This window comes from Mobula birostris, chromosome 13 (assembly GCF_030028105.1).
Source record: "Mobula birostris isolate sMobBir1 chromosome 13, sMobBir1.hap1, whole genome shotgun sequence".
In the NCBI taxonomy this organism is placed as follows: Eukaryota; Metazoa; Chordata; class Chondrichthyes; order Myliobatiformes; family Myliobatidae; genus Mobula; species Mobula birostris.
The window spans coordinates 54,777,256-54,849,344 of NC_092382.1; the positions used below are offsets into that span (position 1 = coordinate 54,777,256).

At 43.0% G+C, this 72,089-nt stretch overlaps 1 protein-coding gene across 1 annotated transcript; it reads right to left on the reverse strand.

The window, feature by feature from the left end:
• Positions 1-36,329: 36,329 nt before the first annotated feature.
• Positions 36,330-59,602, reverse strand: LOC140207941 (scavenger receptor cysteine-rich domain-containing protein DMBT1-like). The gene is made up of 11 exons (XM_072276478.1): positions 59,506-59,602; positions 56,139-56,363; positions 51,925-52,239; positions 50,989-51,303; positions 43,056-43,370; positions 40,947-41,264; positions 40,793-40,867; positions 39,040-39,351; positions 38,874-38,909; positions 37,267-37,383; positions 36,330-36,445 (listed from the first exon to the last, which is right to left on the reverse strand). The coding sequence occupies exons 1-11, from the start codon at positions 59,600-59,602 to the stop codon at positions 36,330-36,332; spliced, it is 2,241 nt and encodes a 746-aa protein (XP_072132579.1).
• Positions 59,603-72,089: the final 12,487 nt, after the last annotated feature.

The following is a 72,089-nucleotide window of genomic DNA, read 5'->3' on the forward strand; positions in this document are numbered from 1 at the left end:
TTGTAATTTGTGGACCACATACTTACTACTGTTTGGAGGTCTCTATACAAGTCCCATCAGGGATTTTTTTTTTTTATTTTTACATTTGCTCTTCCTTAATTGTACCCACAGAGATTCTACACATTCCAGCCCTTTGCCACCCCTTTCTAATGATTTTATTTAATATTTTACCAACAGAGCCACACAACCCAACTACCGGCTTGCTATTTCAAGAAACATACAAGTATCTGTGAAACAAGAGGATCTGCAGATGCGAGAAATCTAGAGAACTACACACAAAGTGTTGGAGGAGCAGAGCATGTCAGGCAGCATCTATGCATGGGAATCAACATTTCGGGCCAAGACCCTTCTTTGGGACTCCTGATACCCACATATCTGGAAAATCAACAAGCAAATACAACAGAAAGTAGTGCAAAATCGAGAAAACCTTCGACAAAATTTAGTTCAAGGCTGAAAAAAACCCTGCCAAACAGAGCTCAGTGGTTAACAAATACAACAAAGGCAATAAACACTTTCATCAATATCGACATAGACTTTTTTATGAAAATATCTTGGTCCCATTTCAATCAGTAAAATTTACAAAGATAAATAAGAACTGAAATGACAACTTTAGAAAAGACTATTTAAACCCAACCCACTTAGATTAACAGTACCTTGGACAGAAGGAGGAAGAGAAAAAACACACATGAAAAAAAAAAATCACACAACAGTCAGATAAAACTTCTAGGTATATATTTCCATCAAAAATGAACAAGATTCAACACTCTATGTGTGTATATGCAATCGTGATAAGAAATTCAGACCAGAAAATTTTAATGACAGACCAACTCAGAGAAATGAATCATCACTATGGAAGAAAACATTAACCAGTGGAATGAGTATGACCCTCCATGGGAGACATCCCAATGATCTGAGCAGACGAGATGGTGACAAGGAAGCATCGAGCACCTGACTGAGAGTTGGAGACCTCTTCCCAGAAACAGAGGGGGGCCTTGTAGAAATACAGGACAAGGTGGTTAACAAAAGGAAGAAAAATTGAAAATACATGAAATACAAACAAGCAAGACAGTAAGTGCAGAAAATGCTAAGAGAAACCAGACACAATCCAACACATTCCAGGATCCTGCAGCAGTTTAACTCAATCTGATTACTTACAAAGGTACAATCAAGTGGCAAATATTACCCACCAAATTCTTGCTTTAAAAGACAAACTCACGAATGCCCTCCGTCGCTTCATAAAGGCACCATAAATTCAAGCCTGATCAAGTTTTATAGTCAAAATCTTACAAATTATATGATAATCAATACATTATTTCAGATAGGACAATCCATAATAACCATCCAGATATAATATGACAGGATAAACAAGCAGGAACAACTCCCTCAATAGATAAAACCATTCCCAACACACACATGTTCCTTGACCAGTGGAGCACCTCACCACAGGCATTGTTTGTGTCATCAGTCAGACAAACAAAAGATTTTCTCTGTCAATCAGCTTCCAAATGTTGCTACACTGTCATTCGTTGCCACGTCCCACTGCTGATTCCCTTCTCCTCATCATACGTTCTTACCCCGACCATTGTCCAGAGCCCCAAACTCTGCCCTGTGCAGACCCGCCTCTGGTTTCTGACCCTGCTCCTTTGAAAATCCAACTGATGGCTTCCCAATCTGCTTTCAGTCTTTAGAGGACAATGGTGTTTTCTAACAACCCTTTAGAAGCAGGGAAAATGACCCATAATGTGGAAATGAGTCGTAATTAAGGAGGTTAACTACCAGTCCAGAGATTTCAGCGGGAAGAACATCTCAGACAGAACTGCAGTCAGCTCGACTTCTTCAGTCTGCAGAAAATTCAAGGGAAACCTCTTCACCCACAGAGTGGTGACTGTTTGGAACCCATCACCACAGGGAGAGTGAGAGATGAACAACAGGGCAGGATTTAAAAGGACTGTCGTGGAACAGAATCACTGGCAGGGTACAGCCGGCCTGAGTTGACTCTCTACTGTACACTAGGTGTGTTATAAATTCACTAAGTACCGGAGATAGAGTTCAAAGTAGAACTGATTTATTTGTCTCAGATCCGGATTATTAAACTCCAGTCCCATTAAAGGTGAATATGCAGAAGAAACTCCTCCCATGCCCAGTGACCAGGGTGCAGAACTGGGTGTGGTGAGCAGCAGCAATAATTGCAGAGTTCAGCACCGACAGTCACTCTCAGAATTGCATTCAGCAACGGTGATGGGCAAATATCCAGCATGCAGCTTATTGAAACTTTCTCCCCAGTGTGAACCCAGTTATGTGTCACAAGGTTAGATGACTGAGTGAATCCCTTCCCACATTCACAGCAGGTGAACCACCTCTCCCCGGTGTGAACTGAATGATGCACATTTGGTGAAGATGGCTAAGAGAATCTCTTCACAAAGTCTGAGCCGGTGATTGGCCTCTACCCAGGGTGAACTTGCTGATGACTCTGTAGGTGGGATGACCGAGAGAATCCCTTCCCACAGACTGAGCAGATGAACGGCCTCTCCCCAGTGTAAACTGACTGGTGTCTCTGTAGGGTGGAAGAGTGAGGGAATCTCTTCCCACAATCTGAGCAGTTGAAATCCCTCTCTGCAGTGTGAAATGACTGATGTACCAGTAGCTGAGATGACTGAGTGAATCCCTTCCCACAGTCTGAGCAGGTGAACGGCCTCTCTACAGTGTGAACTCGCTGATGTACCTTCAACTTAGATGGTTGAGTGAACCCTTTCCCACAGTCTGAGCAGGTGAATGGCCGCTCCCCGGTGTGCACTTGCTGGTGAGCCATTAGGTCAGATGACCGAGTGAATCCTTCCCCACAAATTCAGCAGATGAACAGCCTCTGCCCAGTGTGAACTGACTGGTGTGTCCATGGGCAGGATGACCAACTGAATCCCTTCTCACACACAGAACAGGTGAATGGCCTTGTCCCAGTGTGAACTTGCTGATGTACCTTCAGTTGAGATGACTGAGTGAATCCATTCCCACTGTCTGAGCAGGTGAACGGCCTCTCCGCTCTGTAAAATGACGGACGTGCCAGTCAGTCAGATGATCCACGTGAATCCCTCCCCACAGTCTGAGCAGGAAGGATGGTCGGTTGAATCCCTTGCTCCACTTCTTAAATATCTTGACAGAGACAGAAAAACTGGCGTGTTGTGTTCGATATTCCCATAGACAAATTCCGTGTCATGTTTAACCTGTAAAAAGATTTACAAAATCCATCAATGGGTGAAAGATTTCAGATGAGATCACTTGATTTGCCAAGGAATGATCTGACAACACACTGTTACAGTGAGGTTCAACCCAAGTTGGAGAGAGAAATCATCTTCTAACCGGGCACAGTGCTGGTATCTGGAATGACCATCAAACTCTCTGATGCTCTTCCTGTCTCTATAAGAATGGGGCATTTCCACCATCTCCAATCTGTGACATGGCTCAGTTTGACTCTCTCCATTGGTATTATTCCCTGTTCCAACTGAGCTGCATGGGTGCCTGGCCCCAGATTAACCGAAACACTCTCACGCAAATAACCTTTGTTGACGTGCAGCTGGGATTTTCTTTTATGTACTGCTAATGTAAAGTGCCACAGTTTTAACACCATGTAAATATCTCCTACTCAGATGTATGGTTGGTCTGCACAGCCGTTAAAAGGAATTAGAGTGAATATTGGTTTAATTTAAGGTTCTTGTCACAGTCATAGAAAAGTACAACACAGAAACAGGCCCTTTGGCCCATCTAGTTTCTGCTGAACTATTTAAACTTTCTACACCCATACCCCTACCATCCAGGTACCTACACAAACCTCTTAAATGTTGAAATTGAGCTTGCATGCACCACTTGTGCTGGCTGCTCATTCCACACCTGGTTAACCATCTGTGTGAAGATGTTTCCCCTCTTGTTCCCCTTAACGCTTCACCTTTCACCCTTAACCCATGGCCTCTGGTTGTAGTCCCACCCAATCTCAGTGGTAAAAGCCAGCTTGCATTTACCCTATCTATAACCCTCATAATTGTGTTATAACTCCATCAAATCTCCCCTCAATCTTCTACGTTCCAAGTAATAAAGTCCTGACATGTTCAATCTTTCTTTATGACCCAAGTCCTCCAGACCTGGCAACATCCTTGTGAATTTTCTCTGAACTCTTTCAACCTCTTTTACATCTTTCCTGCAGGTTGGTGACCAAAACTGCACACAATAGTCCAAATTAGGCCTCACCAATGTCTTGTACAATATCAACATAACATCCATCTCCTGTACTCAGTACTTTGGTTTTAAAGGGCAATGTGCCAAAATCATTATTTCCATCCCTACTCTAACTGTGACACCACTTTCAGTGAATTATAGACCTGTATTCCCAGATCCCTTTCTTCAACAACACATCTCAGTGTCCTACCAGTCACTGTGTAAGATCTACCCTGGTAGGTCCTACCAAAGTGCAACACCTCACACTTGTCTGCATTAAGTTCCTTTCTCCATCTCTGAAGCCATTTTTCCAGCTGGTCCAGTGCACACTGCAAGCCATGATAGTATTTTCACACTACACCCCTAGTCTTGGTTTCATCCACAAATTTGCCGATCCAGCTAACCATGTTATCATCCAGATTACTGATATAGATGACAAACAACAACAGATCCAGCACTGATCCCTGTGACACACCACTAGTCACAGGTCTCCAGTCAGAGAGGCAACCATCTGCTACCACAGTCTGGCTTCTCCCAAAGACAGTGTCTCATCCAATTTACTATCTCATCTTGAATGCTGAGTGACTAAACCTTCTAGACCAACCTCCCATATGAGATTTTGTCAAGTGCCTTGCTGAAGTCGATGTAGACAACATCCACTGCCTTGCCTTCATCCACTTTCCTGATAACTTCCTCAAGAGATTCTATTAGATTGATTAGACATGAACTACCGTGCACAAAGCCATGCTGTCTATCCTTAATCAGTCCACATCTATCCAAATACTTATATATCCGGTTCCTGCACATATGTTCCAATAACTTTCACACTACTGATGTCAAGCTCACCAACGTAGAATTTCCTGGTTTATTTTTAGAGCCTTTCTTGAACAGCGGAACAACATTGGCTGTCCTCCAATCCTCCAGTACCTCACCTGTCACTGAGGATGATCTAAATATCTGTGCCTGGGCTCCGAAAATTTCTGCACTTGTCTTCCGCAGGGTCCCAGGGAATAACTTGTCAGGCCCTGGGGATTTATCCATGGTAATTTGCCTTGAGACAGCAAACACCTCCACCTCTGTAATCTGTACAGGGTCCATGAAGTTGATGCTGCTTTGCCTCACTTCCATAAACCCTGTGACCATCTCTCATGTAAATATGGCTGCGAAAAAAATCTCCCCCATCTATTTTGTCTCCTTATATGGATTACCATTCTGATCTTCCAGAGGATTAATTTTGTCCCTTGCAATCTTTTTGCTCTTAACATATCTGCAGAGTCCTTGAGGATTCTCCTGCACCTTGTCTGCTGGGGCAACCTCATGCCTTCTTTTATTTCTTTCATAACTGTTCACTTGAATTTCCTGTATTTCATAAGTACCCCATTTGTTCCTATCTGCCTGTACCTGGTATGCACCTCCTTTTTATTGATCTGGGAGATGAAAGCCAAAGGGGTGATAGAGCTGCACGGTGAGAGGTGGGGGTGGGAGGGGGGTTTAACTGAAGTTGCAGGGGGAATGGGACCCTGAATAACAGAACAGATAGTGGAGGGGTTGTGGAAACAGATGTTATTCAGTCCTCAGACAAAGTCAGGAATAAAAAAGTTGAGCATGGTGCAGTGAATATGCTCAATCCTGTATATTTCAATACAGGGAGCAGCGTAGGAAAGGCGGATGTGTTCACGGCATGGAACAACACTGGAATTATGATACTAGGATCTGGCAACTGTGGACTGGAACAGGCTGCTTTATGGCAAAGGTGTGCTTGGTAAATGGGAGGTTTTCAAAGCGAAATTTCGAACGTAGAAAGCAGGTATGTGTTTGTCAGAATAAAAGGTAAAGATAGAAACTGTAGGGAACCTTGGTTTTCAAGAGATATTGAGACTCTGGTGGAGCACAAAACGGAGATGCATAACAGGCAGGCAGACAATTTCTTATCAAGTATAAGAAATGCAGAGAACAAATAAGGAATAAATCTGGATGGATAAAAGAAGGCATGAGATTGCCCTCGCAGAAAAGATGAAGGATAATCCTCAGGGATTCTACAGATAGACTGAGAGCAAAAGGATTACAAGGCACAAAGTTGGTCCTCTGGAAGACCGGAATGGGGCAATCCATTTGTGGAATCAAAGCAGGTTGGGGGAGATCTTAAATATTTCTTTTCATCTCTGTTTACTTAGGAGATGGACACAGGGTCTACTGGAGTGTGGAAAAGCGGCATTAAAATCGTGGACCCTGCACAGATTAAAGAAGAGGAGATGCTTGCTATGCTGAGGCAGATTAGGGTGGATAAATCTCCGGGCCATGACAAGGTGTTCCCTTGGACCCTACGGGAGGCAAGTGTAGAAATTGATGGGGCCCGAGAAGAGATAATTAAATCATCCTTAGAGACGAGGGAGTTATCAGAGGATTGTAAGATAGCCAAAGTGATTTCGCTGTTCAACATAGAACATAGAAATCTACAGCATATTCCAGGCCATTCAGCCCACAATGTTGTGCCAACCATGTGACTTACTCAAGAAACTGCCTAAAATTTCCCTAGCGCATAGCCGTCTCTGTTTCTAAGATCCATGTACCTTTTCTAAGAGGCTGTTAAAAGCCCCTACTGTATTTGCCTGAACCACCACTGCCAGCAGTGCATTCCACACACCCACCACTCTGTGTAAAAAACTTACCCCTGATAGCCCCTCGGTACCTATTTCCAAGCACCTTAAAACTATGCCCCTCGAGTTAGCCATTTCATCCCTGGGAAACAGCCTCTGGCTATCCACACGATCATTGCTCCTCATCATCTTATACATCTAAAAAAAGGCTCTAGGCATAAATAAGGAAATTATACATTGCTTTGAGGATTTTTTGGAAGTATATAAAATTAGGAAGGTGTCGATAGGGTACAAGCAAGCAGCTTTTTCCACTGATGTTGGGCGGGATGACAACCAGAGGTCAAGGGTAAGTGGCCCATCTAATGAAAATTTAATGGGAACATGTGGAAAACCTCTTCCCTGAATTGAATGTGAGAGTATGTGAGAGTATGGAATGAGATGCCAGCACAAGTGGTGCACGTGATCTCGATTTCACCATTTAAGAGAAGTTTGAATAGGTACCTGGATGGTAGGGTATGGACGGCTATGGTCCCGGTGCCGGTCATTGGATGAGACAGCTTAAATGTTTTCAGCATTGTCTAGACGGGACAAATGGCCTGTTTCTGTACTGAACTTCCCCATGATTCTTTGACAGAGAAGCTGGCCAAACTTGATTCGAAGAGGAAACTGGTCGGAATGACAATGATTAATTCACGCTGATACAACTGCATTTCTATATTATATTGACTGTCCTATCTACAAACTACTTAGTATAAATTACTACAAATTGCACATTGCACATTCAGATGGAGACATAACGTAAAGATTTTTACTCCTCAGGTATATGAAGGATATAAATAATAAAGTCAATTCAATTCAATTCACCCTCTCCACTCTCTGTTCCGTCATTCTGGCTCCATTCCCCGTGCAACTTTAGTTCAACCAGTCACCCGCCTCCCCGCCAAACACTAGGATATTAGTGATAGTCATAGTCATAGTCAAACTTTATTGATCCCAGGGTAAATTGTTTTTTGCTACAGTTGCACCATAAATAATTAAATAGTAATAAAACCATAAATAGTTAAATAGTAATATGTAAACTATGCCAGAAAATAAGCCCAGGACCAGCCTATTGGCTCAGGGTGTCTGACCCTCCAAGGGAGGAGTTGTAAAGTTTGATGGCCACAGGCAGGAATGACTTCCTATGACGCTCTGTGCTGCATCTCGGTGGAATGAGTCTCTGGCTGAATGTACTCCTGTGCCTACCCAGTACATTATGTAGTGGATGGGAGACATTGACCAAGATAGCATGCAACTTGGACAGCATCCTCTTTTCAGACACCACCATGAGAGAGTCCAGTTCCCTCCCCACAACATCACTGGCCTTACGAATGAGATTGTTGATTCTGTTGGTGTCTGCTACCCTCAGCCTGCCCCAGCACACAACAGCAAACATGATCGCACTGGCCACCACAGACTCATAGAACATCCTCAGCATCATCTGGCAGATGTTAAAGGACCTCAGTCAGTTTTAATTCCCTAACTAACAAATCCACTATCATCCCTTTGAATCCCTTCTGCCAAGTAGTTCCCCCTGGCAGTTTCTAAAGTGGTCCATCTGTTGTTGTGCAGGTTAGCAACAAGAGTACTCTGCGATGGCTATTTAACCTCATTCCCCTTCCTGACTCTCACCCAGTTTCCTGTGTCCCGCACCTTGGGTGTAACTCACCTCTCTTCATGTCATATCTATCACCTCCTCCAACTCCCAGATGATCTGGAATTCATCCATTTCGAGTTCCAACTCCCTAACGTGCAGGGTTACAAGCTGCAGCAGGATACACTTCTTGTAGGTGAGGGTGTCAAGGACACTGGAAGTCTCCCCACCTTCCCACCAATGTCCCCTCAAATTTGTAATGACCGGTGTGCCGAAAAATCTTCTGCTGTACAATTTTTACCCAGTGATAACAACATGTGCACACTGAATTTTAAATAGAGAGGTATTTATTTTAACAGCTAGCAAATCACTGTTAATAAGATTTCCTCTGGGTTTGATCAAGTTCATCTGCACTCTCACACAGCCTATGCAGCAGGCTTGTAGAAGGTGATGAAGGTTTTTCTCACTCCAGTTTTTGCACACCATCCATATCTGGTTTATTTGCTAAATGACGCTTTTAAAAAGTCAGATTTCCAAATATCACTCCAGTTTCTCCCACTTGCAAATTCTCCAGCAACGTCTGCATTCCCACAATACACACAGGCAATACCACTTTCTCTATTGAACATAAATATTTCCCCTGAACCCTTCCCCAGTTGACTGGCGGTCAATGAATATGAAGGGAAGGGCAGTAGTCTGTCTCATTGGAGTCTGGCACATCTGTTATGTGAAAGCTACTTGTTGCCCAGGATAAAGTTGTGATATCATTATGTACCCAGAGAGAATGGATCAAAACATGTTCTCACGGGTAGAAAGGTCCAGAACAAGAGGAGGTAGAACAAGCAACACACACAAAATGCTGGAGGAACTCAGCAGGCCAGGCAGCATTTATGGAAAAGAGTACAAATGCTGAATTCCTCCAGCATTTTGTGTGTGTTGCTTGGATTTTCAATATCTGCAGATTTTCTCTTGTTTGTGATTGGAGGCAGAAGCATAGAAACATAGATAATAGGTGCAGGAGTAGGCCATTCGGCCCTTTCGAGCCTGCACCGCCATTCAGTTTGATCATGGCTGATCATCCAACTCGGAACCCTGCACCAGTCTTCCCTCCATACCCCCTGATCCGTCCCTCTCAAATACAGCCAATGAACTGGCCTCAACTGTTTCCTGTGGCAGAGAATTCCACAGAACAAAGGTGATTTTCTCAACTGGTGTTGTAAAAGATTTTGTTCCATTTCTCTGAGTTCCCAATCCTTGCATTTAGACAGCTGGAGCTCAGCTCTGTCTGAGAGTTCCATTCAACAGTAGCAATAGGGGCTTTATATATCATTTAATCCAATTATTAAAATTAGCACCAAAACTAAATTTCTCTAAAACATTAAATAAATATTTCCATTCGACTCGGTCGAACGCTTTTTCAGCATCCAAAAATACAACACACGGTGGAGTTTTAAAAGAAGATGAATATATAATGTTAGTTAGTCTCCGAACATTTGAAAAAGAATAGCGACCCTCTATAAAGCCTGTTTGATCTTTAAAAATAAATTTACTTAAAATATTCTCCAACCGATTGGCCATTATCTTTGACAAAATCTTAGCGTCAACATTCAGTAATGAAATAGGTCTATAGGAAGCACAGCCAGTGGGATTTTATCTTTTTTAAGAATTAAAGAAATAGAGGCCTCATAAAAAGTAGACGGTAAGTCACCGTTCACAAAAGAATCCTTAAACATTTCCAACATATACGGAGCAAGCAACTTCCCTAATTTTTTATAAAATTCTACAGGATAGCCATCAAGTCCCGGGGACTTACCAGACTGCATTGTGTGACGAAAGAGGGTTACAAAAGTACACATAGACTAAGATGTTAACTGTCCTGTGCTGGCACCAGTGGGATCAACAGTTGATCTGCCACCTGTCTTCAGGAGAGAGAGATAAGTAAGACAATGGAGCAGCATTTGGAAATGTTAATGAAGAGACGAGAGCGTTTAACGGAAGGAGACACCGGTCTGAGTATTGTCAAGACCGGCTCCTTTTGAACCCTGAACAGTTTGAAGTGTGATGGACAGGCGATACCCCAGCAGGGGGATAAAAAGGGACAGGTTCGCTAAGGCAATCGACAAACGACTCCACGAGGTAACGAGACCCTGAAAGCGGTGTGCCCCCCTCCCGACTAGTTGGTGGGTGTTTTTGGAGGTCTGGTCGCGGGACCAGCCATAGACGCACAGGGTAGAAAGGTACGAATCGGTGGGAACCTGGTGTGTGTGGCCACCCTTGCCTGGGTGCCGGGTTCACCGCAGAAGAACGATCGTATCTGGAACGGACGGAGGGGTCACAGTCCGTGACCTCAGAAGACATTACCAAGGACTCGCCCGAAAGCTAACTGCGAGGAATATCGAAGGTCTGTATGGAATCCGTTTTGAATATTGATTCGCTTTCGCTCTCTCTCCTTTTTCCCCGCCCAACGGCACAACAGTGACTACTGCGAACTGAACTGAACTTTGCGTCACTTGAAACTGGTCATTTACCCCTGGACTGCGATAGAGCTTGATTGATCCTATTATCCTAGTTCTGTGTACATGTGTGTTTTATCGTTACTGAACTGTTGCATTTATTATCCTTGTGATTAGAGTACTGTGTTGCTTATTTCTTTAATAAAACTTTCTTAGTTCCAGTAGTCCAGACTCCAACTGAGTGGTCAATTTCTGCTGGTTTGGCAACCCAGTTACGGGGTACGTAACAATTGAAAAGAATAGCTTTATGAATTTCGGCTTCAGTGATTTGAGCATCAAGAGTTTTTTGATCCTCAGCCGAGAATTTAGGAAAGACAATCTTTCGTAAAAAAGCATTCATTTCAGAGGAATCTAACGGACATTGACATTTATAAAGTTCAGCATAAAAATCTTGAACAATCTTATTAATTTCTTCATATTCAGGAGCCAAAGTACCATCTTTCCTACGAATTTTCATGATTTGCCTTTTGGCTGCAGCCATTTTTAATTGAGATGTGTGCAGTTTATTATTTTTATCTCCAAACATATAAGATTGGCTCTTTAACTTCAGCAAATATCCTTCAATGGGATGAGTTAATAACAGGTTATATTGTGATTGAAGTTCCACCCTTTGTTTAAATAAATCAGTATTGGGGGAAATTGCTTAGATATTATTTAAATCTTTAATTTGTTTTGAAATTCTATCTAATTCTGCTTTAGTCTGATTTTTTTTAAGTTTAGCTGAATACGAAATAGTCTGACCACGTAAAAATGCTTTAAATGTATCCCATATAATTAATTTAGACATATCCCTATATCATTAAAAATAAAAAAAAAATTATCTGGGTTTCAATGAAACTGACAAAGTCAGAGTTTTGCAATAATGTCTGAGACATGCGCCAAGTCGGGCGGACAAGAATGGCATCATCAAATTCAAAAAACAAACTCAGAGACGCATGATCAGATATAGCAATAGTGTCATATTCGCAAGTTTTAACACTAGGCAAGAAGCGGGGATCGATTATAATATAATATAATATAATCGATCCTCGAATATTTTTTATAAACGTGTGAGAAGAAAGAATATTCTCTGTTATCAGGATGGAGATACCTCCACAATGCAATCAACCCAAAATCAATGAAAAAAGAATTAATAAATGACTCCGATAGATTCAGAAGTCGCTGATTGTTTGAGCTCTTATCAATCATAGGGTTTAAGCAGCAGTTAAAATCTCCACCCATTATCAGCATATATTCATTTAAATCAGGCAGTAAAGCTAATACCTTTTTTTAAAAAAAGGATCATCTAAGTTAAGACCATAAAAATTAACCAAAACAACTTTTCTGTTACAGATCGTTCCCTTAACAATTACAAATCTACCATTAGAATCTGATGCAATATCCTCTTGAATAAATATATTAGGTTTAATAAAAATAGACACGCCTTTTGTTTTTCTCTGAGAAGTAGAGTGGAATTGCCAACCATTCCACCATTTAAATATCTATATCTATCTCCTGCCCTGATATGTGTCTCTTGAGCAAAAATTATATCAGGTTGGAATCGGTTAATAATTTTAAAAGTCTTTTTTCGTTTAACAGGATGATTCCAACCACGTACATTCCAACTAATTATATTAATCCGTTTAAAATCCATGCTATAATTTTATTCTACTTCATACATGCGCAGAGCACATACCAATACGGGATGATCAAAAATGGCGGTGATGAAGAATACAACCAGATAAAAAACACGCATGCTCTGGAACCACCCCATGGGAAAAAAACTACTAACTCTAAACCGACCCACCCACATCCGGAAGCCCGAAAAAAGCAAGCGATCTGCGATACAGTTCAAAGCTACTGACCGCTCTGTCTGTGTGTTCTTTCCCTCCCCCCAGTTAGTAAAAAAAGTAGCAACACACATCAAAGTTGCTGGTGAACGCAGCAGGCCAGGCAGCACCTCTAGGAAGAGGTACAGTCGACGTTTCAGGCCGAGACCCTTCGTCAGGACTAACTGAAAGAAGAGTTAGTAAGAGATTTGAAAGTGGGAGGGGGAGGGGGAGATCCAAGATGATGGGAGAAGACAGGAGGGGGAGGGATGGAACCAAGAGCTGGACAGGTGATTGGCAAAGGGGATATGAGAGGATCATGGGACAGGAGGTCCGGGGAGAAAGACAAGTGGGGGGGGGAACCAGTGGATGGACAAGGGGTATAGTCAGAGGGACAGAGGGAGGAAAAGGAGAGTGAGAGAAAGAATGTGTGTATAAAAATAAATAACGGATGGGGTACGACGGGGAGGTGGGGCATTAGCGGAAGTTAGAGAAGTCGATGTTCATGCCATCAGGTTGGAGGCTACCAGACGGAATATAAGGTGTTCCTCCAACCTGAGTGTGGCTTCATCTTTACAGTAGAGGAGGCCGTGAATAGACATGTCAGAATGGGAATGGGTTGTGGAATTAAAATGTGTGGCCACTGGGAGATCCTGCTTTCTCTGGCGGACAGAGCATAGGTGTTCAGCAAAGTGGTTTCCCAGTCTGCGTCGGGTCTCGCCAATATATAGAAGGCCACATCGGGAGCACCGGACGCAGTATATCACCCAGCCGACCCACAGGTGAAGTGTTCCCTCACCTGGAAGGACTGTCTGGGGCCCTTAATGGTTGTAAGGGAGGAAGTGTAAGGGCATGTGTAGCACTTGTTCCGCTTACAAGGATAAGTGCCAGGAGGGAGATCAGTGGGGAGGGCTGGGGGGGGGGACGAATGGACAAGGGAGTCACGTAGGGAGCGATCCCTGCGGAAAGCAGAGGGGGGTGGGAGAGACAGATGTGCTTAGTGGTGGGATCCCGTTGGAGGTGGCGGAAGTTACGAAGAATAATATGTTGGATCCGGAGGCTGGTGGGGTGGTCAGTGAGGACCAGGGGAACCCTATTCCTAGTGGGGTGGCGGGGGGATGGAGTGAGAGCAGGTGTGCGTGAAATGGGGGAAATGCGTTTGAGAGCAGAGTTGATAGTGGAGGAAGGGAAGCCCCTTTCTTTAAAAAAAGGAGGACATCTCCCTCGTCCTGGAATGCAAAACCTCATCCTGAGAGCAGATGCGGCGGAGACGGAGTAATTGCGAGAAGGGGATGGCATTTTTGCCAGAGACAGGGTGAGAAGAGGAATAGTCCAGATAGCTGTGAGAGTCAGTAGGCTTATAGTAGACATCAGTGGATAAGCTGTCTACAGAGACAGAGACAGAAAGATCTAGAAAGGGGAGGGTGGTGTCGGAAATGGACCAGGTAAACTTGAGGGCAGGGTGAAAGTTGGAGGCAAAGTTAATCAAGTCAACGAACTCAGCATGCGTGCAGGAAGCAGCGCCAATGCAGTCGTCGATGTAGCAAAGGAAAAGTGGGGGACAGATACCAGAATAGGCACGGAACATAAATTGTCCCACAAAGCCAACGAAAAGGCAGTCATAGCTAGGACCCATACGGGTGCCCATAGCTACACCTTTAGTTTGGAGGAAGTGGGAGGAGCCAAAAGATAAATTATTAAGAGTAAGGACTAATTCCGGTAGACGGAGCAGAGTGGTGGTAGAGGGGAACTGATTAGGTCTGGAATCCAAAAAGAAGCAGAGAGCTTTGAGACCTTCCTGATGGGGGATGGAAGTATATAGGGACTGGACATCCATGGTGAAAATAAAGCAGTGGGGGCGAGGGAAGTTAAAATCATCGAAAAGTTTAAGAGCGTGAATAGTGTCAAGAACATAGGTAGGAAGGGATATAACAAGGGGGGATAAAACCGTGTCGAGGTATGCAGAGACGAGTTCGTTGGGGCAGGAGGAAGCTGAGACATTAGGTCTGCCAGGACAGGCAGGTGTGTGGATCTTTTGTAGGAGGTAGAAACGGGAAGTGCGGGGTGTGGGAACTATAAGGTTGGTAGCAGTGGATGGGAGATCCCCTGAGCGGATAAAGTCGGTGATGGTGTGGGAGACAATGGCCTGGTGCTCCTTAGTGGGGTCATGATTGAGGGGTAAATAGGAGGAGGTATCGGCGAGTTGTCGCTGTGCCTCGGCAAGGTAGAATCAGTGACATTCCACATCCCATTCCCATTCTGACATGTCTATCCACGGCCTCCTCTACTGTAAAGTTGAAGCCACGCTCAGGTTGGAGGAACAACACCTTATATTCCATTTGGGTAGCCTCCAACCTGATGGCATGAACATCGACTTCTCTAACTTCCGCTAATGCCCCACCTCCCCCTCGTACCCCATCCTATCATTTTGGATCTCCCCCTCCCCCTCCCACTTTCAAATCTCTTACTCACTCTTCCTTCAGTTAGTCCTGACGAAGGGTCTCGGCCTGAAACGTCGACTGTACCTCTTCCTAGAGATGCTGCCTGGCCTGCTGCGTTCACCAGCAACTTTAATGTGTGTTGCTTGAATTTCCAGCATCTGCAGAATTCCTGTTGTTTGCAAGTAAAAAAGTAGAGTGGCCTTGTAAAAAAGACAATAAATTCTCAGCAAAGAAAGGTGTTTACATTCCATCAACTAATAAACAAGAAAGGACCAAAATAATGTTATCTGTTAGCGACAAAAACGAGCGCCATCTTTAAGTTTGATATTAATTCCCTGAAAAAAACTTTCAATTCAATTATAACATGTTATAATAAAACAGAAAGAAAAATTAATAGTGTATTTGACCCATCCATGGCTATGAGAACAAGCAATGCAAGATACAGCAACTAATGACAGTATCAGTCTGTGAGAGATTGTGTTCAAATTGCCAGAAAGCTGGTATCATCAGTGATTGTATTGTTGATAGAGACTGGGAGTCTGCACCGCCTCCATCACCCTCTCTCTGTCTGTCTGAACTCCGGGGTGTACAGAAGCAAGCTCACCAATTCTTGCATCGAAAGTCTCGGCTCCGCTCCTTATAGAAAACCGCTCACTGAAAGAGCTGGATCTTGGATAAAACTCCTTCAGAGACCAATCTACCCCCGCTCTCCACCACCTCATACCCTCCCCAGCCTGGAACCAATCGGTTAGGTGTTTGTTTTAATATTTAACAGGGTAGTTCATCTCTGGATCCCTGGCTTTTTGTGGAGATTCACTTTTGGGAACTGATTTGAAATATAACCACATACACTGTTATTGATAGTGATATGCAATTTGTTTACCTCCTCTTTATTCTTCGAGCGGTTTAGGGCTCAACGGGAATCAGCTCGTTCAAATCAAATGAATGAATTGAAATCGCTTTGAGAAGAGCTTGGATCAATGGTGGCCGTCTACTGCTGCCAGTTCACGAGAAAAGAAGGACAAACATTGTTCAGCATCAGAAGATTGCCCTGTGAATTCTCGTGTGTCCGAAACAGGCTGGCACGTACGGACCTGAATTGTCTACCAAAGCCAATTGGTCAAATGTCACATTCCAGAGGGATTTCAATCTTAACATGAAACAGGTTATGCAGAGGGTTTCATAAATTTATTCATTAAATTATTCCGTCGTCGTGGCTATCCCTCGATGTCGAGGATGATGGTCTTCGTTCTGAAGAAGTGGGCCACCGAGCGAAGACGCCTGTGCGTGTATTTGTTTAACGTGTACTTGACGTTGCACTCCAAGAAACACACGATACTTCACAAATCAACCAACTGACTCCAGTGGCATGGAAACCACAACGATTGGAGCTGATGGATTTGTTGCAGCCTTCATCCGCCTTCACAGCCGTTGAGTTCGAAGTAACTTTGTCCGCCTGTTCCACCGTTGAGGTCTTGGTTGGATTGTTCTTTGTCACGGACCTCACCCTCGACCTTACCGCCATGGGTGACCTACCAGGAGCATAGCTCCAGACGGCATTGCTCTCCGGATCACAAGACCACACAAGCTTCTCCGCCGCGACAAGGTGACAATCCACGGAGAAGTAAATTATTCCGCACGTTAAAGGAATATTCTCAATGACATCTGTACTTACTGATAAACTGCACTGTCGTCAGGGTTCGGAGACAATAGCCCCGATTTCTTACTCTATCACAGTCTAACAAAAAACAATTTGGGAAGTGCATATCCGAGAGTTATTGATCTTGTTGTTTGCTGTTTATTGGACGATTAATGTGGATAACAGGTCACTCCAGCTCAGCAGTACATGTTTAACCAGCGTCTCGATTTCTTTCTGTGACTCTCAATGGCTCCGATGAAACTTTCTGTTTAGAATCCAAAATCTTAAGACTACGTACTTCAAACCATTTTCTTTTTACAGGTAACAAATTAATATAATTACAATGCCACAAATAAACTATGTCAAGTGACAGCGCCACGCGAATTTAAAACCATTAATTCAATTTCATCTGCAGATTTCCTCGTGTTTGCGTTTTTAAATTCAATTTCACTCCTGTTGTCAATGACAAATCAGGATCCTCGGGGAACAACAGGGAAAGGAACCGAACGCTACGCAGGACTGGAAGTTTTGGTTTGACTTACATTTTTATTGATCAATGACATAATAAACCTGCAGGGAAATATTATCAGCGTCTTCATCTGTTCTCTGAACTTAGTTTGTGTCACTGCATAAATACAGGTGTTTGTACAGGAACTGAGCCGGGTGAGTAGATTTCCGGTTTCAGAAACTATGTATGCGGTTGAGTAATAGTCGTGATCAGAACGCTTGCTGAAACCGACAATAAAATGATTCACAGCCGTTGTCAGACTGAGTAACATGAAGCTGCCCGATACACTGAAGAGTAAAATTATTGACTTTCTTCTGCTTTCCATTTCCGGGTCACGAGAATTCTCACTCCTGTGATTTCGGAATCCTTTTCGGGATTTGCTAGCCACCAGGATATGTCTAACTGTCAACCCATTAACTAGAAACATTAAGCCAAAGGCGCACACTGTACCTAGGAAAACCTTAAATCGGGTGAACGCGACAAATGCTGGCGACCTCATGACAGCCAAACTAAAGGCAATACCCCATGAAATACTGTCAATTCTTCGCAGAGGCTGAAATACAAACAAATAGGGGATATTCTCCAAGGAAATCAGGATCATAATTACTACTGCAAGGATTCTCACAGTTTTCACTCTGCAGTACTTTGCTTTAAACTTCTGACAACACATTGCAACATACCGGTCAAAGGTAAAGGCGACTGTGTACCACTTTGACAGATCCAGACTGACTATTATCAGATACGAAATGGCGACAAGGAAGCTGGTGTAATGCAGAAAGGTCTGTGGCAGACGGGGAATTAAAATTTCCTGCAGAACGACATGGATGACGATGACGGATAAATCTGACACGGCCATGATCATCATGTAGGCGCAGATACATTCAGAAAGTCCGCAATTTCGCCGGGAGAGAATGATAATTGTCAGCAGGTTCGCTGTACAAAATAATTAAAATAAGTCAGTAAGTGAGCAGATATCCCCTGTCCCTGCTGCTTAAGTGTTAGCCATTCCCAACTGTTTTAATGCCTTGGAGCCTTACCACTTACCGTGGACCCGAGGTCAGGAAACTCTGTCTCTCCAGCTAAACTCATACAGACCAGTGTCATTTGGCGGCGTCACGGCACAAAGAACAAGACATTACCAAACACCGATAACTCCTGAACAGTTATGTGTTGGTCAAGTATATGAGCATATCTCTGAGTTGAGACAATGACGCAACACTCGGAGTGGATCGGGGCGAATCCTTAGACTTGCTGGACCGAGCCAGATGAATGGTTCCCCTACGTGCAGGGAAAGGAAAGAGACTGTATTTGTTCATTCATTAACAACAGTGGACCTTCACAGTGGACTCCATTTTGTGCGGCGTGTTTATCGTTCCACCGGATCCACGAGGTAGTGAGGAATGAGGAGCACTAGTGAGACAGAACTCACATGAAAATCAGACCGGTAAGAAGGGCTTTTCGCTATCAATGCTCAATAGTGATCAGAAAGCTGTCTGAAACATCGGGAGTCGGTTTGGCGTCACTATTAAGAACGGGCATTATTTCTCAAAATAATACTAAAGAAATTTATGTTTCTCTGGTTTCGGTGGCGAAACCAGAGATTTGTGGCGAGAAAGCACATGATGTTCCAGAGATGACCCTGTCCCATTGAATTCGTAACCATTTGGTGCACCGGTGAACCACAGAGAGATCCTCGGCACAAAATCTCCAAATATCACAGATCAGACTGCTCCGGTTAAAGTACTGCGTGCACAGTCGAAGGAAATAGCACGTTTACAATAAATCTGCTCAGGGTTTGACGCCCAGCACAAAAGCTCCCTTACTGAATGGTCTGTTGTCGGTTTCAGGGTCGTGGACTGGCTGCTGTACTCATGCTCTGCACAAGTCGATGGCTCTGCACCGCCCACCTCTCCCCGCATTTAACAACTTTAAATGCGGTACAATGCGATGTAAAATTTGTACCCACTAAAAAACAGAGAGAAAAAAAACACCGAGTTGCGAAATGGTCAGAAGCTGCGAGACAATGTGTAACTTACCGGGCAAAGCAAAGATCGCTAGAATCGGATAATAAACGTCATTCACCTGCTCGATCGGGGCGCCACTCATATTTGAATTATGCTTGATTTTGATTCCGTCTTGTAGTTCACCTCAGAGTATGAATGAGATCTGGAAAGCCTCCCGTTTTATAGAAAGCCAGAGTCCTCAGGAGGGAAAAGGTTGTGCTCAACGGGTGTTAGTGACAGCCACTGAACAAACAAGAGGCGATGTTCCGCTCCACTGAGACCGGGTAAGCAATGTCCGATGGAGCAGATGATTCACATTCCACAACGGATCATACCGCAGAATAAAATAAATACCTGCAGCCTGCGCTATTTAGTCACTAGTGTCAATTCGTCACGGCAACAATGTGAAAAAGATTTCCGCCAGCGCTTCAAATTCAGATTGAATTTACGGTGATTAGGTTTGCAGAGGCCGGACAGTCAGAAAGACAAGGATCAAAAGGATTCGGGAAGCAATGCGATGTTGAGGAAAGCGAGGTAAACCTGAAGGATCTATCAGTTTTACTACTGAGAGGTGCTGAGCGATCGATTGCATTTTTCTCTGATATTCTGTTGTATAAGTATAGGTGCTTCCATCGGTTCAAATATAAACGTGCTCAGTACCTGTGAGAGGGCTTGGATATGTCCTCTTGGATTGACCACTTGCAATATTACAGTGAAATCTCCACTAGCATTCGCAGAGTGTTATCGTCACTCATGTTGGCAGAGGCCCCGTCTCTATTGCCACTTATGTTGAAATGAACCGTAATTGATAATGTTAGGCAGGGACCAGCAGACAAAGTTAGGTTGGAAGCATAAGAATAAATGCTAGAGAGGATTAACCCTTTAAGTAAAGAAGGAATATCAGTAGAAAAAAACAATTCATCACCGATAATTGCCAGAGTGTAAACCAGATCGAATTACAGAACGGGGGATTGAAGTGTTCATTCTTTCTGCAGTACACGATATTCTTTGAGGCCATGGCGTATATGATGCTCATCAGTCTGGATCTGTCAAAGTGGCACCAGCGCCTTCACTTTATGTTGCTATGTGTTGTCCAAAGTATAGCAGAGTGAAAGTTTTGAGAATGTTTTCAGGATTAATTCTGATCCTACTTTCTTTAGAGAACATCCCCCGTCTGTTTGTATATCAATCTCTGCGAATAACTGGAACCAGCTCATAAGCTGTTGGCTTTAAACTGGGCGTCATAAGCTCGCCAAAATTTGTCACATTCACACGATTCAAAGCTTTCCTGGGTTCACAAGGTTCTATTTAATGGGTTGACAGGGATTCCAGCGTCACAAAAGTGAAATTATCGTGACACAGATAGAGAAAGCAAAGGAAATTGTATAATTTTACTCCTCAGTCTATCGGGTTGCTTCATATTACTCAGTTTAGCAACGGCTCTCTGATTTCAACGTGCTTTCTGATCGCGACTATTATTCGTCCGTATTTGTCCCTGCTCACAACAGATATCTGCTCAGCGGCCTGAAATCCTGTATAAGCACCTGTATTTATGCTGTGGACCAAACTAAATTCAGGGGGGAGCTGAATTTCGATAATGTCTCCTTGTAGGATTATTCTGGTATTGACCAAGAAGCTGTAAGGCAAACCAAGCCAACCTGTCGTACGTTGTACTCGTTCTCATTCCAAGCTCGCTGTTCCAGCAGGCAGAATTCTGAACGGAATGGAATTTGTTATCAACAAAATGGGTTTAATGTCACGTTCTGCAGTTAATTGACATTTTTTTGTATTTTAAAATTCAAATGGCTGAATGTGCAGAATCGCATGATTTTAGACTCTAGACCAGAAGTTCCATCAGGAATTTCAGCTTTTATATTGTAAACTATTTGAACCATCTCACTCTCTGGACAACAGGGCCGTCTGTCCCACAGACTCTGTCGTCATTTATTTATAAAAAAACACAATGATGTGTGGTCCCAGTTGCGTAATGGTTATTGAGAAAATAATCTCGTTTTCCATTTCAGAGCGTTTCAATATTCTTCGCAATTATATTCTGTGAATCAGATCTGGGGAACTGGCTGCCTGATTTATTTCCCCGTCATTGGAGTCAGATATGACGTGTTATAGCACTGAAATTGACACTTCACACCGATCGTCCGTCCAACAAGATACGGTATCTACCTGTTGAGTCCCGTATGGTTGTATTTTACCCAAGTATTATCCAGACATTCCTGTATATGTGCATGTCCGCATGTCTACTAACCTTCAGCATTTGGTTCTGGTGACGTATTCCGCAGAATCACGATGTCTGCGTTGGGGAAAAAAAAATCATCTTGCACTTCAAGTTCCCGTTACTACCTTGCCTTCTGAACGTAAATGTCTGGACGCTTGTTTTAGACATCACTGTGTTGAATGAAATATTTCACTTTCTAACCTGTGTACGTCCATGGAATATTATAAAATTATTAATATCCACCTGCCAGCCGCCTTCGCTGAGATGAAAATAGCCCCACCTCCCCTTGTTCTACGAGACTTCCAGTCCCGGCAATAATTCTGCGATTCTTTCAGGACCTGCACAAGTTAATTAGATCTTTTCTGGAGTATTTATGAATGAGATCTGCCGATATGCTACTCGTATGCCACTGGGACAGTCCGGGTTCCCTGTCCGCCGCGAGTGGAACTAAGTCGGCCGTTCCACTGAAACTGTGCTGTTCTGTCCGATGTGTTTCCCTCTGTCAGAAAGACCAGATGTAAGCGTATGAAGCAGTTTATGATCTATATCCCTTTGATCCAGAACATTAAAATGTCCCTTGTCCTCCAGCTGTGAGTTCAGGTTTGGGAATGAACGAGTTTGTTGTCGCGGAATGCAATTGACCACAGCTCACTGATGGAAGAAAGAAAGTTTATCAAAGAATCGAGCGACGAGAATGGATGGATTGAGAAGGACCAATGATAGACGGTCAAAGCCAGAATTCAGAACCAAATATACAACTGATGGAAGCAATGATGAAAATTCGATTCTGCTACCTTCCCCGTCCGAGAACCACATTAACCACTACCAGGGTTTGAAGCATAACAGTTACAGGCAGAATGTCACAAGAAGCCGATGATACGCCTGTTTTCTGGCTGACTTGGCATATGAACAAGTGAATATGGGCATTTTGTTTCGGATGTCTGAGTGCCTTGAGAAAAGGCTCGCTTTGTAGGACGGATTAGATGCCACCACCGGAACCCACACTCTTTGGGATTAGATTACACGGGTCAGAAAATACCGAGAAAACATGTCTATGTAACATGAGTCAGAATGCAGCTCTGACGCACCGCACTAAATTCTTCGTAGACAGTGTGTATGGGTAGCGAGTCGCCGTTCCCGATGCCTAACGATTCACTACCGACAGACAGTCGTTTCAGAATAAATTGATTCTGTCTTTGCGGGAGTGTACAGTAGGGATAGGTACATCTGTGTCAGGGCCGACATGAGGAATGACCGTAGCGGAGGCTGTGAATACAGCTGCTCAGCTGGTGGACGAGTACAGTTTTAAGCTAAAGGCCCCAAGAAGCGAAATCAAATCCATGGTGAATGAATAATAGGAAATAATACAGATAAAAAGTTAAATTTCCAGCAGGGAAATGTTCATTTTTCTGTTAAACGCCAAGGCAGACAACAATAAAATTGGTCGCATTCTGATTTGGACTATATATACCCACTGAGGAAAAGACTCCGGACGCCGACAGTGGTGGAGAATGAAACCGACTCGGCTCAATCAGAAACCACGAAGGTGAGGGGACGTTTATCCATGGATTTGCATTACATTATATGTAAATGATGTAATCCTTGCATAATTCTTACGTCACAATGCATTAATTTGAATATTTTGCATGCAGTTTACGCAAGTACTGATGTGCTTATCTTATCCCTGTGCCAAGACAGGGAGTTCGGAATAATAAAGGGCCACCAACTATCCGTGCCACTCAGCGACACATAGTTTAGTGTGAACTGTAGTCAACAAATCAAAGTAGCGCAATGTAATTCCACAACTAAAATGACCTGTCTTCTAGCATCTCCTAGGCCGAGAAAGCAGGCTCGCTTAGGAAACAAGTAGATCGTGAGGCTGTGAATTACATAATCTGAAAAATGCGTGAATGTGTTCGGGTATGATAAGCGTGTTTACGGCAGGAAGGTAGTTCTGACCGACGTTGTCTCTGTGTGAGTGAAGACAGCTGCTTTCTTATTGTAATTGCTAGATGGGTGTGTTATTAAAAATGATTCAAGTACAGGCCGCTTCAATGTATGTGCGTAACCTATAATCGAGCTCACGGGACTTCAGCTCCGCTGCCCCGTTCCTCCAGGCTAAAGAACTTTTAGCGCCTACGTTGTTCGAAAGGCAACTACAGGAGGTAAACTTACCTTCAAACACCGAGCCCGCCGCCCTCAAGTCAGAGCTCTTCAAGAGCATTTCTCACTGTTGTCTAAACGTGACGGAAAAATCAGCCGATGTGACCTTCATGGACGCATGGTTCCACCTAAAATCTATTCCCAGAATTTCCTTTCCAGCTCGAACGTTTCCATTAACTCCTCGGCTCTTCTGATTTAGTTCCTTAATAAGCTCAAAGGAACCAGATCTGTTTTGCTAACGAGCTCACAGTGTAGCGAGGACCCAGTAATCAGTCCCAGGGCTAGCAATAACGCATCATTTCAACTATGACACAAGCACGAGGAAATCTGCAGATGCTGGAATTTCAAGCAACACGCATCAAAGTTGCTGGTGAATGCAGCAGGCCAGGCAGCATCTCTAGGAAGAGGTACAGTCGACGTTTCAGGCCGAGACCCTTCGTCAGGACTAACTGAATGAAGAGCTAGTAAGAGATTTGAAAGTGGGAAGGGGAGGGGGAGATCTAAAATGATCGGAGAAGACAGGAGGAGGAGGGATGGAGCAAAGAGCTTGACAGGTGATTGGCAAAAGGGATATGAGAGGATCATGGGACAGGAGGCCTAGGGAGAAAGAAAGCGGGGGGGGACCCAGAGGATGGGTAAGAGGTATAGTGAGAGGGACGGAGGGAGAAAAAGGAGAGACAGAAAATGAATGTGTATATATATATAAATGAATAACAGATGGGGTACGAGGGGGAGGTGCCCTCAAGTTTACCTGGACCATTTCCGACACCTCTCTCTACCTTCTAGAGCTTTCTGCCTCTATCTCTGGAGGCAGCTTATCTACTGATATCTACCATAAGTCCACTGCCTCTCACAGCTATCTGGACTATTCGACTTCTCACCCTGTCTCTTGCAACAATGCCATCCCCTTCTCGCAATTCCTCCGTCTCCGCCGCATCTGCTGTCAGGATGAGGCTTTTCATTCCAGGACGAGGGAGATGTCCTCCTTTTTTAAAGAAAGGGGCTTCCCTTCCTCCACCATCAATTCTGCTCTCAAACGAATCTCCCCCATTTCACGCACATCTGCTCTCACTCCATTTTCCCGCCACCCCACTACGAATAGGGTTCTGTTGGTCCTCACCTACCACCCCACCAGCCTCCGGGTCCAACATATTATCCTCTGTAACTTCCGCCAGCTCCAACGTGATCCCAACACTAAGCACATCTTTCCCTCCACCCACCCCCCTGCTTTCCGCAGGGATCGCCCCCTACGCGACTCTCTTGTCCATTCGTACCCCCCCCCCCATCCCTCCCCACCGATCTCCCTCCTGGCACTTATCCTTGTAAGCGGAAAAATTGTTACACATGCCCTTACACTTCCTCCCTTACCACCATTCAGGGCCCCAGACAGTCCTTCCAGGTGTGGCGACACTTCACCTGTGAGTCGGCTGGGGTGATATACTGCGTCCGGTGCTCCCGATGTGGACTTCTATATATTGGTGAGACCCGACGCAGACTGGGAGATCCTTTCGCTGAACACCTACGCTCTGTCCGCCAGAGAAAGCAGGATCTCCCAGTGTCGTACTCGATCCGACCTGATGCAATAGCAATTGTACCACAAGTACACTAACACGCGTAATTCTTTTCAAACCTTTGTTCTTTACTCAGAGCGTGCTGTGGGGGAAGTTACAGACTGATCTCCCAAAAGAGTCAGTCCAGACACTGCCCCCGAATTACACAGTTCTCCACAATCTATAACATTGATCAGGTAGCAGGAAATCTTACGATTACAAGTTTAGATAATATTAAGATAATATTAGAATCATTTCAATCACATGCTGAGATACAATTAGATGTAAGATAATTAGTTATAATTGCTTTAAGCCAAAGCTAGCCCATGAGTTCCTCATTCGGATTCTTCCCCCTTTCTCCAGAACATTCTAGCCCCTACACTATACTTCCCATATTTAGCTCTACCTTGAGCTGCTTCTGCAAGATCAGATAGTTCCTGATTTGAGCCTTTGCCTCTCTTTAGACAACAATGACTAGTACGTCACCGGTTGCTGGGTAAAGTTTCTTTATGACCGTCCAAAACAGTAAGCTAAGGCGCCCATAAGGTGATTGATCATTAATTACTCATTGTCCTCTGTTTTTCCCCCATTTACCTGTCCCTTCATTCTATCATCCCTCCATTTTATTACTTTATGATGAACAATTAAACAGGGACCAAGCGAAGCATCATCAGTCTCTCCGTGCAAAGTCAGCAGCCAGCATTCAGGCAGGTCATCATCACACAGCAGGCAATAATTATAACAATAAGAATAATCAGCCCATGCAGCAAATAAGATGCCCATGATCCTCCCTGTAACCATCCTAACCAGCCGTCCCCCTTCCCCGAACCTTGCCTGAAATCATCCAATTGTTTCTTCATTAACTGAATGGCATGGGTCACGTTGTATGATTCGTCAGTGACATGGGTGATACATTTGTATCTGACTATGGTGCACACCCCTCCCTGTGGGGGCAACTGATAGTCCACTGCATACCTGGTCTGCTGTGCGTAAAGCCGCAACTCTACCAGTTCTCTGTTAACAGCCTCCAGACCTTCCATTGTACTGTTCCCCAATGCCGCCAGCCAACAAATAATGTATTTGCGGTTCATCGTTGCCATGGTTCCTGCCGAACTCCCTAGAGAGAGAGAGCTCTCAGGAACCCATAGCCCACAGAAGAGCCCAGAGCGACGGGACTCCTCCAGTCAGCACAGAATTCCTTACTCACGGCTCGAGCTGTCAGTCGCCGTTGAACGTGGGCAACCTGAGGGCAGGGAACAGAAAGTGGTCCGATCGTTCCCACTGCAAAGAGGTTAGGCAGTGTGATGGTAGCTGGAGCATAGGTGCCATTGAACAATAACACATATCCTCTCTTGGCCCTGTAGCAAGTAATTCTGTAACTTACTATTTTATCATACGACAAGTGCTTCTGAAGATTTAGGGAAGATTATTCAAAAGTCTCTGAACCTGCTGACACATGAGTCCCATTGCAATATCCACACACAAACTGAGTTCCCTTAGAGAGGGGCACGTATTGTTCGTGGATACATTCGCAAGAGAATATTCCCTGGATTATCTTACATCGGCAGTCCGGACAATGTTTCTTCAGGCAGGGTATCTCCCGGAGTACCCTGGCAAGGACGCATCCATCCCCTTCTCCCGCAAAACAGAAGGGATAATTCCCAATGCCCTTACCCGCATTCTTATTCCCCACTCTCCAACGACACTTTCCCCTGAACCCCCTTTACATCCAGCCCCTGATCTATCCTCCACTATTAAGTCATCTTCTGCCCAATTTAGCACTGATGGGTTATCAACAAATAATGCTTCTCCAGATTGTACCAAAGCATGACATGCAGTACGGTTACCATGCAAACTCATGTGAGCCTTATAAAAGAAATTGTCCTCCAGGCTTCATGCCACGGGGGCAATCATACCAGCGAAAAGTCTAATAACAGTCTTTAGTCCACCTGCAGAGCCCATCGTTTGCAATCACTTAGGTGGATCCAGCGGCTGTGCCCTTGAACCTTAACGGCTGTTGGGGGTTGCAGTAGTATCTGGAATGGCCCTTTCCACCGGGGTCCAAGCTTGGGACGCTCCCAATCCCGGATCGGTACCGAATCTCCAATTTTCAACTCTGGCCACTCTTTTTCCTGGTCTCCAGGTTCCTTCAGGGTATTCTGTACTTGGGAGTGAAGAAACTTTAGAGAGGATATTAGTTGGCGAAAGTTCTTCTGCAATTCGTCCCCCATGACATTTAGATCAATTTGGGCGGGAGGCTGCATGTCAGCGTCCCACGGGGTCCTTCCAGGGCGCCGATAAACAATTTCAGCTGCAGATACCCCTGTAGTGGAGTACGGGGTAATTCTCATATGGTATGAGGCCAGCGGGGGGACCTTCAGCCAACTCAGTCCGGTTTCGGACATTAACTTAGACAGCTTGTTTATCAGGGTGCCGTTGGCCCGTTCCACTGTTCCTGCAGCCTTCGGGTGGTCAGCACAATGAAACTGCGGTTCGATGCTCAGCACCTCACATAGTTCTTTATTTATATTTCCTACAAAGTGAGGGCCATTATCCGAACTTGTTTGTCTGGGCACTCCGAATCTCGGTATAATCTCTGTAAGCAACAACCTTACCACCGTGGAAGCTTTATTATTGGTGGTCGGAAAGGCTTCAATCTATCAACTGAACACATCTACAATCGCTAAACAATGCTTATAACAGTGTACACGCGGTACTTCGATAAAATCAAGCTGAATACATTCAAAAGGACCACTTGGCAAGGGATTTTCCCTGCGGCACACTTTACTCCCCTTCCCGCGTTTGTCTTTTGGCAAATCAAACAGGCTTGTATTTTTGCTGCAGCAGCTTCCCCCAGCCTGGGGTGTCACCATGTACGGAGCAAAATATTACTCATTCCGCCCTTGCCAAGGTGGGTGTCCGTATGCAAGCAATCGAGCATCATAGGCAGCAATGCATCAGGAATACAGACCTGGACAACTGGGGTATGCCAGAAGCCCGTGGACACCGAATGCGCACATCCCTGTGTCTTGCAAAGTTGTTTTTCTGAATCGGGGCGTCCCCCTGGAGTCTTTGAACTGTAGCCCTGTCTGCAGAACACAGCGCTCGTGGTGTTTTAGTCAGGGTGAAGGCCTATCGCTCTGCAGTTAAACTATCGCAGTTGCCTCCTGCGCAGCCTGCTTGGCTGCCAAATCGGCCCTGTTATTTCCTTTAGTCACTGCAGATTCATCTTTTAGATGAGCAGAACATTCAATAATGGCTAATTTTCGGGGGGGGGGGGGTGGAGTATGGCCTGAAGGAGGTTCCTTACATACATGACATTCTGGATGGGGGTCCCGGAGCGGGTGAGGAACCCTCGTGGCGCCCAGAGCTGTCCAAGGTCATGGGCCACCCCAAATGCGGAGCGGGAATCTGTATAAACATTGGCCTTTTTGTCCTTGGCTAAGATGCAGACTCGTATGAGAGCAACAAGCTCTGCCTTTTAGGCAGAAACTGGGGGCTGGCGAGCGCCACTCTGGAGCGTGCGGTCGTCGTCGGCAACGGCGTAGCCGCAGAGGCGCTCCCCTGTCTCAGAGACCGTGAAATGTCATCCACGTACAAAGTGAGCTGTGGCCCCTGGAATAGCTGCATCTGAGAGGTCGGGACGCGGTTAGGTGAGAAAATAGTTCCATAGCAAATAGTCATGAGGAGGCTCAGCCAACGCAACGGAGGCCGTCTCTAAAAATGCAGCAGGGTTTACGGTATCACAGTATGCAAAGTTGAGGAGTGGGTGATTAAGTAATGCTACTTCATAACGGCTTAGTCTGGACTGAGTAAGATGTTGGGTTTGGTGGGTGGTCAGTAGCGCTACAATGGTATGGGACGAGTACACTGTAACTGGCTGTTGGAGTGTGATGTTGGAAACAGCCGTAACTAGGCAGTAAACGGCCGGGAGCGTCTGCGAACAGGGGGGTAATCCCTGAGCTACGGGGTTTAACTTAGTGGAATAATAGGCACCGGGCCTGCGTCTATCTCCATTAATCTGAGTGAGCAGTGCGGTGGCGCAGCCATCAAAAACATTCACAAAAAGCTGGAACGGACGAGCCGAAGCTCTCGAGAGGGAATTTTTCAATTCCTCGAAAGCCTCTCTCTGTTGCTCAGTTAGCCCTAGGGGCCGTTGAAGCGTACAGGAAGCCAGAGGACTCAAATGTTTTGTATACAGAGCAACATTGGGAATCCACTGTCTGCAAAAGTTTACCAGCCCAAGGAAGGCACGCATGACTTTCGGCGTAGATGGCAGGGGCGTCACAGGGATTGGGGTTACCCTTTCTGGAGTGAGCTGCCTTTCGGTTGCACTCAAAAGGGTTCCCAGAAATCTCACTTGCCGCTGGGCTCTCTTTACATTTTGGGACGGGATCAGGTATCCTCATGAATGCAGAGCTTTCAGAAGCGTATTGGTGTCCTGCACGTTTGAGGTTTCTGACGGACTTGCCAGTAGGAGTTCATCCACGTACTGTGTTACCGTAGAGCCCCCGGGTAATTGTAAATCTCTAAGCTGCCTGTGTAATACCTGTGAGAAAAATGGTGGGGGAGTGCACAGGTCCTTGGGGTAACCTAGTCCAAGTGTACTGCTGGTCTTGAAAGGTAGATGCAAAAAGGTACTGTGACTGAGGAGCAAGGGGTATTGCAAAAAGCGCATGCTGCAGATCAACTATAGTGAAAACTTGGGAATCCGGTGGAATATTGCTTAAAATCGTAGGGACCACCGGTTGTATAGGCTGCACAATATCATGCCTTCGGTAATCATTCTCTCTCTCCGGGTCATCTTTACAAAGTTTAAACAATGGCGTGTTATTTGCAGACCTATCTAATGTTTGCCCCATGTTTCCTAATCGGATGGTCAGCCGCCTCCTTTTCTCACTCCCATTTCAGGGTCCTGACCTTCGCGTGGGGGATTTCGTCTCTTAACAACCGGTCTGAGGCTGCGTGCTGATACTCCACAGTGCGGTTATACCACCTTACAATCTATAACCCCTACTCCCCGTTAATCTTGTGCTGTGTCTCTCTGCATCCACTTCAACGTCCTGACCTTCGCGTGGGGTATTTCCCCTCTTAACAACCCGTCTATAGCAGGGTGCTGAGACAGGCAAATTGTCACAATGTTCCCCAAAACGTATTTACAGCATCCGGACAGATTGCAGAGGAGAGCCACTTCCCCTGTGTTTGACCAAACGTCCGCTCTGCCCTCTGATGGTCAACTTACTGCGCTACACGCCCCGCACCCACCGCCCCCGCGCCAATTAGAATGGTTACCAGCTCCAAAACGTAATAGGTTACTGCCACTAACCCGCTGACCAATTTGCTGTAACACACTCAAAGAAAATGTAACAGATCACTTCCAATGATCCGCTGCCAAATTTGTTAGCACCGGCAGGCTTTAATATTCTCAATACTTCTTTGGGGACTCTAGCCCCTTACCTTACCTTTGTCGGGGACTCTAACCCCTTACCTTACCTTATACCTCATCGGGGACTCGAACCCTTCTTTTAAACTGTGGTACTCGGACGATCCTCAACTCAGGTTTCGAAAGGATACCGTCAGATGATTAGCCGCCAGATGAGGGGATCGTCAGGGTGGGCAGTTAATGAGAGAGGTCAAGGTAAATCTTACCTTGTGGGCCCACCTGTCTCAGGTCACCGCCACCAAGTCGACCGCTGACGCCGTCTCACGAGACCTCTGACCTCGTCTTGGACTCCTGGCTGGCTCGCCAAATTGTCGTACTCGATCGGACCCGATGCAAAAACAAATGTACTACAAAAAACACTAACACACGTAATTCTTTTTCAAATCTTTATTCTTTACTCATAGCATGCTATGGGGGAAGTTACAGACTGATTTCCCAAAAGAGCCACTCCAGACACTGCCCTCGAATTAAACAATTCTCCACAATTTATAACATTGATAAGGTAGCAGGAAATCTTACGATTACAAATTTAGATAATATTAGAATCATTTTAATCACATATTAAGATACAATTAGATGTAAAATAATCATTGGTCAGTTAGTTATAATTATTTTAAGCCAAAGCTAGCCCCTCAGTTCCTCATTTGGACCCTTCCCCTTTTCTCCAGAGCATCCTAGCCCCTACATTATACTTCCCATATTTAGCTGTACCTTGAGCTGCTTCTGCAAGATCAGATAGTTCCTTATTTGAGCCTTTGCCTGTCTTTAGACAACAATGACTAGTACGTCACCGGTTGCTGGGTAAAGCTTCTTTTTGACTGTCCAAAACAGTAAGCTAAGGCGCCCATAAGGTGATTGATCATTAATTAATCATTGTTCTTCGTCTATACCCGTATTTACCCCTTCACCCCAGCAGAGGGTTGTTAGAGATTACAGCAGGGCATTGATAGGATGCAGAATTGGGCTGGGAAGTGGAAGGTGGAGTTCAACTCAGATAAATGTGAAGCGGTTCATTGCGGTAGGTCAAATTTGAAGAAAACATATCATTAATCATAACAGTCTTGGCAGTGTTACGGATAAACGAGAGCTTGGACTCCGTGCCCATAGGACAGGCAAAGCTGCTGTGCAGGTTGTCAGTGTTGTTAAGAGGGTGTACAGCGTGATGGCCTTCATCAACCGTGGTATTGAGTGAATTCAAGAGCCTTGGGGTAATGTTGCAGCAAGAGACGTCTATAGTTGGATCCCACTTGGAGTACTACGTTCAGTTCTGGTCACCTCACTACAGGAAAGATGTGGATACTATGGAGAGAGTGCAGAGGAAACTTACAAGTCTGTTGCCTGGATTGGGGAGCAGGCCTTATGAGAACAGGTTGAGTGAACCCGGCCTTTTCTCCTTGGAGCGACGGAGAAGGAGAGGTGACCTGATAGAGGTGTAAAAGATGGTGAGAGGAATTGATCGTGTGGATAGCCAGAGACTTTTTTCCCCCAGAGCTGAAGTGGCTACAACGAGTTCGCATAGTTTTAAGGTGCTTAGAAGAAGGTACATGTGTAATGTCGGGGGTATGTTTTTCCACACAGAGAGTGGCGGGTGAGCAGAATGCACTGCCAGCAAAGGTGGGAGATGCTGATGAAATAGGTTCTTTCAAGAGAGATGAGTAGATGAAGCTTGGAAAATAGAGAGCCTTGCGGCAGGGAAATTCTCAGCAGTTTTTACAGCAGTTTATATGATCGGTACAACACTCTGGGCCAAAGACCCTATAATGTGCCGTAGATTTCCGTGTTTCTCTGTCTTTATCAATACGTCCGTTAGAGGGAATAGAGCAATAGAAAATAACAATATGAAAATCTGCAGATTTATCTTTCTGGATAGGAGGAAATGACATGCTATCAGGTGTTGTTCGTTTTATTTAATGTAAAATCAATACTCTCAATAGTAGAAGAAGTTGTGCACTTTTTTATAAATTTGACCTGACAAATACTTCGAAGTTATTTCTTGTTGTATAAAAGGGATTGCAATTAAATGCCAACACCGATAAGAATATTGTTTTCGTGAATATATTAAGGTATCTAGATTTTAAGTAGCAAAGTAATCGCACTGAAAGTAGCAATCACTTTAAGATGGATTACAAGCATCGCCAAAGTATGCTACCTCAATATAAATGTACAATTTAATTCAAAACAATCATATGGAATTCTTCCCGCATTTATTATATTAGTTCCATAGTCTGCTGCTAATATTTGAGCACCGCACCCTTTATTGTGTATATATTGAACAATTCTACAACCGCGTACTTTACAGACAATAACATATAGAAAGTGCAAGCAAAAGAGAGCACATTTAGTTTTTTTTTGGTCTTCAACGGGCTGATGTGAAGTATGGGAATGAACCGTCGACGATTCGAGCTGCAAGTGATTTGGAAATCCTGATGTGCTGTCGGTCATTTCATCATTGCTGTCAGTCGAAGAGAAAACATGGAAAGCCAGATGCAAGCGAATCTACGACTGGGCCTCTGTTCGAGCGAAAATGAGGGGCATCAAATTGAATAGAAAAACACAGTTTCACCAAACAAAGTAACTTTTGGAACAATGTTCAATGTGGAGTCAAAACAAACAATTTCTTTGAAACATCCATTGTTGGCGACAGATTGTCTGCAATATTTCTGGCTTACACAACCAGTCCGCTTCGACTTTTAAAAAGTAGCATATTAAAAGAACATGTGGAGTGTGCAATGTCACATAATTCGCTTTAACCTTGGAAATCATGTTCTGCACGCATAAAAACAGAGCTTCTCATAGGCCACTGACGGAAACTTGATGTATTTTTGGAAACAGAGTGTTAAACAGACACAAAAATACATCAGAAAATACAAGGCAACCAATGAATATATATTTCTGGTTACTGTGGATAGTCTAGAAGAAAGGAAAGAACTCGTCTTGTTCGTTCTGAACAATATCGGCAATTCAGGGTAGCAGAATATCAACACAACCACTGTCCGTCACGTTCACACAGTCTAAGCAATAAATTATGTCACTCACAACATCATTGCGATCGTCAGGAACCAGATCATGGAGCGATCATATATAAAACTTTATTTCTGCCGATTGCCGCTGTACAACAAATTACTTGGGATGATGAACTATTTTCTCATACTCCGAACATGCTCATTTATTTCATTTTTAAAGGACTATAATTCAAAGTAATTTAAAAGGAGGAAATCAATGATTTATTAAATTGAATGCTGACTACAGACTTCATTAACACTCTTCCTGTAACGCAAGATCCTCACAAAACCACGAGATTGTTCAATCACATCAATACACACATAGAAGGACGATTTTCTTTGCTGGGTTATGATTACAGACTGGTTGAACCAAAGTAGAGCAAAATGAAAATAAGTGTACTGACCATGAATATTGGAAAACAACCCTTCAGGGTCTTGTAGATCATGACATGCACTATATAGATAGTCGTTGGTGTAATATTCGGCTTCATTAATGGAAGGAATGGATCCAGTAACTAAAATTCAATGAAAGAGATCATCAAGGTATTTGTTTGGTATTTTTCTTGTTTTTGTAATGAACACATCATTCAATCATCGCGTCAATGACTGTATCATCTTTACCTTAAATGGCATAATCGTTGAATACCGTTCAATAGAAAGTGAAAAGGAAGATGCGCGTTCCGCCTTCAATTGCTAATGAAACAATCGATATGTGTTTATGGAATCGATTTTATTGCTAACTCGTTTGTGTATTGCTCTTGTTAACGCTTTCATTGACGGATGAAGGTGACTAAGACAAGCCTGCTGGAGGAGAATGAGGAAATATGTAGATAGAAAGACAGATAGATTGATAAAGTAATACAATGCAAAGGTATTTATCTCGGCCTTCCTTTAAGTGGGGACAGTTAATGTTATCGGTTACAGTTCAGTCGATATATTAAGCAAAAATAAAATCAGCTGAAGTGACTAAAGTCGTCATCCAATTAGCAGAACATTTTTATAGGGAAAAATAGTTCAAGTTCCTAGTTAAATGTCTTCGTGCAAGAATGTGAGTCGGTACGTCCTTGGAAAGTTTGGTAGAGTGAGCCATAGTTCGTGGTGGGTAAAGTATTGGAGAGGATAGTCAGCGACATAATTTACCTGCTTAAACCACACTCAGAATATCACGCTCAGTTCTGGTCAGCTCATTTTAGAAAGGTATGAATCCTCAGAGATAGTGTAGAAGAGATTGAACACAATGATTCCCGAACTAGGGGCAACAATTTATAATTATAGATTGTTCGAGCTGGACCTTTCCTCCTCAGAGGCTTTTCCCAGATCGGAAGTGGTTAATATGAGGAAGCGACCTTTAACCTGATTCGAAGAAAGAACGCAGTGTTGTCAGTGGTAATTTTGCTAGATAGATAGGGGTGAAAGCGTGGAACGCCCTTTCGCGCTGGTATTGGAGATAGATATATTAGGGCCATTTAAGAAACTTTTATGTGGCCACATGTGGTCCATTGCTTTATGTGAAAGCAACTAAAGAATGTGTAGGAAGGGAGAGCAAAATTGATCCCGTGTGAGTTAACAGGTCGTCACAACACCGTGAGCATAAGGAACCGTACTGTGCCATATTGCTCGATGTTCAATGTTCTCCGTTCTGCATTCTACTGGCGAACAGGGAAAAGTTCAGAATTCGGAATTGCTGAGAAAAGTGCGAGTTATTTCAGGAAAGAAGAAAGGGAATGCCTCTAATACTCTGAAATATTGGAGACTATATCAGCAGATGCTGGCAGAGTATGCTTCAGATTTCTATTATCCATTGAGCTTCCGTACGTTGATCATGAGTAATATCATACCACTCCAGACTCCACACTCAGACAGCTGATACCTGGTTCTCAGCATCCTTCATAATTCATATCTATTGTGCCGTCGAACAATCTATATGGCTTTTCATCATCTACTTACCGCATCTACTTATGTCCTCGAAGCTTCTGACTTAATTTCTCACGTGCCATAAGGTTTCCTTTCCCCTCATCCGGTCTCGCCTATCACCTGCCAACCTGTACTCCTTCCCCATGCTCCATCTCCTTATTTTGGCTTCTGTAACTCCTTTACAGAGCTAATAAAGTGTTTTGGTTCGAAACGTTGACAGTTCATTCTCCACCATAGGTGCACCTTGATCTGCTGAGTTCCAGTAGAACATTGTGTGCTTTGCTCAAGATTTTCAGCATCCGCAGAATCTCTTGTGTTTATTGTATAACTTCACACTATTATTTTTGTTACAATTTCATTTCTGAAGTTCCTATACAGCCGCGTGTGTGTGTGTGTGTGTGTGTGTGTGTGTGTGTGTGTGTGTGTGTGTGTGCGTCTGTGTGTGTGTGTGTGTGTATGTGTGTGTGTGTGTGTGTGTGTGTGTGTGTATGTGTGTGTATGTGTGTGTGTCTGTGTGTGTGTGTGTGTGTGTGTGTGTGTGTATGTGTGTGTGTGTGTGTGTGTGTATGTATGTGTGTGTGTGTATGTGTGTGTGTTTTATTATTATTGCTTGATTTTGTTACCAATATTGGATGAATTGAGACGGTATCAATTTGTACATAGCGGATTCCGTGTCATACTACACACCTGAACCTGGCATCTCAGTAAATTTCTTGAATGGTGGAATATTCTCAATTTCCTCGTAAATTGCTTGGTAAAAGTCAACAGGTGATCCATAGCCACTCATTAGTGCATCTAATAAAGAGAGAGTGGGGATGAACATCCGCATAAACGAATTTGTACACGAACATTATGCTTAAACTAAAATTAATTAAAATGATCTTAGTCAAGGTGAAGAGTTAGTGAACGTGATCGTTGAATCAACCGATGTGTGGATGATGCCTCTGGCCAATCAACCGAATAAATTTGGCATCAGCAAGATGAAAGGAAGGGTACAGAATAATGAGCATATTTCCGATTATTGTTTAATAGTGAATACACATCACATTTGAATCGATGACAAGTTTAATATTATGATTAGATAGATGCGAATGCCATCATTAATGGTAGCGGATGAAGACAGGATGGAAATTTAGAGGTCACTCCAGAACATGACAGAGAAAGCCTGGCTGTGTTGAAGAAATATAAAAGCATCGTGAATATGGAATGATGAAATGATAAGATGATGAAGAATGGGGAAAATGCCTCCTCTTACTTCGATTGGGAGAACCGTATCAGAATATTCGAGGATACAGAGCAGATTCTTGAAATTTATACTTCCAGGTGTTCAGAGCATGGATGTATTACAGTGAGATACACAGTAAGGTAGCCACTTAACAAATCAGATTTAACCATTTTCCATTACTACATAATGAAAATTTATCATAACTCCACGATCACTAAGGGCCAGCGAAAACCACCATTACAAATGTCCCACGGAAGGCAAATAAATTCCCAACAAAAGCGATGAAAACATATTTAAGTTTAGTCATGTTTGCACAAAGATCATGTTTTGGGAAAACCCAAAAAAACTGAAAACGTCACAATAAAACGTCGATGTAAAGATTGGCCCTCACCACTGATTGCTGACCGTCTCCTTGCTATCGTCACCAGTATTAATAACTCAATGATGAATACAAATCCAAGGGTTATGCAGACAGTAACCATGATGGATGGGGTCCAGTTTCCAAAATCTTAAAACGAAAAGTAAAAACATGTATTTCGATAAACACGAAACAAACACTATACATCCAATGCAACGAAATTTTGAGCGATCTTTAATGAACTTAATCATACATTCAGTTATCACGATTTTTAAAAGTTATATCCCTATGTATTTCATGACAGAAAGAGCGGAGCGGAGACACAAAGACTATTTCACAATAAAGCCTGATATGTCAAAAGTATTTCCCAGCACAATAAACCTTCTCTCCTTCACCTGGTATCAGATCAGGATAAACACCTCAAGTAACGTCGTGTTCAAATTCCATTTCCCCGCACATTGCTGGATTGAAACAGCAAGAAGGAAGGTGAGTTTAATTATAAGAAAACATTTCCAGGAAAAAAAAATATTCCATCGTACTTATCCTTGCATTTCTGTTAACCGCCTCTAATCAGCACAGAGAGATTTAGCTAGTAATGGTACACGGTTAAGTGTACACTCAATGAATTTAGAAAATATTGGAAAGCTGCCGAATATTATCACTGACACTCTGATTGTAACCAGCAGCTGCGGAATTATTTTCATTCCAATTATGTACTTATACGCCAGGCCCACATAGCGAGGTTGGTCTTTATGAAGGCAGAGCAATACTGAGGAAATGGGATCTTATACCCTTACTATTTCTTCCTGCACGGGTGCATGCAGGGTCCAAAAATAAGACTGAGCACTTGCACTGTTACAAATCGTCACCAAATCTCGAATACTATTTCGGGTCCGACATTTTATTCAACTATATTGCCGTTGAGCACACATTATATGCAGCGCCTTCGCAGGATAACTAAATAATCATCAGACCATGCTCCCTTCTCACTGATGCGATGTACCGGAGCCTTGGGTCCTCACAACTGGGCTCAGAAATAATTATTACCTCTCAACCACCATGCTCCTGATAGGGTGCATTACTTCAATTATTCCAGTGGTAAACTGATTCCACAACCTATAATTTATTTCAAGGGTTACATAACTCTTGTTCTCAGCATTAATTTTTACTGATCAACTTGTTGACATTTTTTTCTGATTTTGCATTTGCGTACTTAGCTGCTTTTTGCTATTTGTTATTTTTCCGCGCTTGTTTCTGAGTAGTTCTTTAAAGTTTCTGTTGCGTTTCTATACATGTACAGTGAATGCCGTAAGAAAACGAATCTCAAGGCAGTATATGACGATATATGGATATTTGGTAACAAATTTCCTTTGAACTTTAATATTTAGTATCTGCAAACACCAAAACTTTCTCAAGAGTATTGGACGAGCAACTAATTGATTCACAGAAAATGTCTGACCGGGAGTGGAGATCATGTTTTTAACAATTCTGCATATTCCTGCTCAAAATATTTGAGAAGACGATCAGGATCCCATACAGTTTCTAAAGTATCTATTGTGAACTCAGCAATTAGGAAATACGAATAATCAATTCTTGATATCTGCAGCATAGATGCAAAATGTAAGCGTCAAAATCCATACCTGAATTGTTGCGTTCAGTAGGAGTCACTCCGGAACCTGTGTACATATTGCAAAGAAGTTTCAGAAAACGCATCTCTATTGATGTTTATATTGGATATTTCTCATTCTGAAATTAACAAATCATTTGAAGAGAAATTGGAAATGTCAGACAAAGCACAGAGCATACCAGAACAAAGAACGATGACATCTTCTTTGTGATCACAGTCGTGTTGACCAAATGATGAGGAACGACAGCTGGACAGAAAAGGTTCACTTCCCGTGCATTTTACTTCATCAAGCCAGACAGGACCGGCTGCCTGGGTCATTTTAACATCTTCTGGAGCCCAGAGAGCAAGGCCACACCTTAGATGTCTACAGACGACATTGGCATCAGCCAGATCCCAAGAGTCGTCACACACCGTGCCCCAGCTGTCATTAAACCAGACTTCAAGCTTTCCGGAGCAGTTGTGATTGCTGCTAACAAGACGCAATGGAACATCTAGGCATGAAACAATAAAATTGAGATTTATTTAATAATTAGTCTGGGAATCTGAAGTTCGTCAGAGAGAAAATAGAACTAATTATAGAACGCAAGGGCAGGCACCTCGGCCCACCATTTCTTTATCCAACACTGCCAAATTATACCACCTCTCTTCTGCCTCACATAATCGATATCGCTCAAATATTTACACTTGCCGACTCTAGCTGAAAGCCTTTTAATCACGATAACTGTAAATATTTCTATTATCACTCCTCAAAACCTGCTCCAAGCAATATCATTCTCAATTTACCAATAAAGGTTTTCCTCAACCACTTCATTTAAGCCGTCATCTGTCACCTTAAATACGCCCATTAATACTTGATTTTTTTTTTACAATGGTTCAGACTCTCTACCTGGCCTGTCTCACCTAATGATACGTATCTATTAGGACTCATTTTAGGTGCAGAATGGACCCCAAGTGTTTCCATTCCTTCTTATCCAGGCAGACTCTGAGTAAATCTCTTTTATAAACCCCACATGCTTCTTGAAATGCGACGAATGGAAATATAAATGATATGAAATCATTGCTTTTCATATCCACAAATAGTTTATGAAGTCCATTCATTGTTGAACGAACAGGCAACATATCTTATTCTTATCATTAGTGTCCGATTAATGAAGGCATTACGTCACAGACCTTGCTCTTCAACTCATACTTTATCATGAAATGCTGAAAGACATGATGAAGGACGAAACCAATTTCACTGTCAGCCAGTTTGTTTTTTGTCTTCAGTTCATACCGGCGAAACAAAAAACACTCGAATACAGCTCATGCACATCTTTCAACTCTAACCATAAATTGTGGGCGTTATATATACGTCGTCCTATGTTCCCTCTAGTTAACCACTTGTGTTATTTTGGTTAAGTAATACAGAATGCTTTGCTCTCTCATTTTCTCATATTTCCAACGAAATAGATATCTTTTATCTATTGATCGTAGCCTTTATTCATCTTTCTATATTGCCCAATAACCCGACCGTCTTTATGTATCCTGCGGTTTAGATATATTTACTTCATTTGTTTTATCCAAATCAACAATGTCTCTCGCCTTTCACTATCTCCATACTTTTCCTCGTTCACTTCCCTCCTTCCAAGGTAATACCGATTCCCAAGTCCGTCCAGCTGGTCAGAAGACAATTCCTGCATATCATTTATAATCTTGCCTGATAACAAATGTTCCCGATGAATTCCAATTAACTCCCTCTATCTTCTGTCTGGACATGGAATTCGTCACAATTCACTCCCCTTTGGCAGTGCTCAACAGAGTCGTGGGAAACCAGGATTCTGGTCAATGCGCGCCCAATTTCGTAGAGGGCAAGAGGAACGAAATTTATTTTTCTGATAGCGGCATTAATACAAGGTTTTCTGATTTCAGCAAAGAAGTTTTCGAATTCGTCACCTTTTAAAGGGAAAGAGGAGAATGCGTTTTCTTGCAAGCAGCCTCTTTCAGTGATTCCTTCCGTCATATTGGTTTCTGTTGACAAAATAAATATTTTGACGAATTTATACATAAATATGTAAAACGTAAATAGATATAAGACTGTCTTATTTACCTTCGCAAGCAACTCCTGCATCCTCAGTATGGTCACACTGGTGTTTTCCCCACGGTTGCGACTGACACTGCCAAAGGGTCGATTCGTGTGAAGTACATTCAATCTCATCCAACCATATAGGTCCACGTCCCTTTCCAAATTGATATGAGCCAGGATAAATATTATTCATTGGTCCACATTTCATTTGTTTGCAAATCACTTCTGCAGACTTGCCATAAAGGTTCGTGGAACAGACTGTTCCCCAGGTCCCGTTGTACCACACTTCAATTCGTCCTTTGCATCGACTACCTCCGTCCTGCAGGCGCAACTTTTTGTGCTCTGATAAGGATGCATTTGAAGACAAAAGTTGTCGCAAAATTAGCATACAATGGGAAACGCGTTTTTTTCTACTTCTGCAACAGAGATTAGCCGTGTGTGTGTGTGTGTGTGTGTGTGTGTGTGTGTGTGTGTGTAGAACAAAGATAAAAAAAATAAAATGAGCACATTCAGTAGGAAGTTATTGATTAGCAAAATTAAACGAACCCAGGAAGCACGGAGTGATATATTGTGCTGAATTACTGAAAGGAGGGTACGGGTTAGTGACGGAAAATTGAGGAATAGAAGATCAAGCGTCTGATACTGGAATCTTATCGGATTCACCAACAATTGAGAATGGTAAATATTTGAATTCATTTAAGGAAGAAGTATGAAGAGCAGGGAGAATCTGTCCATCCTCTGTCCTTAACGAAAAGTATGAATTGAGACATTGGAAATATGTTGACCGACAGAAACCGCCACTTGCTCTTCAGGGCAAAAAAAACGTGGTTAAATGTTTTGACTGTCCCTCAGTACCTCATTCTTAAGACCGCACCTACTAAATCCAGACTAGTAACAGACTGTGATGAAATAAAGGCGGCGAAATTACAATATTATTTTCATTCATTCTATCCCCCGATTCGATAAGAGTGTTTGAAACTGATTTTAGGATTTATTTGTGTGTGTATATATATATATATATATATATATATAAAATATATATTCCAGGCATTATCTTCGGAGATTCTAATGTAATCACCTACACTATTTAATCGCATGCAAATCACCTGTGTTTTGAATTCGGAAAAGCTGACCTCACATTAGCTTCTGGCTTTTTGCCACTTCATTTAGCCACAGCTACTCTGATTGTGTTATCTGTCTTTTATTCCTTTCTGCGGCAATACAACTCAATAGAATATTCGTCTTCTCTGGACACACTACAGCCTTCTAGTCTCGGTATCAAATTTCTACCGTTGGCTCTTTTAGTTGATTTTGTTTACAGATATTATTTTACTCTTGACTTTTTTCCCAATTAATTCAGTAAGTGAGAAGAAGAGGTAAAGAAACATGGGGAAAAAGAAACAATGGGAATTGAAAGACAATGCTATGTTTTTGAATCTTTTTTTTTTTGGATTTTATTATACGGAATTTACATCGATCCGATTTGATAAATTGTATTATTCTGTCTCTCTTGATTTGGACTGCTATGTTATTTCTAGTCACTAGATGGCCCTGCTTACTCGCATGTTCACAGCAACTTACTACTGCTTTGCTAAGTAATTGAATTTCATCATAAGATCAGGTATTTAAGAATCGCTTGCATATTTTAGTCTGAAACACTTTGCTACGGGTCGAAGGAATTTGGATCAATATTTGAATCTATCTTTTGTAAGAACGCCTAGCAGTATTTTTTTTTCACAGCTCCTCGAGTAGTGTAACGAGTTGGTGAACAGTCAGTCAACCATCAAACTACACCGATACATAGACTGGAGATTATTTATTTGCCTCGCTTGAGTAAAGAAAACGGGGAAGCACTTGAGCGACGGCAGAAGAATTATTAGGCAGAATCAATACTGAAATCAGGATGATTAATGTTATGACATTAGTAATGGGAAATATAAACATTCCAGATACATAGGGAATAAGTTTAATGCTTCTGCGTACGTGTGCTCCACGCATTATCAACATTTAGACAGTTCATTCCGGCCCAATCGTCTCCTGTCCAGTTTTACATTATTTATTACATCTCCGTAGTCATGGCGTGCTGCACAGACAAAGAAAAGTAAATTTAAAGAAAATTGAAATGTTCTTTACCAGAGCATGTCAATGTCACAGCTTCTTTTTGACTGCAGTCATGTTCGGCCCATGGTGCTGATGGACATTCCCAGAGAAATGTTTCGTTACCCGAGCATCTCACTTCATCTAACCAAACTGGGGGAGGGCGTCTTCCGCAGTAACCGTGAGTTTTATACTCCAAAGCATATCCACAACCCAGTTGTCTGCAGACCACGTTAGCGTCGACCAGATCCCAGGAGTCGTCACAAACCATGCCCCAAGATCCACGGTAATAAACCTCTAGCTGACCAGCACATGGATCTTCACTTCCGGAGAGTCGTAACTGCAAGTGGCCTATCGAACAGTAATATGGAAAGTAAATCAATACATTGGAAAGTAGAAACATCACCGGCTTCTCGTTTCTAAAGATGATTCTGAGATTATTATTATTGCTCTTAAAAAGAGCTGTGCCATGATGTAACAATTATTCCAGAATTTGAAAATGTTTGAAATCCAAGTATAAAATGTAAAAGTTTGGATGAATACAACATATGAAGAAACGTAGAGTTGCTTCTATCATTAAGGACGGAACTCAGAGGCTGGTAGTTGGACGTTTTCCCACATCTGCTGCTATTCCATTTTCCTGCCTTTCGCACAAACGAGGAAACTAGTTAGCCTGATCTCAGTGTTTGGAAATATATCGGGATCTATTATTAATGAAAAGGCAGAAGACAAACACATGTCTGACAAATGTACTTGCCTGACAAATCTGTTGGAATTATTTGAAGAAATAATAAGTAGGATCGACAGAGGAGAAGCGGTTGATTTTGCGGTACTTGGATCTTCAAACGGCCATCGTCAACCTGCCGCACATGTGGCTGCTTACCGAGTTAGAGCCCGTGGTATTAAAGGAAATATTCTAGGATGGACAGAGCAGTCGCTGATTGGCAGTAGGCAAAGATCGGGAATGAAGGGAACCTTCTCCCGTTGTCCGCCGGTGACACGTGGTGTTTTTAGTGGTCTGTGATTGGACCAATTCCTTTTACGTTGTGCGTCAATGATTTGGATGATTGTGTTGATGAATTTGCTCAGAGGTTTGCAGACAATATGAAGGTAGCTGGAGGGACAGTCAGATTTGTGGAGGTGATAGGACACAAACACAAATATAGTTTAGGAGAGTGGACAAAAATGACAGATGCAATACAGTTTTGGGTAGTGGATGCTCATGCACTTTGGTAGAAAAAAAAAGAAAGGTTTGACTGTTTCCTAACTGGAGAGAAAATACAAAAAGAAAAGAAGCGCAGAAGGGCTTGGGAGCCCCTGTGCAGGATTCTCCAGACGACAGTTTACTGGTGTGAGCCGGTGGATAACAAGACAAGTGTAATGGATGTAATTTTGGGACTATGTGAAGCACTGGTGAGACCTCACAAGTAGGAATCAGTGCAATTTTGGGCCCCTTATCTTAGATTGGATCTGCTGAACAAGGAGGGCGTCAAAGGAGGTTCACTAGAATGTCTTTTCATAAGAAGACCGTTTGATGGCTCTGGGTTGTGTTCACCAAAATTCAGAATAAATACCATGCCGAATCTTCGAAATTAGAGTAGATTAGATTAGATTAGTTTCAATTTTATTGTCATTGTACCGAGTACAGATACAAAGCCAATGAAATGCATTCAGCATCTGACCTGAAATGCAAAGAATAGCGTTATTTACAAAATAACTGCGAGTAAAATAAGTGCTACAGCACACAAATATAAAAGTACTGAGACAGTACAATATGGATTCAATACTGCTCAGCGCCGTGATGAGAGGTTCAGCAGGGTCACAGCCTCAGGGAAGAAGCTCTTCCTGTGCCTGCTGGTGCGGGAGCGGAGGCTCCTGTAGCGCCTACCGGTTGGGAGGAGAGCGATAAGTCCATGGTCGGGGTGAGATGCATCCTTGATAATGTTTTTCGCCCTGCCCAGGCAGCGTTCATTGCAGATGTTCTCAACAGTGAGCAATTGCGTGCCGATAATCCTCTGGGCAGTTTTGACCACACGCTGGAACGCTTTGCAGTCCGATACACAAATCTCCTAAGAATCTCTGGACTCCGCTGTGCTTTCGCTATAATTGCAGTTCTGTGTTGAGTCTAGGACAGGTCGTCAGGTAATTGAAATTGCTGACCCTCTCCTCATCTGATGCGCCGTTGAGGCCTGACTCATGGACGGGTGGTTTCCTCCACCTGAACTCAATACCTCCTCTTTGTCATGCTGACTTTGAGAAAGTGGTTGGTGCTGTGACACCGCTCCTCAGGATGTTTAATATCCCTTCAAAATGCTATTGTGTCATCAACTTTGTCAGTGGTGTCGTCAGCAAATCTGAGTATGGCAGAGGTGCTGTACTTTGTCATACAGTGTAACGCGAAGGAAACACGGAGCTGTGCTCGCAACCATTTGGAGAACCTGTGCTGATGGAGATTTTAGAATAGATGTTGTTGCCATTCGGAACATATTGACCGGGTCTGCAGTCCAGGATGCAATTGTATAAGTAGTTATTGAGGTACAGACTTCGAGTTTTTGATCAGTTTTAAGGGGATGGTGGCATTTTATGCTGATCTGCAGTGAAGAAACAACCCTGCAATGTGTGTATCTTTGCTGTCCAGATAATCCTGGATAGTATGAAGAGCCAGTGAGATGACATCTTTAGTGGACCTATTGCTCCGGTAGGAAAATTTGGGCCGGACAAGTCTCCTCTGAGGCAGAAGTTGATATGTCCCATTAGCAAATTCTTAAAACACTTCCTCATTGTTGCTGCCATTGTAACTGACAGATAGTTATTCAGGCAGATCATCAGGTTCTCCTAAGAAACCAGTATGTGAAGTATACTTGAAGTTGGTGGCCACATCAGACTGCCGAAGCAAGATGCGAAAGAGCACGATAGGCAGTTGATCAGCTCAGTTCTGAACTGGTTGGCCAGCCATCCCTTCTGGGCCGTATGCTTTTGGTGAGTTTACCCTCATGAACGCTAATTGCATGTCAGCCTCACAGTCTTGAATCACAGAATTATCGGGGGCTCCGGGAATACTTGATGGCTCGTCCATGTTTTGACAGTCAAAGCGGGCATAAAGTGTATTGAACCCATCTAGAAGCGAAGCTTTTTTCCACTACGTCGCTTGATTTTACACTGTGCAAACCCGTCCAAAATGGTCGAGCTTGCTTCATGGATTTCAGCAAGGCATTTAAAAAAGTACACGATGAAAGGTTTAATGAGAAAATAAGGAGACAGGGGATCCAAGGGGACATTGCTTTGTGGATTCAGTGACCAGCGGGGTGCCTCAGGGATCTGTTGGACCCCTACTCTTCGTGAATCTTATAAATGCTGTGAATGAGGAAGTGGAGGGATGGGTTAGTAATATTGCTGATGACACAAAGGTTGGGAGTATTGTGGATAGTGTGGGGGGTTGTCAGAGGTTACAGCGGTACATTGATAGGATGTAAAACTGGGCTGAGAAGTGGCAGATAGAGTTCAACTTAGATAAATGTAAGATGGTTCATTTTGTTAGGTAGTTCGAATACAATAGCAGAATATAGTATTAATGGTAAGACTATCGGCAGGGCCGAGTATCAGAGGGATCTTGGGGTCCGAGTCCATTAAACAATCAGGGTGCTGGGCAGTTTGACTCTGTGGTTAAGTAAGATTACGGTACATTGGCCTTCATAAATCGTAAGACTGAGTTTGGGAACCGACAGGTAATGTTGTGGCTATATAGGAACCTGGTCAGACCCCTCTTGAAGTACTGTGCTCAGTTCTGGTCGCCTCACTACAGGAAACATGTGAAAAGCATAGAAAGGGTGCAGATGAGACTTACAAGGATGTTGCCTGGGCTAGTTACAGAGGAGATGACATGGGTAAATTGTTTTTTTTTTTTTTTTTTTTTTAACGCAGAGAGTGGTGAGTGTTTGGAATCGGCTGCCGGCGACGGTGGTGATGACGAAAAAGATAGGGCCTTTTAAGAGACACTGAGACAGGTACATGAAGCTCAGGAAAATAGAGGGCTATAGGTAACTCAAGGTAATTTCTAGGATAAGGACATTTTCGGCACTGCTTTGTGGGACGAAGCAGCTGTTATTATGCTGTAGCTTTTCTATGTTTCTATGTTTCTATGGTTCATGCTTAGTGTGGAAATCCCCTTCTCCTTTTACATTTCTTCCTGCATAAAGTACCACGGCCACCTGTAACTTTCTTGTTCACCGGTCTTGTATGCCTCTTATCCGGTCCTCGCCAGATTGCGAATCTCATGTTTCATCTAATTTTTCGTTTTGCGAAAGATTCTGAGTGATTCTGTACGTCCACACTCGTCTATAATTAATTATATGAAGTATGTGAGAACCTCGGTGTTTTCATTCAGATACATAGATATGTTCTTCAACTCTGCTCAGTCCTCCGAAGAGAAGCATCCGATACCCGTCGCTTTTGCCTCCCCCGACGTCCCCTTTGCTGTCCAAATATATAGAGCTTGTCTGCTTGTCTGAAAGTACGAGAAGGGCGACCAAGAAATCAGATTTACCGAAATCCGGTCTGGTCATGCAACGACAGTTTTCCTCAGTTATATATCCGAATATATAAATTACACGAACGACACATTAAGAATTGCGCAGGTGGATCGGAGGAAGGTTCTGGCGGCGATGACAGCAGATGAGAAAAGGCTGAAATATCAGGGCAAGACAGCCAGGATAGATATGTCGCACAAAGGAATAAATACTCAATTGGCAGGAGTAGGCAACTGTGTCTGGCATAAAGAAGTTATGGACTGCATAAAAGCCAAGGAAATGGTATATGAAGTAGAAAAATTGAGTCGGAAATTGGATGATTGGGAACTCTTAAATTCCAACAAAAGGCATCCAAAAAAGCTTGAAATATGAGCGCAGACTAACCAATAATATGAAAAAAATGGATACCGTGTTTTTTTTTCAGTTGTATGAAGAGGGAAAGGGAGCTGAACGCTCGTATTAGACCACGGGAAAATGACGCTGATGAGGTGGGAATTTGAGATAAAAATTGGCAGATGAGCTTAATATGTACTTTGTATCTGGGGTGCACTGTGAAGGCAGCAGCTGTGAGCTAGTAACCTGTGAATATCAGTTCGCAGGAGAGAGTGTTATTTCAAAGGAAAATTGCTTGGCAAACTCAAACGTCTGAAGTCACCTGGACCAAATGGACTAAATCCCGGAATTCGGAGACTGGTTGCAGAAGAGATAACAGATCCTTTGGTCCTGTCCTTTCAAGATTCACTTCATCTTATATATACACATATACATACATATATATCAATAATTTAGACGATGGAATTAAATGCAGCATCTCCAAGTTTGTGGATGACACGAAGCTGGGCGGCAGTGTTAGCTGTGAGGAGGATGCTAAGAGGATGCAGGGTGACTTGGATAGGTTAGGTGAGTGGGCAAATTCATGGCAGATGCAATTTAATGTGGATAAATGTGAGGTTATCCACTTTGGTGGCAAGAACAGGAAAACAGATTATTATCTGAATGGTGGCCGATTAGGAAAAGGGGAGGTGCAATGAGACCTGGGTGTATTGTACACCAGTCATTGAAAGTGGGCATGCAGGTACAACAGGCGGTGAAAAAGGCGAATGGTACACTGGCATTTATAGAAAGAGGATTCGAGTACAGGAGCAGGGAGGAACTACTGCAGTTGTACAAGGCCTTGGTGAGACCACACCTGGAGTATTGTGTGCAGTTTTGGTCCCCTAATCTGAGGAAAGACATCCTTGCCATAGAGGGAGTACAAAGAAGGTTCACCAGATTGATTCCTGGGATGGCAGGACTTTCATATGATGAAAGACTGGATTGACTAGGCTTATACTCGTTGGAATTTAGAAGACTGAGGGGAGATCTTATTGAAACGTATAAAATTCTAAAGGGATTGGACAGGCTAGATTCAGGAAGATTTTTTCCCGATGTTGCGGAAGTACAGAACGAGTGGTCACAGTTTGAGGATAAAGGGGAAGCCTTTTAGGACCGAGATGAGGAAAAACTTCTTCACTCAGAGAGTGGTGAATCTGTGGAATTCTCTACCACAGGAAACAGTTGAGGCCAGATCATTGGCTATATTAAAGAGGGAGTTAGATATGGCCCTCGTGACTAAAGGGATCATGGGGTATGGGGATAAAGCAGGTACAGGGTTCTGAGTTGGATGGTCAGCCATGATCATAATGAATGGCGGTGCCGACTCGAAGGGCCGAATGACCTACTCTTGCACCTATTTTCTATCTAAAGTATCTACCTTGGTAAGGTCCTGGAGGACGGGAAGATTGTAAATATCACTCTGAGAAGGGAGGAAGGCAAAGGAAAGAGAATTATAGTCCAGTTTACCGATCGTCAGTGGTTTGGAACGTGTTGGATTCTATTATAAATGATGCTGTTCCCAGAAAATCTACGGAATATAACAGACAATTAATCTTGAATTAATATCACAAAATCGATCTCTCTCCGACACTCCTGGTGACTAGACTTACTGATGCAGAGAAAAAAAAATATTACATGAAAAATGGTATTAGTGCACGGACGAAAATATCAGTAAACTACTTCATTAAGAGATGTAGCGAAAAATATTAGAAGTAAAATATAATTATTTCCGTCCTATTTGAACATTTATTTGAGTCCTTATCCCTAATGGTTCCGATCAGAAATAATGCCAGGTGTCAGTTCCATCGCCTCGTTTTACACTTCTTTGCAAATTTCCTCTCTCAAATTCCCCCTCCAGAATCCCTTCCTTGTTCAACTAAACGCTCAATTTCCTCTTTTTAGAACACAGAACAAAGACAATAGCTGCGCCTAGCATGTAGCCTATTCTATAAACTGCCTATAAATGCCCTAACATATAGCACTCTATTTTTCTAAACTTAATGTACCTATCTAAGAGTCTCTTAAAAGACCCTATCTTATCCGCATCCGGCAGTGCATTTCATGCACCCATAACACTTTGTAAAAAACTTACCCCTTCCACCCCCTCTGTATCTACTTCCAAAGAACCTTAAAACAATACCCGTTGTAGTACAATTTAACTCCGAACAAATGACCCAAAATATATTTCCTTTAATCTTTGTATACACCTCTATCAGGTCACCTCTCATCCCCCGTCACTCCAAGAAGAAAAAGCCGGGTTCACGCAACCTATTCTCACAGGGCACAGTCTCCAATCCAGGCAAAACCCTCGTAAATCTCCTCTGCACTCTGTCGATAGTTTCCGCATTTTCTCTGCAGTGTGGTGACCAGAACTTAACAGAGTAGACCAAGCGGGGTCTGGCCAAGCTGTAACAGTAACCCGCGGCTCTTGATTGTGCCATCGCTTTAACTTAAATCATCATATTTTCAGACCTGAATGGAAGTCTGATTTTGAAAAGGATAAACTAGGAGACTAGCAATAATACGGAGGGAATAAGCAAGGGGCGGGGGGGGGGGGCGGGGGGTGTCAGAGAGAGAGAGAGAGAGAGAGGGGAGAAGGCAGGTAGAACTCCCAGTATTTAATTGTAATCAATAGCAAAATTGTCGAACTGCCAGGACGATCCCTTTCAGTATATATCCTAAATTATGAATAAGTCGTTGAAAGCCTATGAAGTAAATTCGTAGTTCCAGCGAAGCAGAATTAATTTTGCACATTTTGCCCGGGTAAATGCGTTTTTATTCATCGTGTTCAGTTTTCTATGCACATTCCCACATTGTACTAGCTAGTCGGTTAATTGATTACAATAAATTCGCTCGTATGTTTTAGGAGCGGAGCTGCCGTAGGAGCTGTGGTTGGGGAAATAAATTGGAAGCCCTGCAAGAGGAGATATGATTGTCAACGCCGTTTTGATGAGAGAAATGGAGATATAAATACCTGCAAGTCTCAGTATTTCTAAATTTATCTCTCTAAATAATTAATAGCCACACGATATTAAAAATTACAATTTCCACTTTTCCATGCTATTCACCTGAACACAGGACGCCAACGCCGATGAAGTCAGAGGAAGACCGATTGAATATGGATGTCCTGCAATTTTGGAGATGAGATTCGTTTCCTTCACACTGAAGGTCGGTCACCCACACGGGCCCTTCTTTCCCTCTGTACCCCGAGGCGATGTAGGAGGATGTGGCCACACCGCAACGCAGTTGCTTACAGACGACGTTGGCTTCATTGATAGTCCAAAAGTTATCCTGTATTCTGCTCCATCCGCCATTATCATAAACCTCCACCTGGCCGTCGCAGCGGCTTCCCCCTTCGGTCAGCCGCAGAGACCAAATTTCATCTACCATGTGGATGAGATTGTGTAAAACAGTTAATAATTACTCAATGTATCCCAGATACTTTCAGCTATTAGCGGCAAATATTAGTTTATGCACTAATTTCCTACAAGGCAATCATCCCAAAAGCCACTTAACCTCTCTTCTCCCTCCGCAGGATAAAAAAAGACACACACGTAGCGGTCCCAGGCATTATTCTTACTCGCCGAACATAAAGAGAGCCATTTAAAGTTTTATTATAATTCATTGTTCTTTTTCAACTGTTTATAATATGACTTAACTCACCTGCAAATATTACATCTTTATTTTTGCAGATTTTAAAATGGTACAAAAATTACTATCGTGAAACACCAATTGACATAATTCTCTGCACTTTACAATAATTTCTCCTCAAATTTTAGTTTGATTCACTGTAGTACTCAGGGTCTGTGTATCCAAAATAAAACAGTGCAAATTGCAAACACAGACTGTAGCCACAAAATAATTTAGATTTGTGGCATATTTTTGCAGAAAACTTGGGATGCATTCAATTGTTCTTTTTTTCTTTCTTTTTTTTTTTGTCTCTGTTATGGATATCTTTTCGACCAAAGAAGGGTTTCATTCAGACTAATGTTTCAACAGCTCACCGGTGCAGATTAGGCTGGCGTCATTTCCATGCGAACAGCTGATCTGACTCCACGCTGAGACTTGGCAATCAGCTAATCGGGACTCATTGCCCAAACAAATGTAGTTATCCTTCCACACCGGCCCGTTTCCTGTGCCAAAGTATGCATCTCTGGGAGTTTCCTTTACTGCACCACACTGCAGCTGTTCACAGACCACGGCAGCATCTTCCAATCTGAAGTATTCATCACAAAGTGTTCCCCACTGGTCCCCGTGCTGAATTTCCACCCGGCCAGAACATCTGCTGTCCCCATCAACGAGTCGTGCTACAGGATCCCCTGTTGTATTAATAATTGAATTCAGTTAATTAATCTCAACATAAACTAATTAAAAGAACTTGCACAGGATCGGACCACTATCCAGAGCATCTGCTCGGCAGAGCTTCGCGAAAGTAAGAGTATGGCACAATGCAGACCGGTATTTTTTTTTTAACTGATTGACACACAATCATTTTTTACAATGCATTTTTTTAATTGTTGTGAATAATCTGCATACACCACGACAGGAATCTCGCGTTTTTGTAGGTTTTTAACAGAATCAATGTCATTGTTTCAAACATTGGGCCGTACAGGTGAAAACATGTGTTGCCTTGCCTGATTTCTATACAGTACTCCCGATTTTTTTGATCGTTCACGGTTTCATGCCCATCACTCTAAATGTTATATTTTGTCGAAGTTGAAAATACCATTATTCAGCACCATATCCCACCCATGCTGTTCTTGCCCACTCAGTGGACGATATGCATAAGCATCATATTTATCTATCTATCTATCTTATCTATCTATTTACATGTAATATTTGAGGATACTTCGTGCAATCAGATATTGTGCACTCAGAAGGGGCATTTTCGATTTTCTCTTTCGTTATTGGCGATTAAATTGATGTTAGTCTTTGCTTGTGATGTATATTTTCTTTGCACTTTTCCATTATCTATTTTCATGTTTGTTTCTTTCACTGACGACTCATTTCTTAGGTTCATAAGCAACTTTCAAGTTGTCCTTCACGTTAGGCCCCAACAAAATGTCCGCTGATGATTATAAATTACGGGGAATTCACAAGGCATCTGTCGTTGAACTAGCAGCTATATAGTTGATTTTTATTTATTCTTCTGCTAAGGATTTTTTCATCAGTTTTACAATCGTTATGCAATGGAACGAAGAACAACAAGTATGTGAAGAAGTGGCTTAGCGTACCGAGCAGCCTCACCAATTCCGCAATCCATAGTAGCCAGACAAAGCTTACCATCCCATTGTAATCCCTTGTTGAAGAGGTCAAGGTACCCAAGATAAGATATTCATGATGCCTCGAGACTCAAAAGACCCTGTCATCAACAACACCCAACCGGTTGTGAGATCAGGCAGGAAGTTGTCAGCCCATGCAGCAATTGATGAGGCAGAGTCTAGATTGAAGGACAAGGAGGTGGTTGGGGCTACCCAGCTAGGCCGCCAGGGACTTGGCTGGACAGCCCACAGGTGGTGGTTGTCTTCTACAGGTGAGGGGCGCCGTGAGCTTGTAACGTGAGAAATACGACAGGTAGAAGAGGAGAAGAGGTTAGCTAAAACCCCTGGCCTGGCCAAACAGGGGGCTTGGACCTGATGGGAAAGTGTTGAACAACGACATCTATCTTGGAATGTTCTGTGGCAGATGGAACCGTTCCGCATTCCTGTTCTATGCAGAGCAGCATACGATCCGCTCCCAACACCTGCCAACCTCAGCACCTGGTATGAAGATAAGACAGACAGATGTGCTGCTTGCGGCGAGAAGGGAACACTTCAACATATTTTGAGTGCATGCAGAGTCAATCCTTCCTGCGCCATGTACACTTGGAGACATAACAACGTTCTCAAAGTTGCAGCAGAAGCGGTTCGGCAGAGAGTACTGCAGCACAACTTATCTCATGCCCCATGCTGCACAGAACACCGCATATCATTTGTGAAAGAAGGCTCCAAGTCCAGGGTGTACAGCGCAGGCCCACGATCAAGCGTAGTTTATTCAACCAATGACTGGTGTGTCAAGGCCGACCTGGATGGGAAAGGCAATTTCCCGAGGCAAATACCCTTCACCACATTGCGCCCAGATATAATCGCACGGTCTGACACCAGTGGAGATGTGGTTATTGGTGAACTCACAGTCCCCTGTGAAAACAACATCGATGAAGCCCATGAGCACAATTTAACCAAGTATGCAGAATTAATGTCAGAGTGCAGCGACAGACGGGGGAAGGTCTCATGCTATCCATTCGAAGTAGGTTGTAGTGGCTTTATTGCGTTCACTTTACAGAAGTGGCTGCGTGATCTCAGCTTTATTAGAAGAGAGATCAAGGCAACCAGCAGGGCTGTAGCTGAGGCAGCAGAGATAGGATCAGCATGGGTGTGGACCAAAGGTCCAGAGGGGCAGATAGTCGGACAGCGTATTTATTCCAGTCGGTCTTTATTCTTTGGAATTTAGAAAGTTGAGGGGGAACTTGAGAGAGGTATTTAAAATTATGAGGGAGATAGATAGAGTTGACGTGGATAGGCTTTTTTCCATTGAGAGTGGGGGAGATTCAAACAAGAGGACATGAGTTGAGAGTTAAAGGACAAAAGTTTAGGGGTAACATGAGGGGGAACTTCTTTACTCCGAGAGTCGTACCTGTGTGGAAGGAGCTTCCAGCAGAAGTGGTTGACGCAGGTTCGATGTTGTCGTTTAAAGTTAAATTGGACAGGTATATGGACAGGAAAGGAATGGAGGGTTACGGGCTGAGTGCAGGTCGGTGGGACTAGGTGAGAGTAAGAGTTCGGCACGGAGTAGAAGGGCCGAGATGGCCTGTTTCCGTGTTGTAATTGTTAATGGTTATATGGTTATATGGTATACATCTTTTGCAAACCCTTCAGTAGTTGCATAGACACCCGAAGAGTAGACTATCTGTTGAATGGAACAACTCTGATAGAGGCAGATGCCAAGTTTTTAAGCTCACCAGTGGGAGGTGGTGCTTTAGCACTGCTGGCCCACCACCTCGAGGGAGTCTTGATCATAAGCGGGCCGAAACTCCTGAAGACAGGTGGCAGATCAACTGTTGATCCCACTGGTGACAGCACAGGACAGTTAACATCTTAGTCCAAGTGTATTATCAATTCTTTAATTTTGTTTGTCTCCTTCACTGACGACTCATTTCTTAGGTCCATAAGCAACTTTCAAGCTGTTATTCACCTTGGGGCCAACAAAGTGTCCAGTGATGATTTTAAACTATGGGGAATTCACAAGCCATCTGTCGTTAACTAACAGCTATATAGTTGTTATTTTATTTACTCTTCTGCTGGGGTTTTTGTCATTTTTACAGTCGTCATGGCTAAATTTGTAGCAGTAAAATCCGACGCTATTGCAACAAGTTATCTCTCTCTAATCATGTATATTCTATAGTGGTGCAAATGCATGCTTGGAAGTTGTGCTGCAAAAACAATGGTTTGTATTTATCTACAGTTCCGCACCAATTCGTCTGTGTGGTTCCTTTCAGAAGAAAGGGGAAACGTTTCGGGAATATTCAATAATCCAGCAAAGTATCAGTACTGAAATAAATAATATTTGATTGCTTTTTGTTAATAGAGATAGCCGTATATAGCTGCAAAGCCTGCTGCGCATTTTAACGTTTAATCAGCTTTATGTCTGTATTTAGACATATGACAAAATTCAGTATCATTAAATTTCTTCGAATTATTAATTTTCATGTTAAGGTGTATGATATAATTTGAAAGGCGTGCTGAAAAATTTGCGGCATGTACTTCGCACTCAATTTCTGGAGGAAAATTCCAGTTCGCATTTTTTATATCTTTTCCACTGCAATAATGCATTGTTTAATTTATAATACCGCTGCATGCTACGCTTTTGTTGGTGATTTTTATTTCAACTTATTGAAGCCTTCAAATATGTTAATTTCTTTCGTCAAAACCCAAATTGAATTCAATCGTTATTTTATTCTTCAAGCAATTTCACCTTCTTAATCTGTCCGTCAATGTCAGATGAAAATCATATCGAACTGTCCTCTGCTGATGGAATTTGCAAATTGCTAATGGGAAAAATGTCGAAAAGAAATACCTGGATCCTAGGTACTCACCAGAGCAGATCACACTGACATCATTCTCATGGGTGCAATGATGAGTTCCTGAAGAAAATGGACAGTCCCTCAGCCCCGACTCATTACCCTGACATTCAAAGGCATCAGTCCATATATGTCCTGTTCCTTCTCCAAAATAAGCTCCTCCCCGCACAGCAACAGCGACTCCGCATTGAAGCTGTCGGCACACCACGCTGGCATCATCCATGTCCCAGTGCAGGTCACACACCGTGTTCCAGGTTTCTCCAAACTGCACTTCCAGTCTTCCAGAGCAGTCATCATTTCCGGACACCAATCTTGGAACTCGGTGGTCTGAGGAAGATATGAAGCACAGTTAGCAAAAAGAACATTTGAGCAATATGCAGCGAACTCCTCTTGCTTTCATTGTATATAAAGTCCCAATTGGTTCTCAAACAGATGACATTGTTTTCCACGTCCAAATTTCATAATGGGATATCGGAACTGAGTATCAAAATTACTTTCTCTCTTTGGTGTTAATTAATGCCAGATAATAGATTCTTAACACGTTTATTCCTATTATTTTTATATCCTCTTTTAACCAGAGGAAATTATATTATCTTTCTTATGGCATGATACCAAAGGCATGAAATATTATTATAATTCAGGGGAAAAAGTAAGAACATTGTTGCTATTACTATTATTATCATCATCATCATCATTATCATCTTTAATTCCAGATACGGTGACGTTTGCATCGAAATTCCAAAAGCATCATTCATTTTTCTCAAAGGGAATACAGGGAAAATGAATTAAAAGAAATACTTTTACTTCCCCATCTTCACGCTATGGTGGAGCCAAGTATTCACTGAAAAACGTGTATAGAAAAAAATGAAGTAATCATTATATATAGATGACAAATACTTCAAGCATGAAATAAATCTGATGAAATTAAGTCAAGATTTTCGACGAAGAGACTATGGCTAAAAATAGCAGTCCACTTTCAATATTTCTTATTTAGAATTCTACAAAGGTGATAAATGCAAACACGGTAATTAAGTTAAATCAAGACTGACTGCATTGGATTAGATTAGATTATTGCAATAGATTATGAGGACACACTGTCCTCGTTTATTGTCATTTGGAAATGCATGCATTAAGAAATGATACAATATTCCTCCAGAGTGATATCACAAAAAAAAGACAAACCAAAGACTAACACTAACAAGACCACATAATTATAACATATAGTTACAGCAGTGCAAAACAATAACATAATTTGATAAAGAGCAGACCATGGAAACGGTAAAAAAAAAGTCTCACATTTCCTATCGACTCCCGATAGTCCCCGATAGCAGGCGGAAAAAGGGGGAAACTCTCTCTGCTAGAAAGTTCCAGGCACCGACAACTGTTGGCGCGTTGGAAGCACCTGACCACAGCCGACTCTGCGTCCGTCCGAAAACTTCAAGTCTCCGACCAGCCCTTCGACACCGAGCACCGAGCACCATCTCTGCCCAGAGCTTGGACCCCGTCCCGGCCGCCGAGCAATAAGCAAAGCCGATGACTCGGGGCCTTCCCCTAAGGAGAATCTGGATCACACAGTAGCAGCGGCAGCGAAGAAGACATTTTGGAATTTTCTCCAGATGTTCCTCCGCTCTCTCACGTCTGTCTCCATCAAATATGGATTGTGCACGGCACCCTACTTGACAAATTACAGATATCATTCACCGGAGCGGCCGCGCAAGCTGTGTCACGCCGCCATCTTCTCCTCCTTCTCCATTGTTCTGGATTTGATGGGAAGAAGAACCGCCTGTTTATCCGACTGCATTGTTATTCAAAGAAATAATGGTTGGCGAATTTTGTCAATTTGTTTACATTTATTCCATTTTCCTCAACCTATTCTATAAAAGCGCCATTCCAAAACATTCTCGTACTTCGTCCATCTGTACATTTTTACCAGTCCCTCTGTCATCTTATACGTGGGTCCTATATATACGGTGGCCCTTACCTTGGAAAAAAATGCCGTGATTCTGCTGTCTACCAATGAAATCAGGTAGCGCTGAGGCTTCATATCCAACATATGATTTTCGTAACTTCTTCCATCTCTAAAGGGCCCCTAGCACTAAATTAATTTTTATGCCTCCTGTCCTAAGTATGTACACGGCTCTTTCCACAGACATCGCTCCCCCCGTAGTTCCCTTATCAAGTTATCCCTCCCCTCTAATCTTTCTCTGGGCATTTATCCCTGCAAGCAGCCAAAATTCAACACTTGTTCATTCACCTCCTTCCTCCCCTCCATTAAAGGCTGCAACGAGTCCTTCCAGGTAAGGTAACATTTCACCTACGAAATGCTATGGTCGTCTATTGTAACTATTGTTTCTCTGCTGCCTCCGCTACATCAGTGAGACCTCGTCAATGTGCAGCTCATTTCTCTGTCTCACAAGCAGAACTTCCCGATAGGCCAACAATTTAATTCCAATTCCCATTGCAACATGACGGTCCATTTGTGCCACGATGTGGACACATTCGGGGTGAAGTAACAAAACCTTGTCTGCCGATCTTGTAGATTTTATGCCGAAGGTAAATATGGATTTCTCCTTTGAGTTAAAAAACGTCGCTTCCCCTCCCCTCGTCTTCAATTCCCCATTCTAGCCTCTTATGGCTTCTCACCTACCTAGCGCGTCCTTTGCTATCCCTCCTCTTTCTTTACTTTACTTTATTTTCGCCAAACAACTGATACCAGAGCGTACAATCATCACAGCGATATGTGTTTCTGCCCTTCATGCTCCTGGAGTCCAAATCGATAGAAAATACAATAAAACAATAAATTATAGATAATAAATCGAAAAGACAAAGTAAGGTAGTGCAGAAAACCCGAGAGGCAGGTCCGGATATTTGGCGGGTACGGCCCAGATCCGGGTCAGGATCCGTTCAGCAGTCTTATCACAGTTTGAAAGAAGCTGTTCCCAAATCTGACCGTCCGAGTCTTCGAGCTCCTGAGCCTTCTCCCGGAGGGAAGAGGGACGAAAAGTTTGTTGGCTGGGTGGGTCGTGTCCTTGAGTATCCTGGCAGCTCTGCTCCGACAGCGTGCGGTGTAAAGTGACTCCGAGGACAGAAGATTGGTTTGTGTGATGTGCTGCACCATGTTCACGATCTTATGCAGCTTCTTTCGGTCTTGGACAGGACAACTTGCATACCAGGTTGTGATGCACCCCAGAAGAATGCTTTCTACTATGCATGTATAAAAATTAGTGAAGGGTTTAGAGGACAGGCCAAATTTATTTAGCTTTTTTTCAGGAAATAAAGACGCTGGTGACCCTTCTTGGCAGTAGACTCTGCTTGGTTGGACCAAGTCAGGTCATTTGTGATATTGAGCCGAAAAACTTCCATTTCTCTGAAGTGACACTTCCCTTTCATGTCAGATTCCTTCTATGCATCTCTATAGTTTCCTCACCCACTTGCTCTCACCTATCAACTTCTAGCTGTGTTTTCTCACCACCTCCCATCTTTCCACTCAGGTGACTGCTCTTTCCATACTCTTCCATGAAGGGCTCGCCGAATCGTTTACTCATTTGCATGGACGCACAGACCATGTGCTTAGTTCCTGCAGCGTTTCTGTTGGAGACTTTAGATTTCCGTTACCTTAATGGGTAATTTTAATGTCACAGAAATGAAAACAATATGTATCATGAAATTATTTTTTTCTTCGCAAACTCCGACGAAAACAGAGGAGTGCCCCAAAGTATGAGTAGCAGTTAAAACGTTTGAACTCCGAAACACATCCAGCTCCCCCTCCCACGCACAAGCTGCTACAACGCAGCGATAACCCCCACCCACCAGCAAAAAAACATCAGCAACATCTACCGACCAGTCAAGCGTGCAGCAAACTATCAAGACCCAGACTTGCAGTATCCCAAAAACGACGTGCACCCGATAATGTGTGATATCACAGGCTCGCTCTCTCCCTAATAAGGGAACAAGAGGTGTCCCCGTTTCACAGTGTGAGGGGGACATAAAAAAACAACTCGTTGACTTAGGATTTTAAAAGTGTGTTGCGTCGTTCTTCCCGAGCTGATTCGGTAGCAGAAAGGTGCTGATTTCCGGACAGACAATGCACGGCAGTTAACCAGCTGCCGAACTTCTTGTCTATGCAACGAGTCATTATTTTTATATACGCTAAAAGGTAACATCTCAGTCTGCTTTAGTGAAAAATAGTTTTATCTATTGTTCACAGATCTCCAGCTGTCCGTGCAATATCATTCCGACGCTTTTCTACACCCTGTCAAGAATAATATTAGCATTCACGTATCACGTCGATTATAATTGCATAAAATTTTAAATGCACATTGGCATAAAGATAGCGTACAGCCTTAGCTCAACAGAATCACGCTCGAATCCTTGGCCAATGATGCAAATATCCTCTACCAATTTTGATTGGCATGCCATTGCCGGGAAGCAAAGTACTCACCCAGGGCTCTCTATGCTCAGCAAAAGATCTCAAGATCAAGATAATAATCCTTTCTGTTCGGATCTCTTTTAATTTCGTAACATATAACACCATGAATCTGCGATAAATTCTTAAAGGCATTCCTTTCCGCACATTGCCATTTGATCTAATTCCAGCTGTAACTGCAGGCAATATTCTTAACAAACCAATGCATCAGTAATTTGATGTCATCGACGGACCTATTAATCATTATATTTGGATTCAACACAATTATTTAAGCGATACGACAGAAGCAAGGAAAATGATTTTCCTCGGTCGCAAAACTGAAAGAAAAAAAAAACAATACCTCATTATGACTCTCTGTGTCCTATCAATGATAAAGTTCAGTATTGAAATAGCTACCCCAACAGCAATACCACCTGAGTTAATTTTGTGGACCAAACTTCCATAAATTTCATGGAGGAAACATTTACCGCGTTGCCTCGTCAATTCTCTTGTTCAGCTTTACTAAAATCTCAGTTTCATAGAATAGTACAGCACATTACAGTCCCTTCAGCCCACAGGGTTGTGCCGACAATCAAACCCCGCCTCCCATATACACCCCCCCGCCCACCTTAAATTCCTCCATATACCTGTCCAGTAATCTCTCGAATTTCACTAGTGTATCTGCCTCCACCACTGACTCAGGCAGCGCATTCCACGCACCGACCACTCTCTGAGTAAACAACCTTTCTCTAATATCCCCCTTGAACTTTCCACCCCTTACCTAAAAGCCATGTCCTCTTGTATTGAGCAGTGGTGCCCTGGGGAAGAGGCGCTGGCTGTCCACTCTAGCTATTCCTCTTAATATCTTGTATACCTCTATCATGTCTCTTCTCATCCTCCTTCGCTCCAAAGAGTAAAGGCCTAGCCCATTTAATCTCTGATCATAATCCATACTCTCTAAACCAGGCAGCATCCTCGTAAATCTTTTCTGTACCCTTTCCAATGTTTCCACGTCCTTCCTATAGTGAGACGACCAGAACTGACAATAGACAATAGACAATAGACAACAGGTGCAGGAGTAGGCCATGCGGTCCTTCGACCCAGCACCGCCATTCACTGTGATCATGGCTGATCAACCACAATCAGTATCCAGTGCCTACCTTATCCCCATAACCTTTGAGCGCTATCTTTAAGAGCTCTATCCATCTCTTTCTTGAAAGAATCCAGAGACTTGGCCTCCACAGCCTTCTGGGACAGAGCATTCCGTATACCCACCACTCTCTGGGTGAAAACGTTTTTTTTTTTTTCTCAACTCCGTTCTAAATGGCCTACCCCTTCTTCTTAAACTGTGGCCTCTGGTTTTGGACTCACCCATCAGCGGGAACATGTTTCCTGCATCCAGCGTGTCCAGTCCCTTAATAATCTTATATGTTTCAATAAGATCCCCTTTCAAATTTCTAAATTCCAGCGTATACAATCTCAGTCGCTCGAATCTTTCGACATATGACAGTCCCGCCATCCCGGGAATTAACCTTGTGAACCTACGCTGCACTCCCTCAATAGCAAGAATGACCTTCCTCAAATTTGGAGACCAAAACTGCACACAGTACTCTAGCTGTGGTCTCACCAGGGCCCTGTACAGCTGCAGAAGGACCTCTTTGCTCTTATACTCAATTCCCCTTGATATGAAGGCCAGCATGCCATTAGCTTTCTTCACTGCCTGCTGTACTTGCATATTTTCTGTCAATGACTGATGTACAAGAACGCCGAGATCTCGTTGCGCTTCCCCTTTTCCTAACTTGACTCCATTTAGATAATAATCTGCCTTCTGGTTCTTACCAGCAAAGTGGATAAGCTCACATTTATGTACATTAAACTGTATCTGCCAAGCATCTGCCCACTCACCCAACCTGTCCAAATCATCCTGCATTCTCATAACATACTCCTCACATTTCACACTGGCACCCAGCTTTGCGTCATCGGCAAATTTGCTAATGTTACTTTTAATTCCCTCATCTAAATCATTAATATATATTGTAAACAACTGCGTTCCCAGCACCGAACCCTGCGGTACCCCACTGGTCACCGCCTGCCATTCCGAAAGGGAGCCGTTAATCGCTACTGTTTGTTTTCTGTCAGCCAGACAATTTTCAATCCATGTCAGTACTCTGCCCCCAATACCATGGGCCATAATTCTGCCGACTAATCTCCAATGTGGGACTTTATCAAAGGTTTTCTGAAAGTCCAGGTACATTACACCCACTGGCTCTCTCCTGTCCATTTTCATAGTTACCTCCTCAAAAAATTCCAGAAGATTAGTCAAGCACGATTTCCCCTTCGAAAATCCATGCTGACTCGGACCAATCCTGTTACTACTATCCAGATGTGTCATAATTTCATCTTTTATAATTGACTCCAGCATCTTTCCCATCACCGACGTCAGGGTAACCGGTCTATAATTCCCTGTTTTCTCTCTTCCTCCCTTCTTGAAGGGCACCATTAGCCACTCTCCAATCCTCAGGAACTGATCCTGAGTCTATAGAACATTGGAAAATGATTACCAATGCGACCACGATTTCTAAAGACACCTCCTTAAATACCCTGGGATGCAGACCATCAGGTCCCGGGGACTTATCAGCCTTCAGACCCAACAGCCTATCCAACACAATTTCCTGCCTAATATAAATTCCCTTCAATTCATCCATTACCTTAGGCCCTTCGGTCACAATTACATCTGGGAGATGGTTTGTATCTTCCCTAGTGAAGACAGATACAAAGTATCTGTTCAACTCGTCTGCCGTTTCCTTGTTCCCCATAATAAATTCATCCGCTTCTGTCTTCAAGGGCCCAATTTTGGTCTTAACTATTGTTTTTCCTTTTCGCATACCTAAAAAAGTTTTTACTATCTTCCTTTATATTCATGGCTAGTTTACCTTCGTACCTCATTTTTTTCTCTGCGTATTGCCTTTTTAGTTACCTTCTGTTGCTCTTTAAAAGTTTCCCAATCCTCTGGCTTCCCACTCGTCTTTGCTATGTTATACTTCCCTTTTATTTTTATACTGTCCATTACTTCCCTTGTCAGCCACGGCCTCCCCTTACTCCCCTTAGGATCTTTCTTCCTCATTGGAATGAACTGATCCTGCACCAACCAGAGTATTCGCAGAAACACTTGCCATTGCTGTTCCACTGTCATCCCTGCTAGAGTATTGTTCCATTGAACTTTGGCCAGCTCCTCCCTCATAGCAGCATAGATCCCTTTGTTCAACTGTAATACTGACACTTCCAAGTTTCCCTTCTCCCTCTCAAATTTTAGATGGACACTGGTCACAGTACTTCAAGTGTAGCCTAACCAGAGTTTTATAGAGCTGCATCATTACCTCGGGAATCTTAAACTGCCTCCTTCGACCTAGGAAAGCTAACACCCCATAAGCTTTCTTAATTACCCTATCTACCTGTGAAGCAACTTTCAGGGATCTGTGGACATGAACCCCCAGATCCCTCTGCTCCTTCACACTACAAAGTATCCTGCCATTTACTTTGTACTCTGCCTTGGAGTTTGTTCTTCCAAAGTGTACCACCTCACACGTCTCCGCACTGAACTCCATCTGCCACTTCTCAGCCCACTTCTGCAACCTATCAATGACTCTCTGTGTGCTATCACAGTACGACTCTCTGTGTCCTATCAACAATAAAGTTTACTATTGAAATAGCTACCACAACAGTGACACCATGTGAGTTAACTTTATGGACCAAAGTTCCATAAATTTCATGGAGGAAACGTTTACCGTGTTGCCTCGTCGATTCTCTTGTTTAGTTTTTCGAAAACCTCAGTTTCATGATAGATGATTCCTCGTGGAAAAACGGCAAAGCGCATTATATGAAATTCATACAAACCCTCACTTAGAATCTACTTCCAATATTGCACATGTAACACGCTGTACGATTTCACTGCTAAGGCTTCTGTGTAATGTTCCACTGTTAAGGTAATGGCTTCTGTGTAGCAGCAATGTCTCTGTTATTACTAGAGATAACGGGACTTTGGAATTCAGTGACTAGCCAATAAGAAATTGTCGCTGTGTCTTGTGTTTCTGGAAGCAGCTGTTTTCGCGGACTTTTACCAGAGGGCGAGAGAGGGATGAAGAGAGTTGTAAAAGCAAGGCTGAAGGCTTTGTGTGTCAATGCAAGGAGCATTCTTAACAAGGTGGATGAATTAAAAGTGCAGATTGTTATTAATAACGTGAGAAAATGTTACGAGACCATAAATATGATATAGTTGGGATCACAGAGACATGGCTCCAGGGTGACCAAGGATAGGAGCTCAAAATTCAGGGATATTCAATATTCCCGATGGATAAACATAAAAGAAAAGGAGGTGGGGTAGCATTGCTGGTTAGAGAGGAGATTAACGCAATAGAAAGGAAGGACATTAGCCCGGAAGATGTGGAATCGATATGGGTAGAGCTGCATAACACTAAGGAGCAGACAACGCTGGTGGGAGTTGCGTACAGGTCACCTAACAGTAGTAGTGAGGTCGGAGATGGTATTAAACAGGAAATTAGAAATGCGTGCAATAAAGGAACAGCAGTTATAATGGGTGACTTCAATCTACATATAGATTCGGTGAACCAAATTGGTAAGAGTGCTGAGGAAGAGGATTTCTTGGAATGTATGCGCGATGGTTTTCAGAACCAACATGTCGAGGAACCAACTAGACAGCAGACCATTCTAGACTGGGTATTGAGCAATGAGGAAGGGTTAATTAGCAATCTTTTCGTGAGAGGCCCCTTGGGTAAGGATGACCATAATATGGTGGAATTCTTCATTAAGATGGAGAGTGATATAGTTAATTCAGAAACAAAGGTTCTGAACTTAAAGAGGGGTAACTTTGAAGGTAAGAGACGTGAATTAGCTAAGATAGACTGGCAAATGACACTTAAAGGGTTGACGGTGGATATGCAAATGCAAGCATTTAAAGATCGCATGGATAAACTACAACAATTGTTCATCCCAGTTTGGCAAAAGAATAAATCAGGGAAGGTAGTGCACCCGTGGCTGTCAAGAGAAATTAGGGATAGTACCAATTCCAAAGAAGAAACATACAAATTAGCCAGAAAAAGCGGTTCACCTGAGGAGTGGGAGAAATTCAGAATTCAGCAGAGGAGGACAAAGGGCTTAATTAGGAAAGGGAAAAGAGATTATGAGAGAAAATTGCCAGGGAACATAAAAACTGACTGTAAAAGCTTTTATACATATGTGAAAAGAAAAAAGATTGGTTTAAACAAATGAAGGTCCCTTACAGACAGAAACAGGTGAACTGATTATGGGGAACAAGGACATGGCAGACCAATTGAAGAACTACTTTGGTTCTGTCTTCACTAGGGAGGACATAAATAATCTTTCGGAAGTAATAGGGGACAGAGGGTCTAGTGAGATGGAGGAACTGAGGGAAATACATGTTAGTAGGGAAGTGGTGTTTGGTAAATTGAAGGGATTAAAGGCAGATAAACTCCCAGGGCCAGAGGGTCTGCATCCCAGAGTGCTTAAGGAAGTAGCCCAAGAAATAGTGGATGCATTTGTGATAATTTTTCAAAACTCGGTAGATTCTGGACTAGTTCCCGAGGATTGGAAGGTGGCTAATGTAACCCCTTTTTTAAAAAAAAAGATGGAAGGAGAGAGAAACCGGGAAATTACAGACCGGTTAGCCTAACATCGTTGGTGTGGAAAATGCTAGAGTCAGTTATCAAAGATGCGATAACAGCACATTTGGAAAGCGGTGAAATCATCGGACAAAGCTAGAAACATAGAAACATAGAAAATAGGTGCAGGAGTATGCCATTCGGCCCCTCGAGGCTGCACCGCCATTCAGTATGATCATGATTAGCATGGATGCGTGAAAGGAAAATCATGTCTGACAAATTTCATAGTATCTTTTGAAGAAGTAACTAGTAGAGTGGATAGGGGAGAACAAGTGGATGTGGTATATTTGGATTTTGAAAAGGCTTTGGACACGGTCCCACACAGGAGATTAGAGTGCAAACTTAAAGCACACGATATTGGGGGTAAGGTATTGATGTGGATAGAGAATTAGTTGGCATACATGAGGCAAAGAGTGGGAATAAACGGGACCTTTTCAGAATGGCAGGCAGTGAATAGTGGGGTACCGCAAGGCTCAGTGCTGGGACCCCAGTTGTTTACAATATATATTAATGACTTATATGAGGGAACTAAATGCAGCATCTCCAAGTCTGTGGATGACACGCAGCTGTGCGGCAGTGTTAGCTGTGAGGAGGATGCTAAGAAGATGCAGGGAGACTTGGATAGGTTAGGTGAGTGGGCAAATTTAATGTGGATAAATGTGAGGTTATCCACTTTGGTGGCAAAAAACAAGAAAATAGATTATTGTCCGAATGGTGGCCGATTAGAAAAAGGGGAGGTGCAACGAGACCTGGGTGTCATTATACACCAATCATTGAAAGTGGGCATACAGGTACAGCAGGCGGTGAAAAAGGCGAATGGTATGCTGGCACTCATAGCAAGAGGATTCGAGTACAGGAGCAGGGAGGTACTACTGCAGTTGTACAAGGCCGTGGTGAGACCACACCTGGAGAATTGTGTGCAGTTTTGGTCCCCTAATCTGAGGAAAGACATTCTTGCCATAGTGGGAGTACAAAGAACGTTCACCAGATTGATTCCTGGGATGACAAGATTTTCATAAGATGAAAGACTGTATCGGCTAGGCTTATGCTGGTTGGAATTTAGAAGATTGAGGGTGGGGGCGGGGATTTTATTAAAACGTATAAAATCCTAAAGGAATTAGATAGGCTAGATGCGGGAAGATTGTTCCCGATGTTGTGGAAGTCCAGAACGAGGGATCACAGTTTGAGGATAAAGAGGAAGCCTTTTAGGACCGAGATAAGGAAAACCTTCTTCACACAGAGACTGGTGAATCTGTGGAATTCTCTGCCACAGGAAACAGTTGAGGCCAGTTCACTGGCTATATTTAAGAGGGAGTTAGATATGGTCCTTGTGGCTAAAGGGGTCAGGGGGTATGGAGGGAAGGCTGGTACAGGGTTCTGAGTTGGATGATCAGCCATGATCATACTGAATGGCGGTGCAGGTTTGAAGGGCCGAGTGGCCTACTCCTGCACATATTTTCTATGTTTCTATCTTTCTATGTTTCTATCTCAAGTGTGGATTATCCACAGCTGTATAAAGTTCTGGATAATGAAAATATTCTCTTTTTAATCTATATCCTGTTGTATTATATATTAGATATCTATCAATTTCGTTTCATCTATACAATTGATAATCAAAACGACAAGCATTTATTTCCTAGTTATTGATACACATCGTACACAACAGAAGTTGAAGCACCGCCCTTTGGATGCAAAATTGGTCACAGATTAACAATAAGACAAGCATTGTTCTATCTTTGGATTCTGTCTCCTGCAGTGCAGCGTAATTTCAAAATTATTCAGCCTGCCTTGCAACCCGTGTGCCTCATCTTTACGAAAGCCCGTTATGCGAAACCTTGTGCAAAATGTTTTTAATGCGCACTGCTGTGCCATCAAGAATATTTGCAATTACTGGAACAATTAATCAAGTTTATTAGAAACATGAGGTTACCCCATCACAACGTTATGCAGACTGTGCAGAATCAGACCCTGCCTTTCCAGTAATCCTTTGTTTCCCTAGTGAATACAGATCTCGTCCTGTGGAGTTCCTGTCAGTTGATGACGTTAAGAAAAGTCAGAAATGGTTCCAGACGATAGAATCCCAGCAAGCCAATACAATAACCTGTTTTAGTAAAAGTTATTTAATTGTTAAGGACTGTTAAATTTAACTAAATAGAGGTTACTAAAATCGAAGAATCAGATTAAAAATGTTATCGCTGGGCGGTATATTAATATATACTAGGTATGCTGTATGTATTTTATGAGAACAGATTCTCCGCGTCAAACAGAGAAATCACAGCTAAACCCGAATATGTAAACCATAGTACGGCTCAGTTGTATAAATTGCTACTGTGTAAACCGAATTTGCTTCATGAGATTTGACGGAGAGAGAATTGCTTGACCGCAGTCATGAAGACTTGATTTGAGTAACTTTCGAACCAGTAAGTCCTTCTCGCCGTCTGCTACAGCGAGACAACTGCAAGGATCTCGTAAGCTGCAAAAAGTTGTAAATGTTGTCGGTCCCGTTATGAGAACTGGTCTCTGTAATATCCAGGACACGTCAAGGAGCGGTGCCTCAAAGAGGCGGTCTCAATCATTAAAGAGACTCCCTCCAACAAGGACATGCCAATTCTCATCGGTAACATCAAGAAGGGGGCACAGAAGCCTGAAAGCACTCACTCATCGATTCAAGAACAGTTTCTTTCCATCTGCCATCCGATTTCTCAATGGTCATTGAGCCCATGATCAGGGCCCCACTATTCTTTTTTTTCTGTTTTTGCAGCCTTTATTTAAATTAGCTATTTGTGTGTGTGAAATGCACACACACACACACACACACACACACATGTCATGTCATATATATATGCATCTGTGTGTGTGTGTGTGTGTGTGCGTGTGTCTGTATGTGTGTGTGTATATATATATATAGATACCTAATGCATTTCACAATTTTTCTATATTTTTCCGTATTGCATTATACGGCTGCTACAATGTTAACATACTTCACGACAAATGCCGGTAATATTAATTCCGAGTCTGATTCCGGAAACCCGATGACCGAAGCAGTAGCCTCTCTAGAAACGGCAGCATGTACTACGGTGCACTTATCTTTTCCGCTGTTAGTAGACACCCCTTTCGGCCGTATCTCCAGTTTTATGGGGTAGAGAACTCACTCTGAATCCCTTGCCCTCTTTTTCCTGTTCAGGCAATCTACAACAATGTCCCGGAACGGAACGGTGTTGTTCCTATTTTCTCTATACAGGACTGGTGATTAGTTCAGTTCATCCAGCGGTTTAATTTTATTCAGGTTTCCTACAGTCCCGATAGCATTTGATCCTCTCAAGTGTGACAATGTGTTGAAATAATTTTATATGGAACAGTAATTTCGGAATTGCATTAACCTTATTTTTTTCCAGATTGTTTTCATACACCGTAGGTTCAATTACTGGTTCTGCGAGACAATGGCAGTTATACAACGGCAACATTTGCTTGGATTTGATACTTAAAATGCAACGCTGCAGTTAACAAAAATCTGAACCAAATAGGAAAGAAAACAGAGGCACACAGACCGCGTTATCAATGCAAAGGGTAGTACATGCGCGTTCTGAGGTCGAAGTTAGTTCGTTATCACTAAAAATGCAATCGATTCTATGTAATGGTACCAAGCATTAGCGATGGTCTGAAATCATGTTCATATTTCCTCACGGAATGAATATGGAATCTAATCCGGAGGGACATTGGCATTCACAATGCCATGAGTGTGACCATAAGAACATAAGTTATGAGAGCAGAAGTAGGCCATTCGGTCCATCCAGTCTGCTCCGCCATCCAGTCATGGCTGATCCATTTTTTCCAGTCATCCCCACTCCTCTGCCTTCCCCCCAAACCCTCTGAGTCCTGACTAATCAAGAACCTATTTACCACTGCCTTAAATGCATTCAATGACTTGGTTTCCACAGCCGCTCGGGGCAACAAATTCCACAGATTTTCCACCCTCTGACGAAAATAGTGTATCCGTATCTCTGTTCGAAAAGGTCGCCCTTCAACTCTGAAGTCGTGCCCTCTTGTCAAAGACTTCCCATCCATGGGAAACATCTTTGCCGTATCTAATATGTTCAGGATTTTTAATATTTCGAATGTTTCTATAAGAACTTCCCTCATTCTCTGGAACTGCAGGGAGCACAGTCCAGGGGCTGCCCTTCCATTCCTGGAATCATTCTCGTGAATCTTCTCCGAACCCTCTCCAATGTCAGTATATCGTTTCTAAAATAAGGAGGCTAAGACGGCACACAAGACACCGTGTGGTCTGCAACTACCTTACAGAGCCTCAACATCACATCCAAGCTCTTACATTCTTTACCTCTAGAAACGAATGCCAACAATGCATTTGCCGTCTTCAGCACCATCTCCGCTTGAAGGGTAACCTCATGGTATCCAGCTCAAGGACTCCCAAGTCCCTTCGCATCTATGCATTTTGAATTCCCTCCACATCTAAATAATAGTCTGCCCGTTTATTTGTTTCCCATGCACTTTCCAACATTGAATTTCATTTGTCACGTATTTGCCCATTCTCCGAAACTATCTAAATATCTAAACACCACACGCTCTTCCACCTATCTTTGTATCATCGGCAAATTTAGCCACAAATACATTAATTCCACAGTCCATATCATTGACGTACATCGTAAAATGCGGCGGTCCCAACACCGACTCCCGTGGAACTCTACTGGTAATCGGCATCCAGCCAGAATAAGATCTGTTTTCTGCCGAACAGCCAATGCTCCACCCATGCTAGTAATTCCCATGTAATTCGATGGCTCTTGTCTACCGAAGCAACCTCATGTGCGGCACCTTGTCAAAGGCCTTCTGAAAATCCAAGTACACCATTTTCACTACACCTCCTTTGTCTACCCTGCTTGTAAGTTCCTCAAATAATGCGATAATTTAGCCATGCAGGATTTTGTCTTTCAGGAAACCATGCTGACTTTGGCCTATCTTGTCACGTGCCTCCAGGTATTCCGTATTCTCATCCCTATCAATCGATTCCAAAAATTCCCCAACTACTGATATCAGCTAACTAGTCTCTGATTTTCTTTCTGCTGCCACTCACCCTTCTTAAATTGTAACGTAGCATTTGTAATTTTCCAGACATGCCGTACAGCGCTAGAATCTTTCGACTCTTGAAAGATCATCGTTAAAGGCTTCACGATCTCTTCAACTATTCTTTTTCAGAACACTTCTAACGTCAGTTTCTATTGGTTAAATATCTACCATCAACTCTCCATACTTTTCTATACTTAATAACGCTTTTAGTTTTTTTTTGATATTGGTCGCCAGCGACCTTCCATAATTCATCTTTTCGTTCCTAATGACCTTTTTGTTTCTTTCTGCGATCTTGATCTTCGTGTAGCTTTGACCTCTTTGTACGCCCTCTCTTTTGTTTTTACTTTGGCTCCTACTTCACTTGTCAGCCACGGTAGTGTCCTTCTTCCATTCGGATATTTCTTTTTTGGCAATAGATCTGCATTGTACTTCTCTCATTTTTCGCAGTAACTCAGGCCATTTCTGTTCTGCTGTCCTTCCTGCTAGTGTCCCCTTCCAACCACCTTGTTCTGTTCCTTTCTCATGCCATTGTAGTTTCATTTACTCCACTCAAATACCAACACATTGGGATTTAGTTCCTCCTTATCAAGTTGCAAAGTGAACTCTATCATATTCTGATCACTTTTCCCAAAGGGTCCCTTAACCATGAGCTCTCTTATCACCTCCAGATCATTGTGCAACACCCAATTCAGCACAGCCGATCCCACAGTGCGCTCATCAACAAGCTGTTCTGAAAAGCTATCCTTTAGACATTCCACAAATTCACTCTCTCTTGAGGTCCGGTACTGACCTGGTTTTCCCAATCCACTTTCACGTTAAAGTCCCCAAGCAAATTCATGCCATTACCCTTCAGACACTGCCTTTTCTATC

Excerpts from the sequence above, each read along its gene's own strand:
- LOC140207941 (XM_072276478.1), bottom strand. The coding sequence starts at position 59,602 with ATGGTCTGTGCGTCCATGCAAATGAGTAAACGATTCGGCGAGCCCTTC. Across the intron at positions 56,364-59,505 it reads GAGTGGAAAGATGGGAGGTG|ACCACCGAGTTCCAAGATTG; the intron begins GTGAGAAAACAC and ends TATCTTCCTCAG. Across the intron at positions 41,265-43,055 it reads TGTGACATTGACATGCTCTG|AGCACAAAAAGTTGCGCCTG; the intron begins GTAAAGAACATT and ends CATCCTTATCAG.